This window comes from Azolla caroliniana, unplaced genomic scaffold (assembly GCF_043228905.1).
Source record: "Azolla caroliniana isolate FFs.n. ecotype wild unplaced genomic scaffold, voAzoCaro1.0.p SCAF_1, whole genome shotgun sequence".
Lineage (NCBI taxonomy): Eukaryota > Viridiplantae > Streptophyta > Polypodiopsida > Salviniales > Salviniaceae > Azolla > Azolla caroliniana.
The window spans coordinates 11,914,113-11,986,201 of NW_028230436.1; the positions used below are offsets into that span (position 1 = coordinate 11,914,113).

At 45.7% G+C, this 72,089-nt stretch overlaps 1 protein-coding gene and 1 pseudogene across 1 annotated transcript; both read right to left on the minus strand.

Annotated features, from left to right (window-relative positions):
- Positions 1 to 29,359: 29,359 nt before the first annotated feature.
- Positions 29,360 to 34,351, minus strand: LOC147869004 (putative Histone-lysine N-methyltransferase ATXR5; annotated as a pseudogene).
- A 16,343-nt stretch (positions 34,352 to 50,694) lies between these two features.
- Positions 50,695 to 51,899, minus strand: LOC147869005 (fasciclin-like arabinogalactan protein 11). The gene has a single exon (XM_087325703.1). The coding sequence runs from the start codon at positions 51,849 to 51,851 to the stop codon at positions 50,904 to 50,906; it is 948 nt and encodes a 315-aa protein (XP_087181829.1). The 5' UTR covers positions 51,852 to 51,899; the 3' UTR covers positions 50,695 to 50,903.
- Positions 51,900 to 72,089: the final 20,190 nt, after the last annotated feature.

A 72,089-nucleotide genomic window follows, 5' to 3' on the forward strand; every position in this document is an offset into this window, starting at 1 on the left:
GCTATCGAGAATTCTCTCCTCAAACACCTTTTTCAAGTCCGTTTGTTGTTCGATGTCCGAGGCGAGCTTGAATGCTGGAATCGTCTTTTCTTTTCCCTTCCCTCCAGAGTTTCAACTTTCCGGTGTCTTTGATGGTCCGTGCGCCGTCGTTTTTCATCCACATACACTTCATGCAATTGACATAGCGCATGTACGGTATTCTTATCTACGGGGCACTCCCATCCCGTAGATTCCCGGATATATTCCGCGGCACTTCGGATTTCATCATGGTCGGCTTTCTTCGAAATTTCTAACATTTCTGGCCAAAAAGACGCCTTTGTTGCAGATGACTCCCCCACACATATTCCTGCGGTTGTCACATAATTTTCTTTCGCCGCGATCTCCTCCTCTAGGACCTTCTTCATGCCGCCTTTCCGGAAGTTCGGTCGAAGTGGCTTCCTAGAATCCATCGAATGAATTTGATTTCCCTCGTAGTAGATAAGATCCCATCGTAACGCTTCCTTGTGCTCGTCGCAATCTCTCCGATCATGTTCGGTGCTATCGCACCATATGCATCGACGGTCCATGTACTTGGAACTTGTGGGACGGTCTTTCGTCTTCTTCACCATCGCGATTTTCAGATTCTCCATCTCCTTCAGCGTGGTTGCGTCGATTCCCTTCTCGGTCGTAGTCTCCCGAGCCCGCGGTTGATGGTCTTCCAATCTAGATCTTGGTTTCGGAATCGGTTCCGAAACCCTCTTTTCTTCGTTAGCAACCATTGCCCCCTCTTTGTATATCGTGTGATGATATCTCACACGTTATCCCATGTATCAGTGAGGCCACTCTCGATGGTCGTGTCCTCCAGAAGCACTCCAAGATCCTTCTGGTCCCGGACGTCTACGGCTCGTAAGAACATGATAACTTTGTCCGGTGCGAGGATAGCTTGATCTCTCGTAGACAACCTCCCGAACCGACTTTCGAATGCCAAAAACACATCGAGGACCTTCATCCCCTTGTCCGGCGTTTCCACCCAATCCTCAAATCCTCTCCGCGTTGCCTTGGAGGAGTCCTCGATAGCGAACGTGGTCTTTAGCGCCTCTTCAAACGATTCCCACGTCGTATTTTGTTGTCGTAGCCCGTGGATACTTGCTTGAAGCCCATCGGTAGCTACCCGGTTGAAGGATGTCACTTGCAGTCCTTCTGAAATCCCACACCGTATCATTTCCGCCTTGTAGTCCTGAAGATAGCGTGATAAGTCCTTTCTGTTGAATTGCCCGATCCGTTGCACGAGTCGCTCTACTGTCGCCGCTATCTCCGACATCGCACGTTGTTCTTGAAGCATGCGCTCAATCATCATGTTGTTAGCGTCTGGTTTATTTTCCATCTCCTTGCCACCTGTTTTCACGTCGGGTTCACCACTTGTGTCATGCCTTTCGGCGCCAGATCGTTTGCGTGAGTCGGGTGGGAACCGCTAGGGTTTGGACTAGGAGAAAGAAGAATATGAGATAATGTTAGTTAGGAAGAGTGTAAAAAGTAACGTGCGGAAGCAAGTATGAAGACCGAACAGAAGGAAGAAAACTCAAGTTTAATGGAGAGCTTGAGCTTACGCAATATACGCGGGAGAGACAGAGAGAGTGAGAGAGAGAAAACACAAGAACTATATTTAACAAAAGATCTTGATTCACTACTCTATACATGTGTGTGTTCCATGAACACTTTTATACAAGTCCTCGAAGGACTGACCGTACTTCAATGCTCTTTAAGAGCTCCTACACTAACTCCCAAATATATTCCTCACGGAATATCTTTCCTAACGGCCTCCCGGTTTACGCACTCGGCCTAACCGATCAGTACCAACCGATCCGGTCCTCGGCTTCTTCAGCAGATTCGGCCAATGTTGAGCTTGTCTCTCAACACTCCCCCTCAAGCTCAACTCGAGGCTCTTCGGGATCCTCGGGCTCATAGCTCCGGTTCCTCCTGGCTTCACGCCTCACTCGTGCTCCTCGACCTATTCGACTCCGCGCGCTTCGACCCTTCCGGTCAGCTTGTCTGCTCATGCGGCCCTTATCAGCTCTTCTGCTGTTACGGTGTTGACGCTTCTCCTGTTGCCTTTTCTTTCGCTTGGGCCTCGGTTGATTCAGCGTATCTGAATCAAACATCTGAACTGACTCGGCTACCTCCGATCGGTTTTCGCTCCCGTCCGAGTTGGCTGTCTCCAACTCGTCTTCGGTCTTCTCGCCCTTGGTGGCGTCATCTTCCCCATGTGTGGTTGGCTTCGGCTCTCTCCTTCGGCTGCTCCCCTTCTGTCCGCTTTCGGACTTTTTTGCGGGTCCGCCCTCAGCTTCTTGAGCCGATCCGAAGTCGAACTCGACAACCGAGTCAACTGACTCGGTGTCGCGGCCTCCGCTCCTTTCCTGCTACTTTGCTTGGTCGTTCGGGACTGTTCTTCCCCTCAAGTTTGGCACGTCGAGGTGACGCAATCCGAGTGCACCGGAGAATTGCCGCAACTTGTCCAGACCAAGGGGCTTAGTGAAGATGTCGGCAGTCTGCCGATCCGTCGGAACGTACTGAAGTTCGACTTCACCGGAAAGGACACGCTCATGGACGAAATGGTAGTGCACCTCAATGTGCTTGGTCCGTCAAGGAAAACGAGGTTTTTTGCGAGCTGGATGCTGCTGAGGTTGTCGCAGTAGATCGTCATCGGATCTGACACCTCCTCTTGCAGGTCCTTAAGTAGCCGCTTCAACCATATGGCTTCGCATGTCGCGACAACCGCTCCTTGGTACTCAGCTTTGGTGCTCGACAGTGCAACTGTCGGCTGCTTCTTACTGCTCCACGCGATCGCGGCACTCCCGAGGGAGAACGCGTATCTGGATGTGGATCGGCGATCGGTGGCGTTGCCAACCCAATCAACATCGGTGTAGCCGACTAACTACGCGGCTGCACCAGTCCGATATAGTAATCCCCGGTCCTTAGTGCCGTTGACATACCGAAGTATGCGTTGCGCACACTGAAGGTGCTCCTCGGTAGGTCGCGCCATGAACTAACTGATCACTCCGACCGGATAACTGAGGTCGAGTCGGGTGATGGTCAAGTATATGCGGCTTCCGACAATTTGTCGGAACCTCGTCGGGCCACATACCGTTCCCGTATCGGGATGAAGCTTGACGGTTCTGTCCAAAGGAGTCGAGACTGACTTACAGTCGGCCATCCCGAATTTGAAGAGCATACTCAGCACGTAATGACGTTGGCTGATCAATATGCCTTCGGGGGTACGGATCACTTCGATCCCGAGGAAGTAATGAAGGTCCCCCAGATCCTTCATGTCGAACGATGCCGCAAGCTGGAGCTTCACGCAGTCGATTTCACGTAGGTCGGCGCCGGTGATGACCAAGTCATCAACATATAGTAAAATACTAACCGGTCCGAGTCGACCTTTCCGGATGAACAGGGAAGAGTCCGATTTTGACGTGACGAAGCCCATTCGACGCAGTTGTTGCGTGATCTTCGCGTTCTAGGCACACAAGGCTTGCTTCAGTCCGTAAAGGGACTTCTTCAGTCGGCATACTGCCGAGGAGTTCGTTCTAGAGTGAAATCCGGGGGGTTGTACCATGTACACCTGTTCCTCAAGGTCACCTTGCAGGAACGCATTCTTTACATCCATCTGATGTAAGTGCCACCCCTTCACCGCAACTACTGCGAGCAAAACACGGACGGTCGTCATTTTTGCGACCAGCGCAAACATCTCATCATAGTCGATGCCGTGTTTTTGCGCGTAACCCTTTGCCACTAGCTGAGCCTTGTACCGATTGGCCAAGCCATCGGTGTTGTACTTGACCTTGTACACCCACCTACACCCGATCGGTTTTACCCCTCTTGGTGCGTCAACCAGGTCCCAGGTCTCGTTCTCAGCCAATGCGTGCATCTCTTCCTCCATCGCGGCACGCCAATTTGCGTCTTTAGCCGCTTCTGCGTAGCTCTCCGGCTCACGCACTTCCGCTACACGGGTCATCTACGCATAATGATGCGCCATGTACTCGTTGTATCCGAACCGCAAAACGGGATTCTTCTGGTGGGTAGATCGGCGTAATCTCACATTAGCCGATGTCGAGGCCTTCTCGGTCGACGCGGTCTTAACCTTTAAAGACCCGTCACCGGTTCCCTCGGAGTCGGACTCGCGTTGGTCTGACTCGTTCCCATCCGTGCCGGAATCCGACACCTTTTTCTTCCCTTTCTCTTTGCGTGTAACCCGTCTCCTCGGCTTCCTGCGTGGGGAATGCACGGCCGAGTCTCCACTACTCGCCGGCTCTTCATCGGACTGGTCGTACCGACTCAGTCGTCCAATCGGTCCACTTAAACGGAGTGAAATCGGACTCTCTTCGCAGGCCTCGATTTCGTGCTCATCCGGAGGCATCTCGGCCTCACTGACCTCATCGTCAGAGCTCGGATTGGAGTCGGGGTTCGGAATCGGGGGCTGGTACCAGGACGCGGACTCGTCAAACACAACGTAGCGGCTAACACGCGCTTGTTTGGTGCGAGGGTTATAGCATTTATAACCCTTCTGCTCGTCCGAGTAACCGACCAAGATGCATTTCTCGGCCTTTGCGTCCATCTTCCTTCTTTTCTCCTTCGGTACATGCACATACGCAATGCTACCGAACACCCTCAAGTGTCACAAGTTCGGCTTCGTTCCGAAATACAGCTCGTGCGCCGACACTTTGTCTCCGATCCGGTTCTGAATGTATACCGCGGTCCTTACCGTCTCAGCCCAGTAGAACTTGGGCAAGCTCTTCTCCTCCAACATTGCCCGTGCCGCTTCCACAACTGACCGATTCTTCCTCTCGGCCACGCCGTTCTGCTTTGGCGTGTATCTACAACTGAATTCGCGCTGAATTCCCATTTGTTGTAGATAACCGTTGAATTGACCAGAAAAGTACTCTTTCCCGCCATCCGACCGCAGGCACTTGATCTTTCATCCCGTTTCCATTTCCATGAACCCTTTCAGGTCCCGGAAACAGTCGAAGACTTCGCTCTTCGCTCTTCCTCTCAATGAGGTAGATCCACGTGTGCCGCGTGTGGTCGTCGATGAAGGAGACGAAATATCGGCTCCCGCCAAGACTAACGTTTTGTGCCGGCCCCCATACATCGGAGTGTATAAGGTCGAGCTTATTCCGGCTCCGGTTTTGCTCATTGGGGAAAGGAAGTCGGAGTTGCTTCCCGAGCTGGCAGGCTTCACAACTTTGTGCCTTTCGGCCACTAAATTTGGGCAATCCGAACACTACCTATTTCGATTGCAGATCTTGAAGCCGCTGGTAGTTGACGTAGTCTATCCGCACAAGTCGATGTCCGACTCGGTTTTTCTTCCCTTCGCGAACATTGCGGTGCCGCCGTCAGTGGAGTCGAGGATGAACATCCTCCCGTCTCTGCGCCCTTGCGCAATCACACGGCCTTCTTCCTCAATGAAGCACCCGAGGTGTGTAAACCGAACCTCCATCCCTTGGTCGACGATTTGTCCGACCGAGACCAAGTTCTTCCTGATTGTCGGAACGTGCAACACGTTCATGAGTTTCCCTTTCTGCCCGACATGGCTAAGGGGAACTTCTCCGACATTCGCGATCGGATGCGAAGTGTCGTCTCCAGTTGCGACTACTCCAGGTTGTATCGGTTTTTCAAGGTACGAAAACCACTCCTTATGGCTCGTCATGTGGTTTGACGCGCCGGAGTCTACGTACCACACCTCGTCCGATCTCGGGGTGATCCGTTTCATTGACTTTGCTTCGTGTCTCGTCACGAAGGCAGACCCTTCTCTGGCTCTCTTGAAGTCTTCGGCGTAGTGTGATCGCTGCCGATTTCCCTTGTCGGTATGTCCGGAGCCGTTTCCGGAACCGATTCTCTCCGAATCGGCGCGCTTCTTCCAGCACTCACTTTCCCTGTGGCCTTTCTTGCCACAGTACCAGCACTCCGCGATGGCCTTCCCTTGCCGGTTCTCATCGCTTCGACTCCCCCTGTTTCCGGAGGGTCCGGAGTTGCTGTCGGCATCACTTCGGTGCCTTCTTCCTTGATCTCGTCGGCCGCCTCCATTGCGCGCCGACTCGCCTCCATGTCCACGGGGCCTATCTCCCTCCGTGTACAGCATTCTGTTGTCGGTGTGCGTGCTTGTAGACGCACCTGCGTGGTTCTCCTCTACCAGGAGCATTGACTGTAAGTCGAAAAAGGACGGCGTATTCTCCTGGGTACACACAGCCGTCCGGAACGCTCCGAAATTCGACACCAAACCTCTGAGACAGATCTGGACCATCTTGCTCTCCTCGATGTTCACCTCTATGGAGGTGAGGGAATCGCAGATATCCTTGATCTTCGAGGTATAGTCCGCCACCAACAAGTCGCGTTGTCGTAGGTTGCTCAACTCCTGTCGGAGCTGAAGCTTCTTGGTTGTGGTGCTCACGGCGAAGATCTTCTTCAGATTTTCCCACGCACCCTTCGGCATCTTTGCATCCCGAACATAGCTCAATAGTTGTTCGCCCACACACAACGCGAAGCAGTATAATACCCTACTCGCCGATTGCTCCCACGACGGGAAGTCTCTGTGTGTCGATTCGGGTGCCGCATCATTAGCTCCTTCGACATAACTCCAGTAGTCGTGCCCGAGCAGGTACTGGTGCATCTTGTAAGACCAAGACGCGTAGTTGGTTCTGTTGAGCTTCCCTGTTGGAAGCGAGCTCGCCATGCCTCTATCCATCGTTCTTCTTGTTCTTCTTCGTCAAGCTATGTCGGCTGCAGAGAGGTTCTCAACCCTCGCGCTCTGATACCATGTAAAAAGTAACGTGCGGAAGCAAGTATGAAGACCGAACAGAAGGAAGAAAACTTAGGTTTAATGGAGAGCTTGAGCTTACGCAGTATACGCGGGAGAGATAGAGAGAGTGAGAGAGAGAAAACACAAGAACTATATTTAACAAAAGATCTCGATTCACTACTCTATACATGTGTGTGTTCCATGAACACTTTTATACAAGTCCTCGAAGGACTGACCGAAGTACTGACCGTACTTCAATGCTCTTTAAGAGCTCCTACACTAACTCCCAAATATATTCCTCACGGAATATCTTTCCTAACGGCCTCCCGGTTTACGCACTCGGCCTAACCGATCGGTCCCAACCGATCCAGTCCTCGGCTTGTTCAGCCGATCCGGCCGATGTTGAGCTTGTCTCTCAACAAAGAGATAGTAAGAAGAAGATATGAAACTCGTGAATCCCACGAGTATAATGTATTAATGGGTAATTAGATTGTAAGAGAGAATTAGATGGTAAAATCGTGAATTCCACGAATATTTTGTATTAATCAATCCTTCTAAAAAAATCAACTATACATCTTTCTCTCTTCCTTATATAGTGTTGGAAGAGTCTAAGTTTATCACATGCATGCATCCTGCTTTTCCTAACTTTAGTTTTCATGCACACTGCATGTGCATGATTAGCTTTACTTTAGTTTCATGCACACTGCATGTGCATGATTAGCTTTACTTTAGTATGCTAGTATAGTGGTAAGGCTAGGGTTTGTCTACCTGGAGGTACAAGGTTTGAATCCTGCCCTATGCATGTAATAAATATTTTTAATATTTTATTTTTATTTATTATACGTACTCTAAATTAGATATAGTGTTTTACATATTTCACGTAGTGTGTGATTTACACTACGACAACACAGTGTCGCGTTGCTACGCGCGTGCGTGGCGAAGGGCGGGACCACGGGGGTCTTGGACTAAGGAGTAGAGGAGAAGGAATCGAACATGGAATGGAAGCTTTGCTCAAGAAGAAGAAGAATGAACAAGAGATTAGATCGAACAAGAGGAAGATGGAGACAAGATGATCAACAAGATATATTAAAACGAAATGAACGATTACAAAATGGTGGCCGCATAGGCTGCACCAAACGACTACTCGAAACCCTAACCGACGAAGATGAAGATAAAGATAAAGAAACCCTAACCCTAATCCTAACGCTCGACCTATGTAGTATACCTCGCACACTCAAAATAGCCAACCCCCACAATGGTGCCTTCCCTCTCCTTTTATAGCACAAGGAGGGAAGACCGTTTACAAAAGTGAGACTAAAATATCCCCTTTCATTCAAAGGGGATATTTGCCTTGATTTGGGGGAGGGTGAGATTGATGGCCCCTTAACTCCCACCTCCACACAAACAACTAGGTACCTATGTACCGCATAGTACCTCTCTCTCTCTCTCTCGCGTGGATGTGCGCACAAGACCACATCACCTTTATACCTTAGGGATCCTATGGGGCATTTCTAGCACCATACACTTTACCCTTATTACTATTACAAATACATTATGTACGTGTGCAACGTTGCACATCGCTCTTTGGCTCTCGTTGCTCGGGTTTCCGCTTGTGGACAAAAATCTTCACGACAACGGTCTAAGCTTTTAAAGGAAGCTCTATTATTGCATTCGTTCTCTCTCTCTCTGTCTCTCTCTCAGAGACGCACTATGCAAGAATGATCAAGAGTTATTACTTTACAACACTAGGTTATTGCTTATATACTAAACCCTAACTCTTTAGACGAGTTCACACTAGGATACAAATTGGAAGGAGTCCGCCTTTTATGCCAACAAACTACCACGTAAAAGGACTACCCTTTCCTACATATACAAGTGTTTGGGCTTATCTCCTCCGTAAACATAGATTACAAAACTAATCTAAATTTATGTTACAAGTCAGTCAACATATAGCCGAATCGGTAGAGACGGGGTCCAGGATGTGATGATACCGCACCTCAATATGCTTTGTCTTTGCGTGATAGACAGGATTGTTGATGAGTTGTATTCCATTCTGTGAGTTGCAATAGATAGTTGACGTTGGTTGGTCGATTCTACCTGTAGCTGAAAATCGCCAAACAATCCGTCCATCTAGCTCGCTTCCTTTGTTGCCTCCAATGTTGCTATGTACTCAGCCTCTGTGGTCGATAGAGCCATGCACTCTTGAAGTTTCAACCTCCATGATATCACACCGCCACCATATGTGAAGATGTAGCCTAGTAATGTCAACATCCGATTGTCCATATTTCCGGCATAGTCGGAGTCAGTGTAGCCTTCTACTTTGGTTGAGTTTGTCAAACCGAAAGTCAGTTGTGCATCCATGGTTCCTTTTAGATACCTAAGGATGTGCTTGACGACCTCCCAATGCTTCCGTCCTGTTGAAATTCCGCGCTCGGCCACAACCGAGGAACAGGATCAATTCACAGAAAACGGGAAATACAAGAATGCACGAAAAACAATAGAGAGAAGGGTACACTGGATGTTTTACGTGGAAAACCCTCAATGGGAAAAACCACGGGAGTGCAAGACTCCAACTATCACTATACGCGGGGAATGTACAATGGCGAGCTACAAGGCGACGACCTTGAGCTCGCTGTCCTCGCCACAGGCGGCGGTATTACACAGAGGCGTCGACCTCTTCCTTCCTCTCTCTCTCTCGGCTGCTCTCACTTCGCTCCCTCTTCGTGGAAAACAAGAAAAATGAGCAACAACAACCAAACTGTTTGCCCTAAGTCATATTTATACACATATGACTTTCAGGCTATTTACAAATATAGCCTCAAGGGCCCTTGGCAAACATATTCACAAATATGTCCCCGCATCCGGATCTCTCTCCGGGTACATACGTCATCCGGCTCCGTAACCGGGGTCTTCAGCATCCGGCTCCGTAACCGGGGTCTTCATCATCCGGATCCGTAGCCGGGTACTCTTCATCCGGCTCCATGCCGGGTACTCTTCATCATACGGTTTCGTAACAGCCTCCGGGCTTGCCGTCATTCATCTCCGGACATCCCATCCGGAGAGACCGAAATCCCAACACGTCCTGGGTTTGACATGTACCGGCTAACCATCCCTGCAACATAAGCTAGGTCAGATCGGGTCACCACTATTGCGTACATGATACTTCCTACGGTTGATATGTAGGGCATCTTTCCATTAAGCTCTCTCTCATTGTCCATTGAAGGAGAGTCTCTGTCCGATAGTTGGATCGACGTTGGAAGCAGTGTTGGTGCTGGCTTCGCATTCTCCCTATTGAAGCACTTCAACACCTTTCGGATATAGTTGGACTAGGAGAGTCGGAGAGTCTTGGTCGTCAACTTTCGCTCGATCCTCATGCCCAGTATGTGACGGGCTTGTCCGAATTCCTTCATCGCAAACTTGTTATGAAGGCTCAACTTTAGCTTCCTTATTTCTGTTTGATTGCTACCTGCAATCAACATGTCGTCGACATATAGGATCAAGTAAATCCTAGAATCATCGGCCAGTTGCCAAATGTACATGCATGGGTCAGAGTCTAATTGGCGGTATCCAAACTGCCTGATGTAGGAGTCAAACTTCTGGTACCACATTCTCGGCGCCTGTTTCAAGCCATAGAGACTTTTCTTTAGTCGACATATGAGGTGACATTCCTCCCCCGTCGCTGTGAAGCTTGTCGGTTGAGACATGTAGATGTCTTCTTCCAGATCTTCGTGTAGGAAGGCCTTCTTTACGTCCATCTACTCGAGCTCCAAGTCTTCTATCACTACAACTCCTAGTAGGAGTCTGAGGGTGGTCATCTTGACTACTGGTGAGAATATCTTGTCGTAGTTGACCCCATATTCTTGTTTGAACCCTTTCACGCCAAGCCAACCTTTGTACTTGGATTTCTCTGATTCCGATACATATTTGTATCGGAAAACCCATTTGCAAGGTAGCGGTTTTCTTCCAGCTAGTAGTTCGACCAACTCCCATGTCTAATTTTTGTGATCGAGTCCATTTCGGATTTCATGGCTTGTAACCATGTTTCGGCGTCCGATGCAGCCATAGCTTCTTCATATGTGCTTGGTTTGCCTGCGTTGGTGTAATTGACATAGTCGAGGCTTGGTTGATAGAACTCTGTCGGCCTTCAAGCTCGTCCAGATCTCTTGAATGCCGAAATGAATGGTTCGGTTTCGTCGATCGTCTTTATTGGTCGATCGGCATTTGTTGAGCCAGCTGTATCAGGAGTCTTGTTAGATGACGCACCTCCAGATTGGGAGTTCAACGGTGTCATGTTGTTCTCCCTTGGGTACTCAGTCGACTCGAACCTATTTATCCCTTGAGTCATATCCAATGTTTAGCTCAATTGGACTCTGTCATTTCCGACTCTGGACGATTTGGCTTTATCTATAAAGACTTTCTTGTCTTTGAGTTCAACTCTTGAACCTGTTACCAATTCCGAGTTGGCTGATGTATTGTCGTTTTGCTCGAGTTCGTCGCATGGGATGTCAACTTGGTCCTTTTCTCCTTGGGGATGAACTCATAGGCTTCACATCCGAATATACAGAGCCTATCATAGGTCATCTTTTTGCCTGACCATAGCGCCTGTGGCACTTTGAGCCTTATTGCTCTCTATGGCGACAAGTTTATCAAGTAGACTGTTGTCTGCAATGCCTTGGCCCAGAATTCTAGCTTTAGTCTGGCTTGCTAGAGCATTGCTATCACCCTCTCCTGGATCGTTCGGTTGATCCATTTGCCACTCCATTCTACCTAAGTGTGTAAGGAACGGTCTTTTAATGTCAGATCCCTTTGTCGAACAGGTCCTGCTTGAAGGCTCTAGAGGTGTATTTGCCTCCATTGTCGGATCAGAGTGTCTTCACTCTATATCCCAACCGGTTCTCCACTTCAGATGTCCACCGAGTGAAGAGCTCGAGTGCTTTGTCTTTGGACATGATGGAGTAGGCCCAGACCTTCCGACCTTTTTTTGATGAACTTGTCGTAACTAACTACCCTCCTGCTTGGTATCCCCACCTGTCAACCACTTTTACTGTACAATCATCTACAAATGTGATGAAGTACCGAGAGCCTCCTAGTGATCGCTCTAGCATAGGCCCACATGTATCTGTGTGCATGAGCTCTAGGGTTTGGCGTATCATCTCATAGTGGAGAGAGTGCACACTTCGGGTCTGTTTCCCGTATCGACAATGCTCGCAGAACTCTGTCTTTGCTTGGAGTTTAGGGATGTAGCCAGCCGCCATTAGCCGATCGAGTCCGGCTTGAGACATATGGCCGAGTCGGCCATGCCATAAGTTTGGGTCGGTCTTTTCAGCTACATTCACGACCCCTTCTGGATTGATCGCCATCATTGGGTACAAGTTGTTGTACTTGTACCAGCTTCTAATATTCAGATTTCCACGGCGGATCATCCATGTTGACTCATTGCGAGTCGTTCGGTACCCGTCTTCGGCTAGCATGCCTATGGAAACCAGACTCCTTTTCAGATTGGGTATGTATCCGACTTGGTGCAGGATTATTGTGTTGCCATTGGGCAATCGGATGGGAACCTCTCCAGTGTCTGCGATTCTACACTCTTGCCCGTTGCCTAGTCGTAATGTGCCACTAGCATCGGCTAAATAGTTCGAAAACCATTTGATGTTTGGGGTCACGTGAAATGTAGCACTAGAATCCAATAGCCAGATGTGTGCATCTTGTGCATTATAGAGGACTTCTCTGATAATTGAATCCTCTAAGGAGAAAATTTGTCCAGATCGGGTGTCAGTAACATTGATTTGATTGCCAACCGAAGAGTGGTCTGAGTCGGGTCGTCCTCGATTTCACTAAGATCTCCAACCACTCTCTTTCCTCTTGATCGACCAACAGTCGGGAACATTGTAGCCAGCTTTTCTACAATGTGTGGAGAATTCCCTTGATCAGCCCATTTTCAACTTCAATCATTGTCAGTCTCTCCTCATTCTTGATCGGTTTGTGTTCCGACCGGTTCTGCCATCTTGTTTTCTCAATCGACTCGGTTGAGTGATGGTTTTTGTTGGTGATGGAATTTTTAGTTTGAAGGATGGCACCTTCTGTCATGGCTCACTGAAAACAACAAGTCATGACACAAGGATATAACAATAATTTTAATAATAAACAATATACACCTCTAAACTAAGGTATAATAAACAATAATTAGTGAAAATCATACGTTTTTGTATAGAATCTTACATAAAAAACTTGAAGAAATAGACCAGAAAACAACAAAAAAATTGACCAAATCTGATCTATTGATCATGAAAAGCCCATTTTTCAACGGGAACTGCATTGCATCGAGTTCCCGTTGAAAATGTTAAACCTCGATATGGAAGGAAAAGTTGAATAAAACAAAAAAGAATCTTTAAGGAATATTTTTGGAATCTAAAATTTTGGGTTAGAAAACATACCTGGCAATTTTCTTTCCCTTGTTCATGTTGATGTCGGAGATGTTGACTTGATCGGGGAGGCGAAAACTCGAGGATTTTGGTTGCTAAGCACTCTTGTGCTCCTGTGCTCTTCTTCTGCTTGGACATGATAATGAGAAATAGAAGACGACTTCCGTTTATATATTTTTTATTTTTTATTATCAAAAATATGTTTTTAAAAACTATTTTAAATTATTTTTTAAAAAATAAATAAATATGTTTTTGGACATGGTGCTTATTATAGAACCAAACTTGTGCCTATTTTGGACATTGTTGTTGTGACTTAGCCTTGAGCAAAATGTCCTGAAAGTCGAGTGAAAATTGTCTGTTTTTTATTGAGCATGTTATATTATCTCATAACTCGTTATTCTCAATCAAGGAATATAGCCATGTTAATAATAAAAGGTACCTGTTAAGACCAACAACGATCAAGAACAAAGCTCGACGTCAATATTTTCGATAGAGCCATTGAACTTAGGTAAAACAAGATATATTAAAGTAGATACAACTCATGTCAACTCTAGTTTATCGAATGGTAACGAAGACTGTGTCAATAAGCCTCTAAATTTTCAAAGAGTTCCTCGACAAGTGAGTGTTAAACGAAATAATTTGTTAAGGACCATCTAGCGACGAACAAGATACATTCTTGATTTCCAATATGCAACTTGTTAAGGACCATCTAGCAGTGTCGTGTTCTCTGCAGGTGGAATATTACCTTTCACTTACTACGAAGAGTTGTTGAGTTGCTTTTAAATTTGCTTATAGCATCGGGAACATGAGGCTACAGAGAATTCAACATCGATTACATGCCTTTCAACAATACAGAATCTCCATGTAAGGGCCTGATTGGGTGACATTCTGTTAGATGGATGGAGATTTATTTCTCGAAGCAATGTGATGTTATGCCCACCACTGGAAGGTTACATTTGTCAGATAACTTCACTCGTCATGAGGTATACCAAGCCTATAAGGATGACATGTTATTGGAAAGTTGACTTATATACAATATCGACATTTTAATCATTTATGGAGATCAAAGTTTAACAATGTGGTCATACCCAGCAAGGTCCGGATGGGTGTTTGTTTGATCTGCGCAAGTTTAAAAAGCTTGGCAAAGAGTGGGACAACAGATGAAGAAATAAAAAAATATAAGACTTCATTGAGAGAACATCGAGAAAGCCAAGCGTTGGAAAGATCTAAAGCTATGCACCATCGTCAAAAAGCGATTCAATCACCAGAAAGATACATGTTCTTGATTATAGATGGGATGGATCAGAAGAAAACTTGTTTGCCACATTTTCGAAGGTTTCCCAAGGATATTGGAGATCAATGCCTAGTGCAGATGCACTTAGTAGGATGTCTTTTGTACTTTCAGACTTATCCACATATCCACACCGACCCTAATCTTACAGTTACAATCATGCAAAGAGTTCTGCAGAGTTGGCAAGGTTTACTCCCACCAATACTATACGTGCAACAACCGGCACACCAAGTTCTCCTTTCCTTTCTTCACGAATCGTTCCGGTTGTTGCATGTAGATCTCTTCTTCGAGGTCACTGTGCAGGAACACCATCTTGACGTCTAATTGCTCGACATCAAGGTCCATGCTTGCCGCAATGCTCAACACAGTTCGGATGGACGTCATCTTGACTACCAGGAAAAAGACCTCGTCGAAATCCACTCCTTTCTTCTATTGAAACCCCTTTACCACGATCTAGGCTTTGTACCTTGGTGGGTTTTAGGTGTCTCCCGGTTTTAGCTTGTACACCCACTTGTTCCTGTTGGGAGACAGGTCCCTCCGGATGGGAAGGGAGAAGAACAGTGCCGATGAACAAACTCGGCCGAGGCCGAAACCGTTTGAGGAGAACCCGGCTACGGAGAGCCGGATGATACAGACCCGGTGAAGACCGGATGAGGAGTACCCGGCTACGGAGAGCCGGATGATACAGACCCGGTGAAGACCGGATGAGGAGAACCCGGCTACGAAGAGCCGGATGATACAGACCCGGTGAAGACCGGATGAGTACCCGGCTACGGAGAGCCGGATGATACAGACCCGGTGAAGACCGGATGAAGAGTACCCGGCTACGGAGAGCCGGATGGTGCAGACCCGGTATGAACCGGATGAAGAGACATATTCGTAAATATGTTTTCTGAGAGTTCATCGAGGCTATATTTGTAAATAGGCGAAAAGTCATATTAGTATAAATATGACTTAGGGCAAACTTTTAGTGGTGGTTGTCATTTTCTGTTTTGCACGAGATTAGTGTGTGTAACTGTACAAAGAGAGAGAGAGAGAGAGAGAACGAGGTCGTTACCTCTGTTTTAACCGCCGCCTGTGGCGAAGATTGTGAGCACGAGGTTGTTGCCTCCGTGAACTCACTGTTTGTACATTCCAATATAGTGATAGTTTGCAGCCTGTGGGTTGCCGTGGTTTTTCCCTCAGTTTGGGTTTTCCACGTAAACATCTTGTCTACCTTTTCCCTCCTTTGTGTCGTGCATTTTATTTCCCGTTTTCTGTGTATGATCCTAAGCTCGGTTGCGGCCGAGCGTTGCGCATAAGGAACGTTGAGTTCCCGTCAAGTGGTATCAGAGCAAAATCGACACAGAAAATGGACGGATCGTTCGGCGGCATGTTCGAGCTCACCGGCTCCAACTATTTAGTGTGGAAGTCGAAGATGAGAGACATGCTCGTGGTTAAAGATCTTTGGCTACCGGTTCAGTTCGGGGACAAGAGACCGGACAAGATCGGCGCCACAATATGGGAAGTGATGCACATGAAGACAATGGCGTACATACGGTGCTTCATCGACATGAGCCTATACAACAACTTCAATGAAGAGAGCAAGGCTCATGAGCTCTGGGAGAAGATCGGCATAATGTTTCAGAACAAAAATGTTGTCAATCAGGTGTCGGTATTCCGGAAGCTAGTAAGACTCTGGTACCAAGATGGCTCCAGCATGGCAGAGCACATGAATGCCTTCCAGGGGCTGATCCACCAGGCAACTTCATTGGAAGTACCTCTCGCTGATGAGGTACTAGCGCTACTCCTGCTCGGTTCCCTCCCGGATAGCTGGGAGACGTTGGTTGTCACTTTGGGCAACGCCGGGCTGGAAGGCAAGCGGTTATCCCTAGTAAGAGTAAAGTCGAGCTTGCTGGATGAGGAGGCGCGTCGGAAAGATAAGGATACGAGCTCCGACTCCAAAGCGCTCCTTACCGAATCGGAACGCGGAAGACATAGAAACCGTAGTCCCCAGACCCGGGAGAAGTCGGGGACACGGTCAAAGTCAAGGGGGAGGCCTACTTGCTTCTATTGCGGCAAGCCGGGACACTTCCAGAAGAACTGTCGGCATTTCTGTAAAGCCAAGGAAACCGACGGTGCAGATTCGAAGCGGACCCCGGACCGGAATGGTAAGGACCGGAGGGGGCCGGACCGGAAGGGAACGACGGCAATCGCGGCAAGTGAAGAAGAGTTGATGCTCATCACCGAGGAGAGTGAGATAAACCTTGCCGGCGACGAGATGACCTGGGTGGTAGACTCCGGAGCATCGTTCCACCTTACCCCGGAGCGGAAATGCTTCTCATCCTACTCAGCCGGTGACCACGGCTGAGTCCGGATGGGGAATGAAGGTACATGCCGAATTGTCGGCATAGGAGACGTGTGGCTGTCAACACCAACCGGATGCAAGTTGCTGCTGAAAAATGTCCAACACGTTCCAGAGGTTCGTCTGAACCTGATATCAGCCGGTCGGCTAGATGATGAAGGCTACATGGGTAGCATCCGGAACGGTGTCATGAAGTTCAGCAAAGGGAGCATGATTGTGGCTCGGGCCCGGAAGGTCAACACACTGTACCTGATGAATGCCCGGTTATGTCCGGAAGAAGTGAACGTGGCATCTGACACTACTGGTGAGCTGTGGCACAAGAGACTGTATCATATGAGTGAGAAGGGGATGAAGAGGCTTGCAGACGACAACCTCATTCCAGTGAAGATCGTGCACTTAGAGAAGTGCACTGATTGTCTGGCCGGTAAGCAGAATCAGACCTCCTTTCGACCAAGGCCACCAATGAGACGTAATGCACCACTAGAGTTGGTGCATACCGATGTGTGTCAAGTAGACACGAAGTCACATGCCGGAGCGCAGTACTTCGTGACGTTCATAGATGACCACAGCCAAAAGCTGTGGGCCACACCGTTGAAGACGAAGGATCAGGTGTTATCCGTCTTCAAAGAGCTCCACGCGAGAGTGGAAAGAGAAACCGGCCGGAAGCTGAAGGCGGTTCGAGCAGATAAAAGAGGAGAATACCGGGGGCAGTTTGAGGAGTACTACCGCTCGAAGGGAATCTGGCTCGAATTTACCGTGCCGAAGACGCCGGAACTAAACGGACTGGCCAAGAGGATGAACCGGACCATAATGGAGAGGGTCCGGAGTATGCTAGCGCATGCAAAACTACCCAAGAAGTTTTGGGTTGAGGCATTGTCGACGGCGACATACGTGATAAACAGATCACCCTCAATACCCTTGGACGGAGACATGCCACAAAGAGTGTGGACCGGTAAGGAAGTATCCTACCGGCATCTGAAGGTGTTCGGGTGTCTCGCGTACGTGCATGTAGCAAAGGACCGGAGAGGAAAGTAAGATCCAAAGACCCGGCCATGCATATTCCTCGGTTACGGTGACGATGAGTTCGGCTACCGAGTGTGGGACCCGGTCGACAAGAAGGTATTCCGGAGTCGAGATATTATCTTCATGGAGGACAAGATGCTCACTGACTGGGAGTCGGAGAAGAAGATAATGAACTCCGAGTCGACCGGTAAGGATCGACTCTACGATCAGCAGACCCAACCGGCGAGAGACCGGTTAGCACTCGAAGAACCAGCCGGTTACGGTGAGGATACCGAACAAGCTGAAGAAGAAGTAGAGGAAGCTGAGACCGGAACCGACCTAGACCCCGAATCGGATTCGGATGAAGAGCAAATGGAGGAGCCGGTTACCGAAGCCCGAAGACGGAGATATCCTCTTAGAGAGAGAAGGGCCCCCCGGAGATTTCCGGATGCAGAGCATGTTCTGTTGACCGATGAGGGGGAGCCGGAAAGCTTCGAAGAAGCGAAGGATGACACCTACAATAGAAAATGGTTAAGTGTCATGCAGGATGAGATGGATTCCCTGCATGAGAACCATACGTACGAAGTGGTGGAGTTGCCGAAAGGAAAGCGGGCACTCCGAAACAAGTGGGTGTACAAGTTGAAATCGGGAGATGTCGGCAACCCCCGAGATACAAAGCCAGGATTGTGGTGAAGGGGTTCAAGCAGAAGAAGGGCGTGGACTTCGACGAGATATTTGCCCCGGTAGTAAAGATGACCTCCATCCGAACAGTGCTGAGTATAGCAGCAAGCATGGACCTCGAGGTAGAGTAGCTGGACGTGAAGACGGCATTCATTCACGGCGACCTCGGAGAGGAGATCTACATGCAGCAACCGGAAGGATTCATGGAAAAAGGGAAGGAGCACCTGGTATGCCGGTTGAAGAAGAGCCTGTACGGACTGAAGCAGGCTCCCCGACAATGGTACCGGAAGTTCGATTCCTTCATGACCGATCAAGGGTACCACAAGACACAGGCCGATCACTGTGTGTTTGTGAAGAAGTTCGAAGGAGGCGACTTCCTAATACTCCTTCTGTACGTGGATGACATGTTGATCGTCGGACATGACCAAGTCAAAATACGGATGTTGAAGAAGGCTCTCAACCGGACCTTCTCAATGAAAGACTTGGGTCCGGCAAGACAGATGTTGGGGATGCACATCATCCGGAACCGGTCAGCGAAGCAATTATGGCTGTCACAGGAGAAGTATGTGACAAAGGTGCTTCACCGGTTCAACATGTCAGAAGCGAAATCGGTCGGATCGACACTTCCGGCAAACTGCAAGTTATCCGGCAAGCAAAACCCGAAGACGAAAGCAGAGAATGCGGATATGATGAAGATTCCATATGCCTCTGCCGTTGGGAGCTTGATGTACGCAATGGTTTGTAGTCGACCGGATATAGGATACGCAGTCGGAGTGGTGAGCCGGTTCATGAGTAATCCCGACAAGGAGCATTGGAACGCGATCAAATGGATACTCCGGTATTTGAAGGGCACCTCAAATATGTGTCTTCGATTCAGCTCCGGAAAACCTCAACTGGACGGTTTCACCGATTCGGACATGTCGGCTGATGTGGATACCAGCCGGTCTACATCCGGGTATGTAATGACATATGCAGGGGGAGCTGTTTCGTGGCAGTCGAGGCTGCAGAAGACGGTTGCATTGTCAACTACGGAGGCGGAGTACATGGCAGTTGTGGAAGCCGGCAAGGAAATTTTATGGATGAAGGACTTCATCGGAGAGCTCGGTATACGGCAAGAGGAATACCAACTCTATTGCGACAGTCAAAGTGTCATCCACCTTGCAAAGAATGCGGCCTACCATTCCCAGACGAAGCATATCCAGCGGAGGTATCACTGGATCCGGGAAAGAGTAGATGACCAGGAGTTCGCACTAACGAAGATCCACACAGCCGAGAACGGGTCAGATATGCTGACCAAAGTGCTGACACCCGATAAGCTGGACGCATGCCGGAAGAGGATCAGACTGGTAAGACACCCCATGCCGGAGTGAAGGGCGAGTTTGTTGGGAGACAGGTCTCTCCGGATGGGAAGGGAGAAGAACAGTGCCGATGAACAAACTCGGCCGAGGCCGAAACCGTATGAGGAGAACCCGGCTACGGAGAGCCGGATGATACAGACCCGGTGAAGACCGGATGAGGAGTACCCGGCTACGGAGAGCCGGATGATACAGACCCGGTGAAGACCGGATGAGGAGAACCCGGCTACGAAGAGCCGGATGATACAGACCCGGTGAAGACCGGATGAGTACCCGGCTACGGAGAGCCGGATGATACAGACCCGGTGAAGACCGGATGAAGAGTACCCGGCTACGGAGAGCCGGATGGTGCAGACCCGGTATGAACCGGATGAAGAGACATATTCGTAAATATGTTTTCTGAGAGTTCATCGAGGCTATATTTGTAAATAGGCGAAAAGTCATATTAGTATAAATATGACTTAGGGCAAACTTTTAGTGGTGGTTGTCATTTTCTATTTTGCACGAGATTAGTGTGCGTAACTATACAGAGAGAGAGAACGAGGTCGTTGCCTCTGTTGTAACCTCCGCCTGTGGCGAAGATTGTGAGCACGAGGTCGTTGCCTCCGTGAACTCACTGTTTGTACATTCCAATATAGTGATAGTTTGCAGCCTGTGGGTTGCCGTGGTTTTTCCCTCAGTTTGGGTTTTCCACGTAAACATCCTGTCTACCTTTTCCCTCCTTTGTGTCGTGCATTTTATTTCCCGTTTTCTGTGTATGATCCTAAGCTCGGTTGTGGCCGAGCATTGCGCATAAGGAACGTTGAGTTCCCGTCAGTTCCGAAGCGCTCTCTTTCCTTTCGACATCTATGTCAATTCATATATGTGGTTCTCATGCAGGGAATCCATCTTGTCCTGCATGGCACTTAACCCCTTGCGTTTGTGGGTGTCTTTCTTTGCTTCTTCGAAGCTTTCCGGCTCCCCCTCGTCGATTAGCAACACATGCTCTGTATCCGGATATCCCCGTCCTTGATTTTCGACCACCAGTTCCTCCATTTGTTCTTCATCTGAATCCTATTCGGGGTCTTGTCCGGTTCTCGTGTCCACTTCATCTTCTTCTTTGGTTGATTCGGTTTCGAGTGTCATCCGGCTTCCGGCTGGATGGGTCCTTGTAACTTTCGATCGATCTCTGTCGGTTGACCCGTAGTCCACTATCTTCTTCTCCGACTCCCAGTCGGCAATAGTCTTGTCTTCCATGAAGATTATGTCTCGACTCCGGAAGACCTTCTTGTCGACCAAGCCCCACACTCAATACCCGGACTCATCATCACCGTATCCAAGGGATATGCATGGTCGGGACTTCGGATCCAATTTCGCTCTCTTGTCCTTTGCAACATGCACGTAACCGAGACAACCGAACACCTTTACATGTCGGTAAGACATGTCTTTACCGGTCCATACTCTTTGTGGTGTGTCTCCTTCCAAGGGTGTTGAGGGTGATCTGTTTATCACATAGATTGTTGTCATCAGCGCCTCAGCCCACAACTTCTTGGGTAACTTTGCATGTGTTAGCATGTCCCCGACTCTCTCAATTACTGTCTGGTTCATTCTCCCGGCCAGCCCATTCAATTCCGGTGTCTTTGGCATGGTGAATTCGAGTCGGATTCCCTTCGACTAGCAGTACTCCTCGAACTGCCCCCGGTATTCTCCTCCGTTGTCCGCTCGAATCGCCTTCAGCATCCGGCCGGTTTCCCTTTCCACTCTTGCGTGGAAGTTCCTGAAGATGGATAGTACGTGGTCCTTCGTCTTCAACGGTGATACCCACAACTTCCGAATGTGGTCACCTATGAATGTCACAAAGTACTGCTATCCGGCATGTGCCTTCGTGTCCACTTGACACACATCGGTATGCACTAGCTCCAGCAGTGCGTTCCATCTCATCAATGGTCTTGTTTGGAAGGAGGTTCAGTTTACTTGCCAGCCAAGCAGTCGGTGCACTTCTCAAGTTGCACGTCCTTCATCTCCGGAATGAGGTTGTCCTCGGCAAGTCTCTACATCCCCTTCTGGCTCATCTGACATATTCTCTTGTGCCACAACTCACCAGCAATGTCAGATGCCACGTTCACTTCTTCCCAACATGTCCGGGCATGCATCAAGTACAGTGTGTTAATCTTCCAGGCTCGGGCCACGATCAAGCTTCCTTTGTTGAACTTCATGACTTCATTCCGAATGCTACCCATGTAGCCTTCATCATCTAATCGACTGGCTGATATAAGGTTCAACCGAACCTCCAAAACGTGTCGAACATCCTTCAACAGCAACCTGTACCTAGTTGATGTCGTCAACCACACATCTCCTATCCCAACAATTCAGCATGCACCTTCATTCCCCATCCGGACAGAACCGTTGTCGCGGTATTCCGCGGGTATGTGTAGAAAGGGGCAAGACCACGAGGGTCTCAGACGAGGAAGCGATGGGTGTCGTAAGCCAACTTCTCTCCAGTCCTGACTGCACTAGTTGTGGCGCAAACCGGAGCGATTCCGGACGCGTACCGGTGACTTCCAAACACAAAAAAGGAAGAGAGAGAGCACGCACGCAACACCGACACAACACATGCCTCTTATGTATAGGAAACAAAGGGAAAGAAACGCACCCGACACCAACATAGACACAAATATGCACAACCCTTTATATATATGATTACAAGAGTGAGTTACAACTTCGGCTCCGAGCCGGACTGAGGTAGGCTAGGTCACAATAGCAGTCTGCCGCCATGCCGCGGTCGGGGAGCTCTCGGGCTCGTTGCGCCGAGCAGGGTCTTGCACAAGAGGCCGAGCAAAAGTAAACCCCCACAGAACATACAAGCTCTTCACCGGGCTAATACCCTAAATAGACACGAAGGGGTAGAAGAAGAAGAAGAAACCAAGACGAAACCCTAAAATGAAATAGGGTGAAGACCAAAGTAAAAACCCTAAGGGAACAAGAATAAGATGAAGAGGAAGAACACTACCAAACCCTAGACCTAAGTGGTATACCCTCCTAACTCAAAATGGGCAACCCCTTTTACAAAGGGCACTCCCTTGATTTTATAGAACAAGGAGAGGGATGCGTAACAATGTGGGATAAATCCTCCCCCTTATTCTATACATCGTTTCCTACTATACATGCGCACATGTTGCACACCACCGACTTGCCCATTCCACCCCGGTTTCACACTATAGCCGGAAATCTTCACGACATCCACCCCCACCAAACCGCACATCCATCGGTATGTGCCAAGAAAGGAAAGGGGTGAGAGATCTCGGCGACGGTGATTAACCGGGTCCTCCGCCTTACCGGCACCTGACCGTCTCATCGGCTCCTTATCGGTTCCGCCCATATCCGGCATTCGCGCCTTCTTCCCCGATCGGTCCTCCCGAACACCGTTACCGATACGGTCACCCCTCCTTTATCCGCCGCGTATGTTCTCCGTTCGCACCCCTGGTCACTTCGGTTGTACGTCGGATTCCGCGCCTTGCGTGTCGCGCATGTCCCTCCGTTGGTTCGATCGTCTCCGCGTGCCAACTCTCTCCGCTCCGCGCTCGCCTTTCGTCGGCTCTTCTTGTGTGCCATTATCGTTCCCTGAATGCGCGTTCGTTCTTCAGTTCTTAGGTGACCCCAATACGCGCTCCTTGTTCCTTCTATGGTCGTCGTGTTGTGTGGTGTCTTCCGCCTTTGCTGAACGTCGTCCTGTACCCGTGCTTGCTTCGGCCCTCGATGGCCACTCGCACGTCTCTTGTTCCGCTTTTGGGTGTGCCCTTTCTGGCTTGGCACACCGCTCCGTAACTGGGTGTTCCCGGCAGCTTACCGAAAGATCACCCTTCCCGTGTCCCGGCCCGCATGGCCTCCTTCGTTCACGTAACACCTCGCTTGGTCGGTGCCTCTCTTGTTGCCGCCTTCATCCCCTTGCCGCCACCTTCCATTACCCTCCGTCTCACGTTGCCACGTCGGCCGAATAGCCGGGGTCTCCGAGCAGGTGTGAAGGATCTTTCTCGGGCCTCCATTTTGCTGGGTCACCGACTCGTGTGCCAAGCACGTCCAGTCATTGTCTTGCCGACTTTGTCAGTCGGACCCGTATCCGGTTCGTAGCTGCCTCATACTCCTCTCGCTCTGCTTCCCGTCGTCCAATCAAGTTCTCCTACCGCCACCGTCCTTCTCTCTAGGTCTCACGCCAACTCTCGTCGCCGACTACCGGAGTCTCTGAATCGGTGTGAGTGTCTTCGTGGGACCTCCCCTTTGCCGTTTTCGGTTGCCCGCCTTGCCGTTGCCACCATTCTTCTCTCTAGGTCTCACGCCGGCTCTCGTTGCCGGCTGCCGAAGTGTCTAGATCCGGTGTGTGTAAGGTCGCGGCAGCACCGCTTGCCATTTTCTTCTCACCATAGTCTCGACCTTCGTGTCGGCCTCTTGTGTTGGTCACGTTCACCTACCGCCACCATCCTTTCCTATAGGACTCATGCCAGCTCTCAAGCCGACCGCCGGATCGGTGTGAGGATCTCCGTAGACCACCCATCCGCAATCCTTTGCCTTCGTCCCCTCGCCGCCACTGTTCGTCACTCTAGGTTTCACGTCGGCTCTCAGGCCGACCGCCAGAGTCTCTAAAACCCATGTGAAGGATCTGTTGGTAGACAGGTCCCTCCGGATGGGAAGGGAGAAGAACAGTGCCGACGAACAAACTCGGCCGAGGCCGAAACGGTATGAACCGGATGGGGAGAACCCGACTTCGGAGAGTCGGATGGTGTAGGCCCGGTATGAACCGGATGAGGAGTACCCGACTGCAGAGAGTCGGATGGAGCCCATCGAGGCTACATTTGTAAATAGCCGAAGAGTCATATTAGTATAAATATGACTTAGGGCAAACTTTTAGTTTTTTTAGTGTAGTAGTTGTCGTTGTGTGATGATTCTTTTTGCTGGTGCAAGAAGAAATCAGAGCGCGTAACTGTACAGAGAGAGAGAGAGAGAGAGAGACGAGGTCGTTGCCTCTGTTGTAACCGCCGCCTGTGGCGAAGATCTGAGAGCACGAGGTCGTTGCCTCAGTGATCTCACTGTTGTATATTTCTACATAGTGACAGTTTGCAGCTTGTGGGCTGCCGTGGTTTTTCCCCTATTTTGGGGTTTTCCACGTATACCTCCTGTGTACCATTTCTCCTCTTTTGTGTCGCGTTTCATTACCTGTTATTCTGTGTATGTAAAGAATCTCGGTTGTGGCCGAGCGTCGGACATAAGGAACGTCTAGTTCTCAACAGGATCCTCCTTGGGCTTGTCGTATATCAGGCCCTTATCCTTGGTCATCTTTCTTCGCAAGTTGAGAAGGTGGCTCGCTCCACACCCTCTCCCGTGGTACCGACGTACTGTGTTCCCAGCCTCTTCGTAGGCCTACTCTCTCCTCCCTCTCCGGATTGGTTATCCAGAAGTCCACTCCGCCCCGTTCTCGTCCAAGTCTCCGTCCGCCATTATCTGGATTTCCAGGTCCCATTCTCCTGCCGCCACCATCAATATCTTGGTCTTACGTCAGATCCGATGCCGACCGCCGAAGTCTCTAGATCCGGTATGAGGTGACCCATAGGACTGGACTGGTCTTAGCTCTCTGCTTCGTCCCTTGTACTTCTCCCGAACTCGTCGTCACTCTCCTTGTTGTGCTCCCGCCTCCATCTTCCATCTCTTCCAGTCTCACGTTGCCACGCCGACCAAACTGCTGAAGTCTCCGGTCAAGATGTGAGGACACCGATTTCGTAACGACTCTTGACGATTCCTCCGGGGCCACCGACCCTTTTAGGGGTGTCGGTGGAAGCATCCGCTCTATGATCGATCAAGCCCCGCATGGGCTTGATTCTCCAATGTCCAGAGTCTCGGCTTCGATGTCGATCCTGCCAGACTACTTCCGCACCCTCGATCATCTTCCTTTCGATTCCCGACCTTCGCCGGGTCCGTCTTTCTCCCCATGTAAAAGAGTGCGGCTCGTTCCTCACCCTCTCCCGTATCGGCACCTTCACGCCGATTCTGGCCCCTGTCGAACAATCCACGACCGGATCGCGCTCCACCCGAATCGGAGTGCCGCGCGGTTCGGTCCCCGGTCGGGTCGTTTCTTCACTGGCATTTCCCATCCATCTTCACTGGCATCGTGCCAGGACTCCTTGATACCGTCATCCATCTCCTCGATCTCACGTGGGCGTAAGGGCCCGAATGCCGAGTTCTTCGGAATTGATTCTGAGGGCTCTTGTCCGTTCCTTCCTCATATCGTCTCACCGGCGATTCTCGGTCTCATGCCGCCACCTTCCCCCTCTTCGGACTCACGTGGGCACTCGGGCCCGACTGCCATCGTCTCGGGAGCAAGCGTTGGAAGACGCATAGAATCGCCCGTCCTATTTTTGCCCATGTTCGTAGCCACCAGCTCCTCGTGGTCGGTGGCCGTTTTCTTCCCGATCGCGCAAGCCCTTCCTAGGCTTGCTTCTCCAATGTCCGAAGTTTCGGGCTGACGTGCCCGAAACCGCCGGTCCCAATCGTTCCGATTCTTCGATCGGTATCTCAGCCTTGTCCTCGGTTGTTCTATCTCCACAAGTCGAGAGGGCGTTTTGTTCCGCACCCTCTCCCATGGTACCGTGGTACCAATCTTCTGCCATCTCGTGGGGCAAGTTCGTCTCCTCGGCTTCGGCTTGCGGCCTCGATCTTTCCTCTTCCTCAAGCATTGCCTCGAGAGCTGCATACGCCTTCGCAATCCTGGCCCCGAAGCCGAGCCTTGCCGACTCTCTTTGTCGTTCAACCTCTTCCCGTTGTGATGGCGCGTCGTCGCGCGCCTTCCTCCCAGCCTTCTCGGCTCGCTCGTCATCTAGCCGTCGGCATACCCTTCCGACCTTCGACCAGTCCTCCGTAAGGCCATTCGCTCCGTCCTCGTCTTCAAGCTCAATCCTGATGGCCTCTCATTCCGCTCGGTCGATCGACCTAACGAACAACAGGGCTTTGTCCGCCCCCACCAAACCTTGCTCCCGCTCCGGGAGCCGAGCAAGCCGTCGCTCGAACTCTCGGAACACCTTCATTGCGCCCCGGTGGGTCTTCGCTGATGCCACCCACTGGTCGAAGCCGCGTCATCCCCGGCTCTTCCACCATCCTCCATATGCCTACAGGAGCACCTCTTCGAAGGCCTCCCACGAACTATGAGCTTCTCGGAGCTCCTTCACTTCCACGTGCATGCGGACGGCGACGACCCAACAAAAGAACCCCAGCCTCAACGCCTCCTCTACGCCTCGCTCCTCCAAATTTCCGCGTTGTAGGCTTCCAAGTAGAATGGGATGTTGTCCCTATTGAAACGGCTGACTCTTTCGACCACTCGCTCAACAGCTTGTTGCGCCGTCTCTCTTCCTGTTGTTGTTGGTCCAAACTCCCTCACCGCTTCGACAAAAAGTTGCGTGAAGTCGTCTTCTTCCAACTCCATTCTCCCTTGCCGCCCTTTCACGTCGGGTTCACCAAAGATGTCGCGGTATTCCGCGGGTACATGTAGAAAGTGGTGGGACCACGGGGATCTCGGACGAGGAAGCGATGGCTGTCAGAAGCCAACTTCTCTCCCGTCCCGACTGCACTGGTTGTGGCGCAAACCGGAGCGATTCTGGACGCGTACTGTCGGCTTCCAAACACAAAAAAGGAAGAGAGAGAGCACGCGCGCGCGTGTTTATGGGTGGGGGTTGGAGCCAAGATCGGCTCCACCCCCCTCCCAAGGGGGTTCGAGTGTGAGAGGAGAGAGGGAGAGATGAGATGCACAGAGAGAATGAATGAGAGAGAGAGAGAGAATCGAGACAGACACAATTTAGAGTAACTTCGATATCATTTTTTCATGCCCCATGAGTGAGGATTTATATAATAGAAGATCTTTACAAAAAGCCGAATGGATGTAGGTATACCTACTTACCTCACCTAGCACTAACCCTCCCGTACACCTATACGGGTAACACCTGGCACACCCGTGGGACAGTGCATTGCACGTCGTACCCACAAGCCCATGCCAAAAACTCGTTGACCGGAAACTCCATCGGCCTTCTCTCGACGGTCAGAAATCCCTCGACCGGAACATTTCTCTACGATTGATAACTTCGATCGGAGCTGGCATGACACGAACCTTCTCGTTCGGTTAGAATAACGCACGATTGGATCACACACCAATCGGCTTGTCCATTGTGATAAAGTCGTTCAAGGTTTAAAAATGATTGTGGGTGTAAGTGTATACATATATTTTTTCTACATTGGTGTGAGTGGTGATAGGTTTTTGTTCCATCAATTTTTCGAAATTCTATCTCGTACCCCTCAGTTGTTGAGATTCTAGTAGCTGCCCTTATATTTTTGAAATTTATTTACTATACTTTGGTTTTCGAAATTTTTTGTCATGCCCTCGTCTAAAATTCTTGGGGATGCCTTTCCTTTTCTCTTCGTCTTTTTAGGTTTCAGTTTCTTCTCTGCCCTTTTCTTTCTTTCTTCTTTCTTCTTTCTCTTCTCCTTCTCTATCTCTTCTATCTCTGTTGCGACAGAAACGATGCTTTGTTCTCTTCTTCTTCCTTAGTTTTCTTGGTTCAATCATCTTTTGCTCCATCTATAGTCTCAATCGAATGTCTGTATGTCTCTCTATGTAGGTCCTTTCTTCTTCGCTTCTTCTTTCTGCTGCTCCATCTTCGCTTTCCCTCCCTTCTTCTCTTGTTGTGTGTTGTTGTTCTTCTTTGCATCCACTTGCAGCAACCACTGCATCTTCCATGACTCCAACTCATTCTTCCTCTTCTTGTTGTTCGTTTGCTTTTGTTTTTTTTATTTATTTTCCCCTTTTTTTGGCGGTTGGCTGCTCCAATTTTCTGTCTATCGGCCAGCTTGTTGGCTGTCTGTGGCCTATCTGTTGACTTCCTTTGTTCGACGGCCGTCGTCGTCTGTCCGGCCATCGCATTTCTCGGTAGTAGCCATTCGCGGCCGTCGCTTGGCTCTCGGCCGTCCTTTCAGCCGTGCTAGTGCTTGGCCAATTGTCCCTCAGCAGCTCCTATTTGGCTGCATCTCGGCTTCTCGGCCGCGGTTGGGCCGTCTCTCGGCCTATTCTCGATGCTCGACCGTCGCTTTCGGCCATATATTGGCTGACGCTCGACCATGGCTTGGCCGACTCTTAGCTTCTCGGTCGCTTTCTCAGCTGTGGCTGGGCCGAATCTCAGCCTCTCGGTCATGGCTAGACCATCTTGTGGCCGTCGCTCAGCTATGAATTGGTCGTGACTCGGCTTCTCGACCGATTTTATGGTTCACAACCGCTTTCTCGGCCGTGCTTGGGCCGACTCTCGGCTTCTCGGGCCATGCTTGGCTGACTCTCGGCTTCTCGGCCATGGTTGGGCCGTCTCTTGACTTCTCGACCCTCTCGCGGCCGTGTCCTGGCCACATCTCGGTTGTTTCTTTGTCGGTTGTCGAACAATCTGCATGGCTAGTTGCAGCCATCCGACTGCTGACTCAGTGCGCTGGTCGTCTTTATCCACCAGCCGACTCTCTGTCCGTTTGGCTCTTGTTGTCGATGGAAATAAACAAAGCATGTGTTTTCTCCTCAATATTGAACCTTATACACCTTAGGTTTTGTTTCTTCTTCCCTTCCAGTGTATGGTTAATGATACTTGATACAAATAGAGCAATGTAGCCTCTTTTATTAGGACATATGACCAGCTCCTTATCTAGAAAATTTGTAAAGAGTAAACCCATAATAATGCTAACTCTATCATCTCTGTTACTCTTTTACGTTTTCTCATATAATCTACATCACCTATAATCTACGACAATGGTTAAATACTTGATCTCACTATCCGGTTCCACCACAAACCCTTCATGAGAATCAAAGAAGACCATTAATGGAGCACAAGCACTCTGTCAATACATCATTACACATCGATCATATGCAGCTTTATCTTCCTTGCTCATGATCTGCATTCCTCTTTTCTGTAAACTTGAATCATTGGCAAATCTTGGCACTAAACCAGATATAGAAGTGATTTCACCACTTTATTCCAGAATAGGTTCGTTATGGCTATTGTTGTCATTTCCTTCAAACTCTGCCATGGACCTCTTGATGGAGAGATTTAGAAGGTGTTTGATTGTTAGTTTCTTGCAATTTATTAATTTTTGAATCTGCTTCTTCCTCCTCCTACATACAAGCAATAGAGTGGCACAAACACACACAACATAAAGATGAAGACCTAGAGACACATAGGGGAACAAAGAGGGAAAGAGAGACTTCTGCTCAAGGGGGGTAGGCCGTAGGTCGTGCCATGTGTTTATGGGTGGGGGTTGGAGCCAAGATCGGCTCCACCCCCCTCCCAAGGGGGTTCGAGTGTGAGAGGAGAGAGGGAGAGATGAGATGCATAGAGAGAATGAATGAGAGAGAGAGAGAAAATCGAGACAGACACAATTTAGAGTAACTTCGATATCATTTTTCCATGCCCCATGAGTGAGGATTTATATAATAGAAGATCTTTACAAAAAGCCGAATGGATGTAGGTACATCTACTTACCTCACCTAACACTCACACATTCACATTTCATATTACACCTCACACACCACCTTCCACATTACACCTACCCCTCCCGTACACCTATACGGGTAACAGCGCGCAACACCGACACAACACACGCCTCTTATGTATAGGAAACAAAGGGAAAGAAATGCACCCGACACCAACAGAGACACAAATATGCACAACCCTTTATATATTTGATTACAAGAGTGAGTTACAACTCCGGCTCCGAGCCGGACTGAGGTAGGCTAGGTCACAACAGCAGTCTGCCGCCAAGCTGCAGTCGGGGAGCTCTCAGGCTCATCGCACCTAGCGGGGTCTTACACAGGAGGCCGAGCAGAAGTAAACCCCCACAGAACATACAAGCTCTTCACCGGGCTAATACCCTAAACAGACATGAAGGGGTAGAAGAAGAAGAAGAAACCAAGAAGAAACCCTAAAACAAAATAGGGTGAAGACCAAAGTACAAACCCTAAGGGAACAAGAATAAGATGAAGAGGAAGGTACTACCAAACCCTAGACCTAAGTGGTGTACCCTCCTAACTCAAAATGGGCAACCCCTTTTACAAAGGCCACTCCCTTCCTTTTATAGAACAAGGAGAGGGATGCGTAACAATGTGGGATAAATCCTCCCCCTTATTCTATACACCGTTTCCTACTATACATGCGCACATGTTGCACACCACCGACTTGCCCGTTCCACCCCGGTTTCACACTATAGCCGGAAATCTTCACGACATCATGATCTCCTACTTTGTACGATGAGAAGCACTTCCGATCGAGGGTCAGATGGAACAACGCGCCAGAGTCGACCACCCATGTCATTTCGTCGCAAACAAGATGCAGCTCACTCTCCTCGATGATTAGCAGCAGTTCTTCTTCACTTGTTGCAATCGTTGACATTCCTCTCCTTTCCGAAATCTTCTTCGAATTCCGGAATGTCGGCTCCCCCTTTGGATTTCCGAAAGTGTCGACAATTCTTCTAGAAGCGCCCAGGCTTTCCGCAATAAAAGAAAGTGGGCCTCCCACTTGACTTTGACCTCGTCCCCGATTTGTTGCGGTTTTGGGGACTCTGATTCCAATCTCTTGCCCAGTTATGGTCATCTTTCGTGACCAAGGCCTTCGGATCGATTCCGGACTCCCGGTCCTTCTGGCAAGCTTGACTTTACCCTTGCCAGGGACAACTGTCTTCCTTCCGGCCTAGCGTTGCCCAAAGTGACCACTAGCGTCTCCCAACTATCCGGGAGGGAACCAAGCAGGAGCAACGCAAGTACCACGTCGGCCAAAGGTACTTCCAGCGAGGTTGTTTGATTTATGAGCCCCTGGAAAGCATTCATGTCCTCTGTCATGTTGGATCCGTCTTGGTATCAGAGTCTCACTACCTTATGGAATACCAAAACCTGATTTATGGTGTTTTTACTCTCCATCATGGTACCGATTTTCTCCCATAGCTCATTTGCCTTGTTCTCTTCATTGAAGTTATTGTACAGGCTCATGTCGAGGAAGCATCTTATGTATGTTGTCGTAGTCATATACATCACCTCCCAGGTCGCGGCATCAATCTTGTCTAGCTTCTTGTCTCCGAACAATACCGAAAGCCAGAGATCTTTGACCACAACCATGTCGCTCATGTTCGACTTCCACATTGGGTAGTTGGATCCGGTGAGCTTGAACATGCTTCCGAATGACTCTTCGATTTTTCTTTCTTTGTTTGAAGTTTACAACTTCGCTCTGATACCAAATTGAGAGGAAATAGTGCTCGGCCACAACCAAGTCTTAAAATCACAAGGAAAAAAACAGGAAAATAGGAATAAGACGATTAGTGCACTTACGCTGGATGAGACAACACTAGATGTTTATGTGGAAAACCCTAATCGGGAAAGACCATGGGAGCCCACAAACTCCAAACAAAATCACTATAGAGAGGGGTACAATAGAGTGAGACTCAAAGGCAACGACCTCAAGCTCTATGTCTTCGCAAACCGGTGGTTAGAACAGAAAAGCTTTCTACATCTCACACACACTCTCTCTCTCTCTCACGTTCTCTTTGTGTCTCTACAACAATATCTCTACACACACACATTAAAGTGATTTCCCTAAGTCATATTTATACTTATATGACTTTAGGACTATTTACAAATATGGCCATGAGAGGCACACTAGAAACATATTTACAGATATGTCCCTGAATCCGGTTCACACTGAATCCTTCCTTCGGCATTGTCCGATCCGGCTCCTCCGGTTCTCATCTGGAGGGACCGAATTCCCAACAGTTTCAACTTCCATGAGATTGCTCCATTGCTGAATTTGTAGAAGTATCCGTTCGTTGACTTTCGGTTATCCACACAGTCGACAAAGTCTGAGTTGGTGTAGCCGACTACGCCTCCGACGAGGATGCCAAGGTCTTGTGTGCCCACCAGATCTCTAAACACATGCTTGATTGCATTCTAGTGCGATCGGCCAGGGTTGTGCATGAATTTTTTGACAACTCCTACAATGTGAGCAATATTAGGCAATGTTGCGACCATCACATACATTAAAGACTCGACTACCAATGTGTATGGTACCGACTTCATGTCTTCCCCCTCTAGACTGGATGTCGAATAGTCTTGTTGAGACAGCCGAAGGTTAATGGGGAGCGGGGTCGAAGCAAATTTGGCGGAGTGCATGTTGAAGCATTCCAATACACATCTTATGTAGTCGTCTTGAGAGAAACCTAATTGTCACTGATTCTGGAGTCGACTAATCTTCATTCTGAGTATGTGTCTTGCCAGACCGAGGTCATTCATGACAAACTTCAACCGCAGTTGTTGAACGAGATCGGCGAGCTTTTGGGGATGTCGGCCGGAGAGTAGCATGTCGTCCACATCGAGGATGAGGAAGATGGGAGACCCATCTTGTAGTGCTTTTAGAAGAGGCAATGGCTCTCATTGCTCTTGGAGAAGCCACCGATTGGATGAAATCGTTGAACTTCTTATACCGTTGTCAGGGACCATGCCGGAGACTCTTCTTGAGTCGGCAGACTAAACATTCAAGGCCGGTTTCAATGAAGCCTTTCGGTTGTTTGATGTACATTTTTTTCTTCTAGGTCACCGTGAAGGAATGTCGTATTTACGTCTAGCTAGATCAGCTCCAAGTCCTCGGCTGCTAGTACGCCGAGTAAGAATCGAAGGGTCGTCATTTTCACCACTAGTGAATAAAATTCGTCGAAATCGATATCGTATTCCTGTCGGAAACCCTTCATGACTAATCTGGCTTTATACTTGGGACATGTTGGATCTGACATCTCTTTGAGTCGATAGACCCATTTACACAAAAGAGCATGTCTATTTTTCGGCAATTCTACGAGGTCCCAAGCCTAATTATGCCGGATGGAGTTCATCTCGGACTCCATTGCCAGATGCCAAATGGCTGAATTGGTGCATGACAAAGCTTCTTCATAAATGTGACGTCCGCAAAAAAAGAGACTAGGAGAGTATCTCTCCAGTGGCTAAGATAGTCGTTTGGTTTGTCTTGGGATGACTGGGCTCACCGGATCATCGTGGATGATCATCCCTTGAATAGCTCTTTGAGTTGGCTTGTCCCATAGAGGCAGATTGCCATGTTTCCGCTCTAGCATTTTCGTCTTTCAAGAGGAGTCAAATCATCCGAAAAAGTGACTCGTCTGACTTCGATTGGCCTTTCGGTCGGCTTGTGCATCTCCGACTCATTGAAAATGACATCTAAACTTCAAACTACTTCTGTTTTCAGGATCCCAGAGTCGGTAGCCGAATTCCTCGTATGATCCATAACCAAGGAAAGTACATTTCTTGAACTGCAGCTCAAGCTTTCGGCGATCATCCCTTGGCACAAGTGTGAAAGCTTCACAACCAAAAATCCATAGCTTCTCATAATCTGCCCTTTGCCCGGTCCATAGCTCATGTGGGATTTGCAATCCTAGATGCCTACTTGGCGACATATTGATTATGTGCAAGTAGTGAGTAGCACCTCTACCCAGAAACCATTTGTAAAGAATCGATGGTGTGTGTGTGTGTGTGTGTGTGTGTGTGTGTGTGTGTGTGTGTGTGTTTTAGAAGAGGAGAGGAGAGAGAGACACAAGATAGATAGAGTGGAAAATAGAATAGTCAAAAAAATTGTATATTACAAAGGAGATTAACTGACCCATTACAAAGTAGGAGGAGGATAACTTTATATAGTCACCCTCTCTCTTCATGAACTACCGAAGCTCATCGGTCATAGTGAATGTGGAAACTCATTAGTTATGTGTCATAGAATATGATTCTATGACACATAGTTAATGCTACAAAAGTAGTGGTGATTTTTGACCTTTCATTTTTCATGCACTCTCAAAGGTGTGCTCACACACTAGACTAGGTTGAGCTTGATTTTCAACACGCCCCCTCAAGCTCAACTTGGATTGTCTCCTTTCGGTTGATGTCCGCTTCGGCTTATCTCCGGTTCGTACAACGTCTAGTTTGTACTCCCCCTCAAGCAAAGCAAGTCAGGGATTGTTAGTCCAAGGTCTAACATGAATTGTCGAAGATTGTCGGGTTCTAGGGAATTGGTGAAGATGTCGATCGTCTGTAGATTTGTGTTGATGTGTTGGAGGTCGACATCTCCAGCTTGAACACGCTCTCGAATGAAGTGATAGTGCCCTTTGATATGTTTCGTGCGTGCCTGGAACACTGGGTTTCCGGGCTCATGTTGTCGCAATAAAGCGGAATCAGATCCTTGATGGGAATGCCCAGATCCTTTAGTATCCTCTTGAGCTATACGGCTTCACATGCAGCCACCGTTGCGCCCCTGTATTCGGCCTATGTGCTCGAAAGAGCGATGGTTGGTTGCTTCTTGCTACTCCAGGAGATGGCTCCATTTGCAAGGGAGAAGACAAAACCAGAGGTTGATCGTTGATCAGCTTTGTAGCCGGCCCAATCGGCATCTGTGTACCCATTGAGTCGAATTGGTGTGACCGATTTGTATAGAATGCCACAATCCATTGTGCCGCTCACATATTGTAACACTCGCTTAGCGCAATCCAAGTGAATGTCGCGTGGTGTTTGCATAAATTGTCTAAGGAAACCAATCAAGTGATAGTGAGATAGATGAGGCTCCCGATCAGTTGTCAATACTGAGTCGGCTCACACTCTTCTGTGTCGGAGTTGACATGTAGCTTCAGGTTCCGATCGAGAGGGTTTGCCACAGACTTACACTCAGTCATCCCGAACTTGTACAACAAGTTACGGATGTAGTGTCATTGAGAGACCATAATGCTAAATGGAGTCTGAATTATATCGATGGATAGGCCGAGGCCGAAACCGGATGAGGAGTACCCGGCTACGGAGAGCCGGATGGTGTAGACCCGGTATGAACTGGATGAAGAGACATATTCGTAAATATGTTTTCTGAGAGTTCATCGAGGCTATATTTGTAAATAGCCGAAAATTCATATTAGTATAAATATGACTTAGGGCAAACTTTTAGTTGTTGTTGTCATTTTCTGTTTTGCACGAGATTAGTGTGCGTAACTGTACAGAGAGAGAGAGAGAGAGAGAGAGAGAGAGAGAGAGAACGAGGTCGTTGCCTCTGTTGTAACCGCTGCCTATGGCGAAGATCGTGAGCACGAGGTCGTTGCCTCCGTGAACTCACTGTTTGTACATTCCAATATAGTGATAGTTTGCAGCCTGTGGGCTGCCGTGGTTTTTCCCTCAGTTTGGGTTTTCCACGTAAACATCCTGTCTATCTTTTTCTCTCCTTTGTGTCGTGCATTTGTTTCCCGTTTCCTGTGTATGAAAAGAATCTCGGTTGTGGCCGAGCGTTGGACATAAGGAGCGTTGGGTTCCCGTCAAGTGGAAAGACTATTCTAGTAATAGTATATTGAAGTAGTTATTTGGGATTGTTACTCTTGGAGTATAAGAAGATTTTATTCTTTTCTTAATAATATATTCAAGTATTCTTTTCTCTTCCTCTTCTCTTCTCTATCATTTTTCTCTCTCTCTCTCATCATTTTGGCACTCCAAGGAGGGCCGATCCTTTCCGTATAATGGGAGGAACAATCGTCCACTCTTTGATGGTTGGATCTACCGATTCATCATGAAACTGATGGCAAGATATGGAGTTCGTGATGCGACAAATCTACGAAGAAAACTTTTCCAATTGTGTATGGTTTCATCAATGTGCTACCTCGAGCATGAGAAGACGTTTTTGGATCTATGGTCCAGTTGGATTCGACTTGTTGGAGGCGTTGAAGATGTATACTTCAAGATGAAAAGATTCAAAGCAAGGTTAGATCCATATTTTCAATATGAAGTGCATATGAAGTACCCAAGGTCTTTCCATGATTTGCTTCGAGTATGTCAAAGTTATCATCAACAATTGAAGAAGGTATTATTCGTTGAATCATATGGAGTATCGACGTCATATACCATAAATTCAAGCTATGATAATTGTGGATCAGTCAAGAGCCAACAACCAACATACTTGCAATGTCCGATTCAACAGGTTCCCTCATATCATTAATCTATTTTTTGGAATTATGATTATGTCTATGAAGGTGATTCTAGAGACAAAGAAGAAGAGGTGATGAATGTGGAGTTCCCCCATCTAGTTCATGAGGACAACCATGATATAAAGAGTGATTATGTGAAAGACGAATCCAAGGAGAGTTTTATGAGAAGCGATGTTATGGATGGTGATGCCAATGTACATCATGTTGAGGACATTATTGATACAACAAGCGATATGGTGGTTGATGATGAATATGTGCAAGATGAAATGGAAGATATGACAGAAAAAGTTGTTGATGGTGAAGTACCCACAACGGAGTTGCAAGATGAAGAAGGTAACCTCGAAGTGATAGCTAGAGATTGGATTTTGGAGATCAATGCGTGTAAGGAAGCATTGGTAAGTGCCAAGTTCAAGTGTATGAAGGTGTTCGTGCAAGATTTGTGTTTTGGATTTGCATTGAGTAGCAACAAAGTTATGTGGGCATCAACTCTTCAACAACAATTTGATCAAGAGCCAAGGTGTATCACTTTATCACGTATACATCATCAAGTTATGAAGGATAAATATTACTCTTGGAAGTGCATGCCGATTGTTCTTCTACTGAGATGTGGTGCATGGAGTATTCTAATCATCATTGTAGTTGACCTCGTGAAGAAAAAACCAAAAGATTGGAGGGTCATGATTTGGAGTTTCCATTGTTCCCAACAAGGTCCATGTATTCAAAGTGTGGAAGGTGTGGCAAAGATGTATGAACAAAAAGTTCAAGTGCATGATTGTTAAGTGACAAGCTCAACATTGGGTGCATACTATGGTGCGTAAACCGCGAGGCCGTTAGTATGGTATTCCTCATGAGGAATAATTTTGGGAGTTAGTGTAGTAGGCTCAATTTTATGAGCAATCAAGTACTGTCAGTACTTGTGTCAGCCCAATTGTCAGGGCTTGTATAAAAGGTGCTCATTGAGCACGATGTATATACAAAGCGTCATTATTTTGAAATAGATGTAAGTTGTTTGCTCTCTCTCTGTCTCTCCATCTCCATCTCCATCTCCATCTCCATCTCCATCTTTGTGTTTCCTGAGTTTACTGAACTGTCTTTTTTTCAAACTGTGTACTCTGTGTTTATGCACACGCTTCCGCACACATATTCTTTACATGGTATCAGAGTGCGAGGGTTGAAGTCCTCTACAACCGACAAGAAAAGCTTGCGACAAAACATAGTTGAAGTTGTTCTTCAGTTTTTTTTCGAAAAAGGAAAAAGATAACAATATGGACAAAGGTATGGGAGGCTCGCTACTAACTCAAAAGCTTGATAGGAGCAACTATGCATCTTGGTCGTACAAGATGCACCAGTACCTGCTCGGTCACGGCTACTGGATTTATGTCAAAGGAGCTAATGATGTAGCACCCGATTCAACACACAAAGATTTCTCGGCTTGGGAACAAGCGGCAAGCAGAGTTCTCTACTGCTTTGCATTCTGTCTGAGCGACCAACTATTGAACTATATTCAGGATGCTAAGATGCCAAAGGACGCGTGGGCGAATCCCAAAAAGCTTTTCGCCACAAGCACAACGGCTAGGAAGTTGCAGCTCAAGTAGAAGCTCAACAATGTCCGGTAGAAAGATTTGTCTGTGGTCGATTACACGGCCCGAATCAAGGAAATCTGTGACTCACTCACCTCCGTCAATGTGAACGTGGAGGAGGACGAGATGGTGCAAGTGTGCCTTGGCGGGCTAGCATCCATGTTCAGAGCTTTCCGAACGACGTTCTGTACGAGGGAGAATACGCCTTCGTTCTTCGAGCTTCAATCAATGTTGCTCGTGGAGGAAAATCACGCGGGTGCGTCGACGAGTACGCACGCTGACGACAAGATGTTGTACACGGAGGAAGATAGGCCCCGTGTTTGTGGTGGAGGAGGTGGATCAACGCGCAATGGTGGCGGCCGACAAGAGCAGAAGAAGCAGCATAATCGAAATGTTGATAGCAGTTCCAGACCCTCCACAAGCAGGGGGAGTCTTGGCAACGCCGGAAGCCGGCAAGAGAAGGCCGCGTCGGAATGCTGGTATTGTGGCAAGAAAGGCCACAAGGAGAGAGAGTGCTAGAAAAAGAGAGCCGATTTAGACAAAGCTAGATCGAGCCAAAAAGACAAAGAGAGGCGTCAGAGATCGCACTACACAGAAGGCTCTAAATGAGCTGGAAACAAATCGGGCCCAGCCTTCGTAATGAAGCATAAGGCCAATTCTATTGCCGTGAACACCTCGAAATCGAGCAAGGTGTGGTATGTTGATTCCGGAGCGTCAAAACATATGACGAGTCACGAGGAATGGTTCTCGTACTTGGAGAAACCGGAATCGCAAGGAGTGGTCGAAACGGGAGATGACACTCCGCATACCATTGAACATGTTGGCGAAGTTCCCCTCAGCCACATCGGGCAGAAAGGGAAGCTCATGAACGTGTTACACGTCCTGACAATAACGAAGAACCTGGTGTCGGTCGATCAGATTGTCGACTAGGGAATACAAGTTCGATTCATGCATTTCGGCTACTTCATAGAAGAGGAAGGCAAAGTAATCGCGCAAGGGCACCGTGAAGGGAGGATGTTTATCCTCGAAACCAACAATGTGGGCTCTGCTATGTACGCGAAAGGCCAAAAGGTCGAATCGGATATCGACCTATGGCGCAAGCGATTCGGCCACGTAAATTTCCCACGGCTTCGTGAGATGCAGACGAAGAACATTGTTTTCGGCTTGCCGAAATTCCGGGGCCGTAATGGCCAAGTCTGCAAAGCCTGTCAGATGGGAAAACAACACCGACTCCCATTCCCCAATGAGCGTAATCGTAGTCGAAGTCCGCTGGATTTGATCCATTTAGATGTGTGGGGACCGGCACAGAACATGAGTCTCGGTGGAAGTTGTTACTTTGTAACCTTCATCGACGACTTCACTCAGCACACGTGAGTATGCACAATCACGAAGAAGAGCGAAGTCTTCGCATGTTTCCTGAAGGTGAAGAGCCTTGCGGAAAGGGAAATAGGGCGTAAGATCAAATGCCTATGGTCTGATGGCAAGAAGGAGTACTTCTCCGACCAGTTCACAAGTTATCTATAGAAGGAGGGAATTCCACACGAATTCTCGTGTAGATACACGCCGCAGCAGAACGGCGTGGCCGAGCGGAAGAATTGGACAATCGAAGAAGCAGCCAGGGCAATGCTTGAAGAGAATCATATGCCGAAATTCTATTGGGCTGAAGCCGTGAAGACGGCTATCTACATACAGAATCAGACTTCTACTAATGGAGGAGTGTCGCCACATGAGTTGTATTTCAGGAAGAAGCCGAACTTGGCACACTTGAGGATTTTTGGTAGCATTGCATATGTGCATGTGATGAAGGAAAAGAGGAGGAAGTTGGATGCCAAAGACGAAAAGTGCATCTTAGTTGGCTATCCAGATGATTAGAAGGGGTATAAATGTTATAACTCCCAAAAAACGGAAGTACACATAAGTCGAGATGTTGTGTTCGCCTACATTCATGGCTGCTCGGTAGATCCACACAACAATATCACTCACAGAGAAACATCAGAGTTGAGAGAGAACGAAAGAGACAGTGAGTGAGAGAGAGAGAGAGAGAGAGAGAGAGAGAGAGAGAGAGAGAGAGAGGGAGACGAATCCGCTTCGTGGTACTTGCCTTCACTCCCAATTCCTCATAACTCCATTCCAAATTCTAAGGACGAATTCAACGAGGCCGAAATGCCCCCGCATGATGAAGAAGTCGGAGCTCTGAGAGAGAGTCTGATCTCATTTCGGCTAAGTGGACCGAATGAGAGGTTGGGCCGAAATGGCCAACCTATTGAAGAGACAACGAATAGTGGCGACTCGGCCGTGATGTCCCCGCGTAAAGAACCGAGGAGACGGTTTATGCACAAGGAAAAAGGGAAGAAGAAGGTGTTGGATTATGGCATGGATAGGAATGAGTCGGATCGACGCGAGTCCGACTCTGAGCGAAGTGATGACGGGCCTTCAAGAGTGAAGTCCACGTCGGCCAAGAAAGCCTCAACATCGGCTAATGAGCAATTACACCGATCTACCCGCCAGAAGAACCCTGTTGTGTGGTTCGGATACAATGAGTACATGGCGCATCACTATGCGTACATGACCCGTGTAGCAGAAGTGCGTGAGCCGGAGAGCTACGTAGAAGCGGTGAAGGACACGAATTGGCATGCCGCGATGGAGGAAGAGATGCGCGCATTGGTGCAAAATGAAACCTGGGACCTGGTTGACGCACCAAAAGGTGTGAAGCCGATCGAATGTAGGTGGGTGTACAAGGTCAAGTACAACACTGACGGCTTGGTCAACCGATACAAGGCTTAGTTAGTAGCGAAAGGCTACGCGCAGAAGCACAATGTGGACTACGACGAGACCTTCACGCTTGTCGCGAAGATGACTACCGTGCGTGTTCTGCTGGCAGTAGCTGCGACGAAGGGGTGGCACTTACATCAGATGGATGTAAAGAATGCGATCATCTGGAAAGGTCGACTCGGGCCGGTTAGCATTTTATGTTATGTTGATGACTTGGTCATCACCGGCGCCGACCTACGTGAGATTGACCGCATGAAGCTCCAGCTTGCGGCATCATTCGACATGAAGGATTTGGGGGACCTTCATTACTTCCTTGGGATCGAAGTGATCCGCACCCCGGAAGGCATACTGATCAGCCAACGCCATTACGTGTTGAGTATGCTCTTCAAGTTCAAGATGGAAAATTGTAAGCCCATCTCGACCCCTCTAGACAGAAACGTAAAGTTTCGCCGAGATTCAGGAAAGGCGTGTGACCCGACACAGTTTCGACAAATTTTCGGAAGCCTCATCTACTTGACGATTACTCGGCTAGATCTCAGCTACCCGGCCGGCTTAATCAATCAATTTATGTCGCATGCCACAACCGAACACTTTCAGTGCGCGCAAAGGATATTGCGATATGTCAGCGACACGAAAGACATGGCGTTGCTGTATGAGGCAAGCGTAGCCGAATAGTTGGTTGGCTACACGGATGCCGATTAGGCCGGAAACGCCAGTAATCATAGATCCACATCAGGATATGCCTTCTCATTAGGAAGCATGGCGAACGCGTCAGTAGCAAAAAGTAGTCGATAGTGGCACTGTCGAGAACAGAGGCCGAATATCGAGGGGAGACTATCGCTACGTGCCAAGTCATTTGGCTGAAACGGCTATTACGAGATCTGCATGTAGAGGAGTCTAATCCGACGACGATCTATTGCGACAACCTTAGCAGTATCCACCTTGTGAAAAACCCCGTGTTCCACGCCCAGACCAAGCACATTGAGGTGCATTACCATTTTGTTCGCGAGCGGGTCCTTTCAGGTGGCGGAAGTGACCACGACGCTGAATCAGATGGACAATTCGATTTCGAACCGGCTGAAGAAGCCGAAGGAAGAAGCAAGTGTTGGGGATAAGACCGTCAATGTGGAAGTGCAAGCACCATTCATGATGAAGAAGAACCTGTGTATGCAGGAGCAAGATAGACACAGAGGGAGAGAGAGAGAGAGAGAGGGGCAGAAAGGAAACGTTATATTCCAATAGCAACAGTTACAAATGACAACCGACCTTCACTAAAGGTTACAAAGTCACTTTATATAGTGACTATCCTAGGGCAACTACCCTTTATGCTATTTACAGAAATAGCCCGAACTTGGGCTGTCCAAAGGGACAATGTGAATACGGCCATTATACACTCATATTCGACCACAAGGGCCATAATCGTAGGAAAGAGTTGAAGACAGCCGACAGCCGAATCTAGGGGAGATAAGGCCAAGACGAAGACGTGGTCGGAAGTTGTCAAAGGCTTGAAGACTAAAGACGAATTGGAGACAACCAATTCGGATGAGAGCATAATTGAATCAGAAGTGTTTGATTCAATAGAAATGTTCGATTCGGATACGCCGAATCAACTGAAGGCCAAACAGAGAAAAGGACAACAAAGGACACGCCAACACCGTGACAACAAGGGAGCTGAGAAGGGCCGAACAAGCAGACAACTCGACCGAAAGGGTCGAGGCACGCGGATTCGAACAGGTCGAGGAGCGTGAGCGAGGCGTGAAGCCAGAAGGAACAGGAGCGTGGATTCAGAAGAGCAAATGAAACCTCAAGTTGAGGTTGAGGGGGAGTGTTGAGTGACAGGCTCAACATTGGGTGCGTAATACGGTGCGTAACCTAGTGTGTAGACTGGGTGTGTGAAACGGTACGCATAACGTAGTCATAGTGGTGCGTAAACTGTGAGGCCGTTAGTATGGTATTCCTCGTGAGGAATAATTTTGGGAGTTAGTGTAGTAGGCTCATTTATGAGCAGTCAAGTACTTCTGTCAGCCCATTTGTCAAGACTTGTATAAAAGGTGCTCACTGAGCACGATGTATATACAGAGCGTCATTATTTTGAAATTGATGTAAGTTGTCTGCTCTCTCTCTGTCTCTCCATCTCCATCTCCATCTTTGTGTTTCTTGAGTTTACTGAACTATCTTTTTTTCGAACTGCGTACTTTGTGTTTACGCACACGCTTCCGCACACATATTCTTTACAATGATGAACAATTTTTGTTTGTAGTCAAGGAGTTAAAAACTAATGCTCTACTAAGGGAATCATCATTTTGTAGAAGGTTGAAATGTACGAAGAGAGACATGATGTATGGAGAACAGGCTAGTGAAGAAGAATATATGGTGTTACTATTTCTAAGACGCAATGATGGTGGTAAGCGGGGACCATCACTTTTATTGTTGCATGATTTATCAATATTTCTTTCATTTGTCAAGGAGAAAGATGTAGTTGATTATTACCAAACATTTTCTTGTAGTGCACATGAGATTTTTTTCCTACCGCTTAACGGGGATTTTTTCTCACACAATAATTTGTTACATTTTAGGTATTTATACCCCTTCTTTGTCTATAGCCTACCATAAGGCGAAGGAGTTTTTCATTTTCTTTTTAGGCTCACCTTAAATGGTTCGCTCAACTAGCAATGAGGGGGGCTAAATGTGAAGTCGATTTTTGCTCATAAGAAAAGACCGTGACAAATACATTGGATGCGAAGGTACTGTTAGGAACAATACTAAAACATAGAAGGAATTGTTGCTAAAAGATGAGGATTAGTACTAAGGGAGGTGTAGAACTCTCGAGAGAAGGAGAGAGAGAGAGAGAGAGAGAGAGAGAGAGAGAGAGAGAGGATAACAAATGATATATATTATGTCAAGGGAATATACAATAGTAACTAGGAGGCTTAAGATTGGTGTTGAACCAATTTGGTTCGAAATAATGCCTTGTGCCTCCTTTTATAGTGTGCTCAAGAGTACTCCTGAAGTTTCTAGAATGTTCCAGAGAAATCTGGAATATACATCAATTTTCTATAGTAAAACCTAAATGAAAATAATATCATTCGTATTACAACATATAGTCTAATGGTCCAGAGCTTGACCCATGTAACATAAGGTCATGGGTTTGAGTCTTGCCATATCATGACACTATCCCCCTTTTAAAATGACGAGTGTCACGAGTCGTTTTGGATTGAGGACCCGGTTTGTCTGGATATTGACGATGGAAGTCTTCAAGAAGAGCACGAGCATTGGTTACATTCTCTATTGGTTCCCACATACGCTCATTGGGACTATATCCTAGCCAATCGACTAAATAGTAGAGCTTGTTACGAATAATCTTGGAATCAAGGATGGCAGCAACCTCGTACTCAGGTCCATCTTCAAGCTCGATCGGGGGTGGAGGTTGTTTAATATGACTTGGGATGGTGTTGTCTTGATAGGGTTCGAGGAGAGAACTATGAAACACCGGATGTATCCAATGTTGTGGAGGTAGATCGAGACGAAAAGCGACATCATTAATTTTTCTAATAATACGGAAAGGACCTAATCGCCGGTAATCCAACTTCTCGCGTGGGCAAGTAGTCTTGATGTGTTGTCGTAGTAGCCACACCCGATCTCCAATGTCAAAACTAGATGGAAGCCGATGACGATCCACATAAACCTTATGTGTTTGTTGAGCTTGCTGTAGATGAGTAGATAAATCCGCTTGTATCTTACGTAGCCACTCCAAACGATCCTCTACACAAGGATTTGTAGGTAACTCTAGGTTTCAAATACACACCACCGGGGGTGACAGTCCGTGTAAGCATAAAATGGTGTCACCTTTGTCGATGAGTGGACAGAGATATTATACGCAAATTCGGCGAAGTGGAGAATATCTGCCTAGTCATCTTGATCATAGCTTAAAAAGCACCGAAGATACTGCTCCAGCGTTTGATTTGTTCGTTCAGCTTAACCGTCTGTTTGCGGGTGGTCGCTGGAGGAGAGGTTACAAGTGACCTTAAGAATTTTAAAGAGGTGCTTCCAAAACTTCGAGACGAACTGGGGTCCACAGTCGTTGATGATACTATCGGGAAGGCCATGATGCCGACATACTTCACACATGATCATTTCAGCGGATTCTTCACTGGAGATTTCCTTAGTACATGGTAGGAAATGGGCCATCTTTGTATATCGATCTACTACTATTAAGATCACATCGAATCCCTCAGAGACCGGAAGATCTGTGATGAAATCTAGGGAAATGGATTGCCATGGCTTGCCAAGAGTTAAAAGGTAAAGGAAATTGAAGAGAAATAAAGTTAGAGGTATTTTTCAAAAGCAGAAAAAAAGGAAAAGAAGAAAAACGCAGGAAATTAAGTAGAAAAAGCAAGGTAGAGAAAAAAGCTCATAACTTCGTCATCTCTTATCCAAATTTCAAAAGAAAATATTCATAAGAAATCTGACAAAGAGAGCTTTCTTGTATGACAAATTTGGATGACAAACCAGAAATAATGATATGAAAAACGCACCACACAAACTCGAGGATATGTAAAAGAAAAGAAAAGAAAAAGCGAGAGGGTATGTAAAACTAAAAACCTATAAGTATGAGGGTATTCTTAGCAATTAGGGAGACGAGGGGGGAATAGAATAGTTACGAAGAAAGGAAGAATAGAAAATCTACAAGAAGAAGTGAGGAAGAAGAAGATTCGAAGAAGTGAGAAGACGATTAGTAGAAGAAAGAGAGAAGACGGAAAGGCTATTCTAGTAATAGTATATTGAAGTAGTTATTTGGGGTTGTTACTCTTGGAGTATAAGAAGATTGTATTCTTTTCTTAATAATATATTCAAGTATCTTTTCTCTTCCTCTTCTCTTCTCTATCATTTTTCTCTCTCTCTCCTCATCAATATAGGCGAGCAACAACAACTCGGTACTCTAAGAGATTTAAGGGTATTGAGGAAATTAGTGATAAGAAATTGACATATGCTAAGGCAATGCAAGTGAAGAATTGGGAAACTCTAAAAGATTTAAGGGTATTGAGGAAATTATTGATAAGAAATTGGCATATGCTAAGGTGAAACATGTAGACGAGGGTCACAAGGATAATCATAATTGGGATCACTTATAGGGAATTGTCAATACTTTGTTGTTTAATATTGACATGGAGAAAAATGAGAATGAAGCAAAACAATGCATTGATGAGGATATGTAGATGTGGAAGTTTATGCTAAGGTAGTTTTATAGTCTCTTGATGTATTTTATGAGCATGTGGTTATATTATGTTTACTAGGAAAGTCCCATTCATAAATTGGGTTAAGCAATGGTTGAACACAATCGTATCATTGAATTTTGTTAAGAATATATATGCAAGCCCAATGGGTTTTATGATGTCGTATTTCATTGCCTTTAAGATCGAAGTGCATTGTTGGATAAAGTTCTCGTGTTCTTTGATAAACGGTTGGTGCATGTAAAGCAATGGTCCCCTATAGTGAACTATCATGCTTTTCTAAAACAAGAATGCTCCATTTGGGTGACAATGAATTTTAAGCATTCATTTCTATGGCCCTTTTTACCATAATTGATGAGTCAAATAGGTAAAGTGTTGGTATCACGACACAAATGTTCTGATAGTACTTTCCTTTTCCTACATTCTTTGTGTTATTCCTTTCCCCCTTTTTCTCCCTTATATAGACTTGGACATGCCATGTCATGACACATTGGGAGAGGAACATAAAAAATGGCTCACCTAGACGAGTGGTGAATATGATCTAGGTGAACATCTCAACCAAATACAATAAAAGACAAATAGTTCTCTCTAAAGCTATGAAATCTATGTACTACAAACATTAATATCCCTAATGGAGGGAGAAACGAGAAATCACTCTTCCTCCTCTCTTGCTCTTTCCTTCCAAGAACCAAGGCCCGACACGGTGCATCGAAGAGTTTACCTAACCATCAGGTAGTGGGAGACAAGTACATGTTGTCCATAGAATTAGTTATGAAGACATCAGTGACAACACGATTGAGGAGCAAATGTTACATCAAGAGAAGGCGAACACAATTGAGTAGTCCACACTCACATTCAGGTGAATGATTAGTGTTAAGTTCTTTTAAGAAGAAGAAAAAAACAACACTTTCAATTATGTGTTATGGTGACCTAGTAATTCAAGTGTGGCTATTGTATTTCTCTTCGTGTTTACTTACTGATCTTAATATTGCTAATGCTTTTAAGCCTTTAGAAGGCATTACTAGTTAGCTTCTTATTAGGGTTTTCTTCATGAGAGTTTGTAAGATAAGGGAAAGTGAGTTTAGTGGCTCGAGAGTGATTGACAACCACTCTCACTTAGCTCTCCATCAATAGGATATACAGTCATGTGGACCCCTCAGCTTGCATTACTAGCAGAGAGGTAAAACGTTGTCGATACGAAGATGTGTTCACAAGGAGAATACTTTGAGCAAACACACTACCTTTGATGTGATCTATGTTGCTTTCAAATGGATGTTTGATAGGAAACTATTTGACATGTTGAAAAGCTTACATCCTCTTCTACATGATGTTACTAATCCTCCAAAAGACATTGCGCTTGCTCAACATTTCATTTTAGCAACTATAGTGCCACGTTGTGACCCAACTTTAGGAAGTGAAACTTAAAACAATGTTGAAGTTGGCCATAAGTGAACCCCTCCATTCCCACATGGGTGGGATGGGGATTCACTACCAAAACGACTTTGACGTTATCTATGTTGCTTTCAAATGGATGTTTGATAGGAAACTATTCATGTTGAAAAGTTTACGTCCTCTTCTACATGATGTTACTAATCCTCCAAAAGACATTGCCCTTGTTCAACATTTTGTTTTAGCAACTATAGTGCCACCTTGTGACCCAACTTTAGGACGTGAAACTTAAAACAATGTTGAATTTGGCCATAAGTGGATCCCTCCATTCCCACCTGGGTGGGATGGGGCTTCACTACAAAAACGATCAAAACCATGATGGAAAGGATTTTGAATGTGAACAATGGCAAGCAACCAAGTCTCTTCGACACCCTTGCAAGGGCCTTTGCTTGATGAAAGAGGCACGTTTTTGTCAAGCCATGTATTGGATCTTATGCCCGTAGTTAGGCACTCATTCACAAACTGCCCGTAGTGACTCTAATGCATGATTTGTATCTCCAACATTCACCTAGAGAAGTATTGTAAATACTTTTATCAAATCACCTGCACAAAGGGCATGACACATTAGGTCAATTTGAGTGTTGCATCGTCTAGCACACCCTTCCAAATAAGAGTGATGCTGACATAAGTCTCTATGTTGATTGAGAGGCTATGATACCCCTAATTCCCTCAATATGCACAAATGAAATATTTGTATACATCCTATTTTGATAGCCACCCTGTACACCCCACCACATATCTTCACTTGCCCAAAGGATGTCCTAGCCCAACTACACCTATGACCCATTGTAGCCTAGCTTTCAACCAAATGACAAGCCTTGACAAGCTCAAAGTTGTATAGTAATGTCTCCAAAAGTTTTCAAATATTTAGATCTGGCCAAAAACAATGGTTAGATACATTACAATATAAGTATTCTATGTTTTCTACAAGCATTCCACATATTTTACCTATTCTGTATGTACTTAATGTTTTTATATGTAGAATATGTATCCTACGTATTAATAAAATGAAGGTAGAATTTGTGGCGTACATACACCTTGTACACGTATTGTATGTTACATATTCTACGACCCATGGGTGAGGGTAGCCACATGGCAAAAGTCACGTGGGTCCTCATCACTCGGATCAAACGACTACCACCTTTAATATTTGGTTAAGCATATCAACTAGTGAGATCAGGACCCTACAACTTCGCCATGTTTTAATATAAAGCTACATCGGATCACGAGGGTAGCTTCCATGGTGTTGCTAGTAATCGTCACGAATGTGCCTATGGATGTGGCACTCAAAAAACCCACCATCCCCCCCCCCCCTTGCTCAATGAACCCTCTCCTCTACCAAATCTCGAGATCAAAGGGTTTTGTAATAAATGACAAGTCAGACATCAATGTGATTGGAGAACACTCATATACCAATGCTTGGTCTTTGAACAATATGGATGACATATCTATTTGTCCATGTGGACCTCATCATCTCCCATCGGTGAAAGTGATTGTACTCGTCCCAACATTTTGGTACTAGTCCTTGCTTTATAGAGAACATTTCCTACCTGCTTCTTTTGTTCACACTATCCATCCAATCATCAAGGCACAACCCGATGAACATTCTATTGTGTTTGAGATCGACCATATTGTATGTTGCCCAACCGCCAGTCCATATGCCGGTGATGAAGAAACTTTTGTCAGTCACGGTAGGATTGTGACCTCAAAATGCTTCATGTAGAGTGGGATATTTTCTTATCACTATACTAATAAAGTTTCACCTTGCAATACTACTTGAACATATCGTGCTTTATAAATTCATAGGGTAAAATGGTGTGATAGGGCCCACTTGTAATAATTTGTTGTGGATGGATGGCATGTTGATGTGTTTTAGTGACTCTCGATTCATTAGAATGGTATTGGAATTCTAATTGAATCAAGTGATGGACCTTGTTTGTGGGTGGGGGACTATAGACCATTTCGTTGATAAGTTTACAATGCTCGTCATAGTGTGGGGGACTGTAGATACCAAACTCATTCAATGAATTATAATACATGATTCTATCCCAATGTCATCATGCCCACATTCTGAAATTGATGGGAAACATTTTCTTGTATCCTTAAAATCGAATGAAGTTTTTGTCAAATGCCTACACTACCAGCTGCTGCTATATAGATGTTGGCATGAATAAAATGTGACCTTTTCCAATATGTATATATGTAGTCACATATTCTCTTTAAATGATACGTTATATATATGACATTGTTTCATATTTATGAGTGGTCCAACCCGGAATGATACCCTACTGTATGTAACCTATGTCTACAACATGTAACTAATGTGGGTTACATATTTATGCGTGTTCCCCCTGAGCTTAGAAGATTTTGCATTGTCAAACCTTAGGATACAATCATACCAAATCCTTCGAATGAATACAATTGAAAGAATCAAATATTTTATTGATCATGACACTTAGATTCCCATGGATAAAGACACAACTCCAACAAATGTATTTTGGTTTCTCCAACAAATAATGTCGTCATCAAGGCACAGGTTTGACAGATGCCATTCAAATGGCTATGGGACACATACAAGGAGAAAGAAAGGTGCAAGGCAATATGCCCATATCGAGGAGAAAGCCACACTTAGCCCTCAGTCCATCACAATTCAATGCAAATTGACACACAATACACATAGCCATGTGTATCAAGCGTGAATCACACTTAAACCTTAGGATTTGATGAATGATGTGAAGGTTGTCCTTTGAAACAAAGAATGTCCAACAGAAAATGGAATCTTGATAGTTAATGAATAACGAATAGAAAAATGGGCCATGCATCATGCATGCAATAACCAACCACATCATGTGAGGGTAGTTAATTCTTTTCTTTCTTTCTTTTTTACAAGCAATTAGCCACAACTAATGGAAATATTCTTGATACTCTTGAGAGACAACATGGACATTCATCACTCTTATCATCTGTGAAACCCTAATGTAACTCCTTATACAATTTTAAGGTTGAGAACATTGGAAAGAGTGTGGCGACTACCACGAGTTCCCGGGATGTCACGCGACATGAGGGGCACGAAGTCGATGGAGTAGGTGTGGAAGGAGCATGACTAGTGAGGGGCGAGGAGGAACCCGGGTTCGGAGTTTGCGTGGCTGGGGTTAGATTGTGACCATCATTAGAAGCTAATGATGAAGCCGGGGTAATGGAGGCGCCGGCACCGCCACCCAATAAAGGTGCCTCTGATGGCCCATGTGCTTTCGGAAGCCCAAATAACTCCTCCGGCAAAAGCACTTGATCAATGGCGAAAACCGCGCACGGAACCGTGTTATACAAGGTGCTAATAAGTGTGGCGCGTGATAGAGGCGTGGACACGAGCACGGCCCCATCCGCATTGGTCAAATTCACGGTGAATTTCCCGGCCCCTGCCGCAGCCGTGGCCAGGGTGGGGGCGGCCGGGACGGTCGCCTGTTGGAGCGCGGACAAAGGATAGAAAGCCGAGAGCGCGTGGAATTCCAAGAGTTCGATCTTGTGCCGTGCTGACAACTTGCTTACGGCATTGCTCGCGGAGAAGGCTTGGTCGGTCGGGGCGAACACCGTGATGCCACTTGTCGTGGTCCTATTCGCTCGTGCCTGGAAGAGGCGGTTCACGCCAGTCGCGGTCAATAGGCTCACGAAGGTCTGGAACTCTCCTGCGCTCTCTATGATGTGGGTTATGTTCACAGGGTCGGAGGCGGCCGGGGTGGGGACCGAAGGGGAAGAAGACAGCGGGGAATTGAGGGCGGCCGCGGACCCGAAAACAGGAGAGGAGGAATGAAAACAGACAAGGCAGTGTAGGAGAGAGATAAAGGTAAGCAGAAAATGGTGGAGGTGAAGGATATGGTGGGGGTGAAGCTTCTTTAATGGCGATGTGGTGATGGCCGCCTCCATGGCTCTCCAAGAAAGAGTAGTGGAAGTGAAACTACTAAAGAAAAAAGGGGAAACTTGAAAGAAGGGGGGGTGGAGGTGAATTGCTTTAGCCTTTGATCCCAATATATGGTCTGCCACGTGGCTCCCACGTGGCCTGTCTTTGTACACGTGTCCTGCCAAATGTCCGTGACGCGTCCTGCTGCCCAAGCATTTTATTCATTGGCGCGCCTCTCTGAGTGTTGCCTCTCTCTCTCTCTCTCTCTCTCTTTAACATAAAAGTTTGTTGTTTTTCTTGTTTTTCTTTTATGTACATAGCCCACGTTCTCTTTGGCGGTTTTCTTATTAATTTTTTAATGTTTTGATTCTCACTTCCTCCGACAATGTTTGATGAGCTGTCCAGAAGCTGTCTCTGTCCCTTCCCTTCAATAAAATCTCTAGCTCCACATGGTGTATGTACATATATGAACCCAACCCCCCCCCCCCCCCTCCCACAAAAGAAATAAACAAACGCAAAACCTTGGATCGCTTTCTTTGTCGTCCTTTACTTGCTCTAGCCACATGCCACAGACTCTTCGTCCTTTACTCGCTCTAGCCACATGCCACATACTCTTACTTCGACCAATGTGCATTTCACTAGAGGTGCTCGGGCTAACGACATTATGTGTTCTAGCTGGATGTGATGGGGCTTATTTCGTTCAACACACATATTATTGTATTAGAGATGTGTCAGTGTGTTTTGTTAAAGCTCGTGGTTGTACTTAACGTTCTACTATTCCCATACTACATCGCCATGGGCGGAAGAGATGTAAAAGAGGTGTCAATCCAATAAGAAGTGCTCTTGTTGTGTTAAGAACTAATTCACGCTAGCTAGTGAAGTGAAAGAAAGCACACCCTTTTCTACTCTCTTTTTTTCCAATCCAACATTTTCAGTAACCTTCGTAAAAAAACCGCTTTAAATGAAGGTACCACTTTGTGTTTTGATTAGTCGTTGAAGTGTGAAATGATATGACGCAAATAGATTATAAAACAGTTTGAGTGAGAGAGATAATAGGGTTTTGCTACCAATGTGTGTGGAAATCTATGATGGGTTGTTACCAACTTTCCAATTTTAGTACTTTTTCATTGATATGGTGTGGAAACGATCAGGGCCTAAATTTGACGGGTTAGTATCAAAGTTTTTTGACGGGCATTTTTTAAAGATGTATGTCATATGCCATAAGATTACAAAAACTAACATGTCATTTGATATACAAATTTTAAAAGTGAAAAGCTCTATATAATGTTACATCGTTATAGATGTCATTACTATAACACAAAGATACACAAATTAGCATAACTACCTCACAAAGATAATGAAATACATAAAATAAATATCGTGTTAATGTTTTTACTATTAAGTATGAAGAAAAGGTATTTTTTTTGGAAAAAAACTGGTTATTTTTGGAAAAAACGTAGTTATTGTGTTGTTAAAAAGGTTATTATATCGAAAAAAAAGGTTAGTAAAAACTTAAGGTTTAACTTAATACGTAAAACATTAAAATCAAACCTACAGTTTACACGCTTAGAGTATTTAATAAAGGTTATTGTTTAAATTTTCAATCAAATTTAAACTAATATTATTAGTAAAGAATAAAGATTTGAAAATATATATCATTATTACATGATGATAATATTATTTTAAGCGTGTTATAAAAAAACATATAATATAAATATATTATTATACACACTTGATAGTATATATATATATTTATATGATAATGTGTCATATATATAATATATATGACATGGAAAATAGAATTTTAGCATGTCATTTGACATGTATTATTTTTAGGGGCTTTTGACATGAAAATGGAAATTGAAACTTTGTATGTCACTTGACGGGCATTTTTATTAAGTGTATGTTTTTGACGGGCAAAAGGGCCTTTGACGGGCATGACACCCATCAAACTTTTGCCTTGGTAACGATGCAACTCTTGAAAAATATTTTGTTCTCTACTTGTGAAGACTTGAAATGAAAAGAAATTATGAGGAAATATTGTAAGGTTATAAGAATTTAGTAGAATTCTTATACATACACACATACACATAGATACAAATATATATATATATCATATGTATGTATGTATATATATCCCCTCTCGTATATTAGCAAGATTTTGTTCCCTTCAAAATATTTCCAACCGACAAGAGTGGATATTAGATTGGTATTTTAGTGAACGAGTGCACATTTTTTACAAACTCTTCTCCCAAGTGCCTTGATGTCATGTGGACCAATTTCTTCAACCTATTTGTCACGTCAACTTTAAGTTTCTATATATTTCACATAGATACATGGGCCAAAAGCTTACATAGGTTGTGCCAAATTTCAATCCCCATTTTGGTAGTACATTAAAACGTTGAGATCCATAAAACCTTTATTCATAAAGTCAAGCGTTATCGAATCTTATACTCTTTTAGATTCTTCTATTCGATATATGTGTGCATTAACTAACCTTAGATGTAACCTTTCATTGGAGCTATGGAAAAGGACATCTTAACATTTTCCTAATCATTATAGTGTGCGTGACAACCCTTTGTATCAATTAACCTAGTGTGCATTCATCCTTTTTGAGCATGTCTTTATCTTGCACTGACAAGACAACCATTGATCCCATCACTTATACCGCCATATCTATTTGGATGTCACTCTACTCGAGTATTGAGCCATCGATCACATTAGAAATTGCTTACCCCACATTTTTAGCCATTCTAACCAACACAACATTCTCTCCTAGCCACATTGTGGGCTCTCAACTACGAACTATTCTTGTCACTTGAACATCAAGAGTCACATTTTACGTCCTCACAAGCTACATAAAAAATATTTCTTCTGGTCCCATAGGTCAAGGTGAGATTAAAGATTGATGGGGTGAACAAGGTCCTTATGTTCTTTAACACAATATTCAACTAGAATATGACGACAAGACAAATGGGGTAATCGAGAATGAGAAAGGAAGTAAAGAGAATATGCAAACAATACGACTAGTAGAAAATGAGCATCTCATAAAATGTAAAACATACATCTACAATGTTAGAATACTTGTCTGATAATCAAAAATATGCTACCAACTCAAAGGTTAGGAAAATTAACTAAGGAGGTCATCTATGGAAAAGTCAAGACAATATGGTTCCGACCCACATAGAGGAAAAGAGTCTATCAAGAAAAAGTGGCTCAACATTATATATAGAAGAACTCATCAAGAAGGCATATGAGAGCCTCAAAGAGAATTTCAATGTTGAAGATAAAAGAAGATGAAAGAAAATAAACTCGCATGTTGAACAAGGATGGTGAAGAGGTACACAAAAATGTAGGAGTAACTTGTAAAATGGCAGGTTGTCACAAAGTTACACGCATGCATGTGAAATTTAAGCAAGACCATAAGGGACTTGAACTAGAGAGGATGGGTTGAGTTTGTAGGTTCAGTGTTCAAAAATGTCAATGTCCACACTAGCTTTCTTTTCCGAAGTTGAGTTTTATTTTCTTACAATTTTTGTTAGATCGTATAAATTCCATGTATGTGACGTTACATGTGTGTGTGTATTTATTTATATATACGTGTATGTTTGTAAATAAGTGGGGGTATATGCGTGAACATGTATAGGTATTTTACTTTTAATATGCATGTCCAATTTAGTGGGCACATATTAATATTGTGAAATGCACATAAAATATCAAAACCAGCCTAGTTAGCTTCTTACTTCTTACTCAATTTATAGTTCATACAAAGGTACTGATTTTGGTTGGCTTAGCTAAAAAGGGCGTGCTAAAATGGTGCCACAAAGGAACACATGCACACCACATTTCCCCCCTGAGAGAAACAAGACATTGAGGAGCAAGAACAGGAACAGGAACATGAGCAGTGGCATGTCAAAGGAGGGGGCGCATCTATCGGAGATAGAGCTCCCAGGTGGCATTATCCATGTTGGTAGGTTTCGAATGGACATCAATGGAAGATTCTTGTGGGAGGCGAGGGTTGATCCATATCGATGCATGTACGGATGTATTGTAGGCTTGGGTGACGAAAGGCAAGATTTGCCCAGGTTTTGTGGCATGGATCGATGTAAGCAACAATCTCCTTCTTGAGGGTCTTGTTGAGGTGTTCGGCGAGGTCATTTGCCTGAGGATGGTATGGGGACGCAAACATTTGCTGGACACCGAGTTGAGCTGCAACGACGCTAAGGACATCCCCACGGAACTGTCAGCCCTGATAGTTGGACGGGGCTAGTGACGGAAAATGAGCTAGCAATCGGCGAACAAAGATCAATCGCTCCTGTGGACTAAGGGCCACCTGGACTTGGCTGAGGTGGGGGATAGGAGAGTTATAGGCGGATAGAGATCAATCGGTCTTTGTGGACTGAGGGCCACTTGAACTTGGTTGAGGTGTGGGACATGAGAGCTATAGGGGGATAGAGATCAATCACTCCTGTGGACTGAGGGCCACCTAGACTTGGCTGAGGTGGGGGACATGAGGGCTAAAGGCGGATAGCGATCAATCGCTCATGTGGACTGAGGGCCACCTAGAATTGGCTGAGGTGGGGGATAGGAGAGTTATAGGCGGATAGAGATCAATCGGTCTTTGTGGACTGAGGGCCACTTGAACTTGGTTGAGGTGTGGGACATGAGAGCTATAGGGGGATAGAGATCAATCACTCCTGTGGACTGAGGGCCACCTAGACTTGGCTGAGGTGGGGGACATGAGGGCTAAAGGCGGATAGAGATCAATCACTCATGTGGACTGAGGGCCACCTAGAATTGGCTAAGGTGGGGGACATGAGGGCTAAAGGCAGATAGAGATCAATCACTCCTGTGGTTGAGAGCCACCTAGACTTGGTTGAGGTGGGGGACATGAGGGCTAAAGGCGGATAGAGATCCCCACTTCTCCACCAATATGTGAAATGCACATAAGATATCAAAACCAGCCCAGATAGCTTCTTACTTCTTACTCAATTTATAGTTCATACAAAGGTACCCATTTGGGTTGGCTTAGCTAAAAAGGGTGGTCGGCTTAGGTACATGCATCCTTAAAAGGGTGTGCTAAAAGGGTGGCACAAAGGAGCACATGCACACCACAATATCAATATGTATGTCTAATTTAGTGTAAATAGGTATTTGTTGATGAGAGAGAGGGTCTTATTATTAAATTTTATCTTAGTTTATTTTTATTATAAATTATAATAATATAGTACTTTAATTTGACCTTATCATCTAACATAACAAGATTCAAACCCCTAACCTCCTACTCATCACACCAGCTTTTATCAATTAAGCTACAACATTTTGTCGAATTTATTCCATATCCTGCCTATCATATTCTTGAGATATCCTTCAACCTTACAATAAGCCATCGTATGTAATCCCTTTGCTTCATATGAGTACAATGGATCCTTGTCCACATGAGATCCCTAGGGTTTAGTAAAGTGCGCTTCGAAGTTTCATGCCTAGGCTACGACATGCTAAAGAAGAATGAGAGGATGTTTGGAGGTAGTCTAGACGATACACACTATACATTCTGAAACTTCATTCCTAAACATTACTAAATTTGATTATAAAAAGGAGGATCTTGAGGGTGATCCAAATGATGAAACAACAGCCATCTTCGACGCTTCCCAATAAAGGTAGTTTAGATGATGCTAAAAATTCCATCTTCGAAGCTTTGTCACAAGCCTCATTAAATTAGGAACATGAAGTAAATATTTACTAGGGACGATCCAGACGTTGCTTTGAAGATCATCTCAGAAACTTCACACCCTAGAGTCAATATAGTAGGTAAAATGAATGAGAAGTTTGGATGTGATCTAGATCATGAGACAAATACCATAACTAAAGCTTTGTGTCCAACCTCCATTATATACAAGAACTCACATGAAATAGCGGATCATGTCAAGGTAGAAACCTTAGAGATGTGATTGACACAACTACCTTCCAAACGAGGAAGGAAAGAAACGTGAGATCCATGAATTGGAAGGATTAAAAACCAAAAGTGAAAAAGAGGGAGATGAAGAGCCCAACAATGTTGACATTTCACCAAATCTTGAAACTTGGCGTTTGATAGACAGGGATGGTCTGGTTAATGGTGAGAAGACTATTACCGAAGCCTTGGGCCCAAACCACCTTAATAGGACTCAAGTGACAGATGGCGATGATACGAACATAAATGAGCAATATATGATATGTGAAGCCAATGAGATTAGGCAAGAGCAACACAAAGATTTACTAGATGAGGAGAGTTTAAAGGATGATCCCTTAGAAGTGGTTACCATGTTGAATTGGTAAGCTAAACATGAGAATAGGGTGAGCTAAAGAAATGGAAAGTGATGATAATAAGCATGAGAGGTAGCTACGAGTTCCATGACTTAAGAGATGGCAAAGATGAGGGTGGCACATATAAATTGCATTAGAATTTATGCTCGGAGCCGGAGCAAGGGTCAGATGAATCCATCTTAATGACTCATGATATCGAGTGATAGAAAATCCAATTTTGTGGATTAGATGGTTGACATGACTTTGACAGAAAGAATGGTCGTGGTGAAATTGGAGGGAAAAAGATAAGTGACCATTGGATCTAAGAGAACTATATAGGTTCAATATGTAAATAGCTATGTGCAAGGTAGGAAAAACACCTAAAACATGAGTTATACAATAAGTTAAAGTTAAAGTTGAAGGAATAGCTTGAAGGAATCCAGAGTAGATGAAGCTCAAACCAACAAATAAATATAGCTCAACTAGCAAAAACTAGCTATTGGAATGGGGTGTGTGTTGCAAACTTCTAGGATTATCGTTATTATAGATCTTGATACTAACGTAAGCTTAAGATAAGGATAATGAAAACATAGATAGAAAGGAGAAAGAGAAAGAAGGGTGCCGATCCACCCGACCACCCCCGAGCGAAGGGATCGAGACGGACTCGAGCCTCGATCGGCGTCCCATACCACCGCCGTGGCGTCGAGTCGTACCTGGTGCTGGCGCGCTCGCTACAAGAGTTGACCCACCACACGAGCAGAGTCTCGATGTAGTCAAAAGATGATCAAATGAGGGTAGCTAGACCTCTTATTTATAGCGATACCCAAGGCCCCCAGGCAAGTTCACACTTGACCTAATGGGTTGTCTCAATCCCGAGGATTAAAAGTAATCCTCCCCTTCTTTACACTCTCATTTAACCCTCACACTTATCCACATGTATAGATTACTACGGTAAATTCTTACCACGGGATATTATATGGTCATGCCCGTAACATACTCCCCCTCTTTAAAACATTGCACTCTTGCAATGGAAAGTTAGGGAAGTTAGTTCTTAGAGTATTTTCACGTTCCCATGTGGCATCTTTTATTGATTTATCCATCCATTTTATTTTGAATTCTCGGATTTCTTTAGTACGTAATTTTTTTGTTTTAACATCGAGAATTCTTTCTGGTACATGTGGTTTAGAAGATAATTCTTCAGAAGTAACCAGAGTTTCAGTCGTAACTGTATTGTCGCAAGAACCTAGAAGTTCTTTTAGACGACTTACATGAAAGACTGGATGAATTCCGACACCATCGGGAAGAGCGAGATGATAGGCTGATGACCCAATGCGTTTGAGGACTGTAAAAGGTCCACAAAACCGTGGGGCTAACTTAGCGCACTTACCCGTAGACAATGTCTTAGAATTGTGAGGTACACGTAAAAATACCTTCTGTCCAAGGTTGAATACACGAGGTTGCCTATGATGATCGGCATAAAAACGCGCTCTATCTTGAGCTGTTTTTATATTATCTCGTGCAATATGCAACATATCTTGCATATCCCGAAGAAAGTTTTGCGTACTTCGCAACTCATCATGATGTATATTAACATCAATCGGGGCTCGTGGCTGAAAACCATACATCAACATAAAAGGACTATATCCCGTCGACGTATGCTTGGAGCTGTTATAAGCAAACTCCAAAATTGGGAGATAACATTCCCATTTTGTTGGTTTTGCACCAACGTATGCTCGAAGCATGTCCTCAATAATTTGATTTACTCGTTCTGTCTGTCCATCGGATTGAGGATGATCCGTGGAGCTCATGCTCAACGTAGTTTCTAACTTCTTAAAGACTTGTGTCCAGAAGTCACTAGTAAACTTTGGATCTCGATCACTCACGATATCCATCGGTAACCCATAAAAACGAAACAATTCGTCAACGAATTGGTAAGCCAATTCAGGAGCTGTTACCGTGGTTTTAGTAGCAATAAATCTGGCCATTTTAGTTAGTCGATCAATGACAACCCAGATGGCATCATGACCTTTTTGGGTGCGAGGAAGGCTAACAATAAAATCCATGGATATACTTTCCCACTTATTATTGGGAATGTCCAAGGGATGTAAAAGTCCTGCGGCTTTAAGTCGCTCGGCTTTGTTAACCTGGCACTGGTGACATTTAGTCACATAGCTATGTATGTCAGGACGCATCTTAGGCCAATAAAATTGAGTGGAGATGAGAACGAGTGTACGATGTATTCCAGGGTGCCCTGCTGAGGGTGCATCATGGCATTCAAAAAGAATCCTCTTTTTGACCTTGGGTAAATCTGGAACACAAACCTTCCCATTACGGTAGAGCAAACCATTAGCAATGTGGAAGTATTCCTTCGAGGATGTGGTGGTGTCTGTTCCAGACTCAACTCTTGCCCAATATTTTGCGAAATAACTGTCATCAGGATACTTTCCTCGAAGGTGATCATAAAGATCTGATGATATTGCAGTGAAGCTAAGCATGTTAACTTCACGGATGCGACTTAGTGCATCAGCGACAGTGTTCATGGAACCTTTACGATATCGTATGGAAAAATCAAAGTCCTGGATGAGATCAGCCCATCGTGCCTTACGACCTTTCAGGTCTTGTTGGTCACAAAAATATTTCAAGGACTCGTGGTCCATAGTTACCACAAAGTGATTTCCATAAAGATAATGGCGCCATGTTTTGAGCGCATGTATAACTGCAAATAATTCCTTTTCTTGAACGGTATACCGACATTGAGCAGAATCAAGTTTCTTACTCTCGAATGCTATTGGTTTACCATCTTGATACAAGACAGCACCTATAGCATAATCGCTTGCATCGGTTTCAACCTCAAAAGGTTTTGAAGGATCGGGTAAAAGAAGTGAAGGAGCCTTGCAAACCAGGTCCTTGAGTTCCTTAAAGGCAAGGTCTAGTGTAGCATTCCACACAATAGGTTTTGTAGACTTACGCGTTTGACCTTTTAAAAGATCAGTAAACGGCGTCGTCAATTGGGAGTAATTACGAAGAGACTTTCGCAAAAACCCCACAAAACCAAGGAATGATCGAACTTCTCGAATATTCCGAAGAGTGGGCCAAAGCTTGATTTTCTCAATGCGAGAAGGATCAATTTCAACTCCTCGTTCGGTTATGAGATGTCCTAGATAAGTAATTGATTTCTTGAAGAACTCACATTTTGAGATCTTCGCATAAAACTGTTTGTCACGCAATGTTTGTAAAACAAAGCGGACATGTCTAGCATGTTCTTGTAATGTATGGCTATAAACTAAAATATCATCCAAGAAAATAACGACAAATTTTCCAAGTTGTTCTCGGAAAATGTCATTCATTTCTTGTTGAAAAGTAGCCGGAGCATTGGTCAAACCAAAAGGCATAACCAAATACTCGTAATGGCCATATCACGTACGAAATGCCGTTTTAGGAACATCATCCTCACTTATTCGTATTTGATGGTAGCCAGTACGGAGATCAAGTTTCGTAAAATACCGAGCTCCCTGGAGACGGTCAATTAGATCGTCAGCCCGGGGCAATGGATACGAATTCTTGATCGTCACTTTATTCAAGCGTCGGTAATTAATACACATACGCCATGTGCCCTCTTTCTTTTTAACCAAGAGAACTGGTGCACCCCATGGAGATTTACTATAACGTATATAACCCATTCGTAAATAGTCCTTGAGTTGCTTAGATACCTCATCTTCTTCGGATCGACTTAAGCGGTACGGAGGTATACTTATTGGTGCAACACCAGGTACAATATCTATACGATGGTCTATATTACGTTTAGGAGGTAACCCATTAGGTAGTTCACTTGGAAAAACATCATGAAAATCATTTAAGATTTCATCAAGTTGTTGTTGTTCAAAATATGTTAATTGAATCGGGACATTATCGATATTGTAAACGTGAATGTCCGGATCAAGTACACAATAAAATAACGTAGAACAAGACAACTCGGATATTGATGGACACGAGGAAACAATCGAGAGGGATTGTTTTTTTACACATTGAATAAAATGCGTACAATCGTTCAGTACAAAAGAAATGGAATGACGAACCCAATCAATAAATAAAGAAGAGTTTTTATTATAAAACCAGGGATAACCCAGTATTACATCGGTGGTACAAAGATTCATTACATGGAAGTCTACTTCCTCTATATAAGTATCAATAGAAATTCCTAATGAATGAATCGCCCCGTTGATGTATTGTACTCTTCCATCAGCCAAGTGCACCGTGTAGGTGTGATCACTTACGGTGGGTTGGATTCCCCATATCTGAACCAAACGATCATTCACAAAATTGTGTGAGCTTCCCGAATCAAATAAAAATTGTACGGGAGATCCATTGATATACCCGTTTGCACGTAGTAAATCATTGGGACCCAATACATAGTGAGGGAAAGAACATTGACAATTACTTAAATGATGTGTATAGACCTAAAGGACATTAGGAATCTGACCTTTATGGTCTGCAGCTTTAGCTTTGTTGTCGTGCTCTTTCCGTTGGAGCTTTCGACATTGATCTTTTGTATGACCCTTCTTTTTGCAGAATACACAAAAAGGATGTTGTCGCTTACAATCGCGATCCAGGAATTCGTTGGGTGTCTTGCGTTTCCCAACAAATTGCGACTGCTTAGTCCCGGGCGCTTCGTTGGGTTTGTTATGGTCCTTCTTCGAAGTGCGTTGATAGCGAAGAACTATTTCAACGGCCTCTTCGAAGGATTTTGGATCCTTATCGTGCACTATCCAGTGATAGTCCGAATTGGGGATGCCATTGACAAAACAAGCTATCAACCAATTGTCCCCTTCTAGACCCGATTTTTGGATTTGGGTTCTAGCATGGTGAACATAGTCTTCTAGCGAGGAAAATTTCCTGCTAGAGAGGTTCATTAAAGCTTGTGCTGCCTCGGTTCGAGAGGGAGGTTGCAGAAATTGGCCCTTAAAAACCGTGACAAAATCTGTCCAGGTATCGGGCAATTTCCCCATAGTACGGAGGCCACGCCACCAGGCGGCGGCCTTACCCCCGAGTTCTCGACCGACATATGCAATCTTCGTACTATCTGGCGTGGGATAGAGCTCAAAATGAGACTCCCATCGTCCCAGCCATGTGCAGATTGCTTCTTCGGTTCTTTCCTTTTTGTCTCCCGTAAATGGCTTAACGACAAATGATGGTTCACCTTGTCGCTCATCAGGTCTATTAGTCTCACGTTGTAGACTAATGACACGTGCCTCAAGAGCACTCTGAGATTGCCGAAGTTCGGTCATCTGTTGAGCGGTGAAACTAAGGTATTGGGTTATTTGTGCCAAATACATCTCAGTGGACATTTGTCCAGGAGGATTCCCTTGAGTTCCTTCCGCTTGAGCGGATGACATCGGGTCGTTAATTTGAGCCATTAAAGATTATTTCTGGAAAAGAAATAGGATAAGGTCAGAGATATAGTCATAACATCATGTCGTGATGTAAACATATCATGGGCGAGCATTAATCGATATCATTATCTCACGTCAATACCCCTCTAGACGTATGAGATGAGGTTCAAGATCAGGTTACTATGGTAACACAAAGGTGTTTTAAAAACCATGGGGGTGACAAATAAATGTCTTTCCCTGATCTCTATATCGATTTTTTCATGGTGGCTCCCCGAGGCTCAACCATGTATGTTCGCGTCATGAATAGTTTATACACGAAAAAAATGTTAATAATAAACTATGTTTCGGTGCCCACATATGTGGTTTCGGCTCTTTAAGTCCTATTACGAGGACCCCGAGGTGCACTTAGACCTTAAGTCTAAACATGTGTTATAGGCATATGTATCAAGGATGTTGTATGGTCTTGGTCATATTTGAACTCGAGACCTCGAGAACAAATACATTAAACACTTGAGCCAACCAAGTAAGTTGCTCTTCTCGAATGCTTAATGTTTGATGCGTATAAGAGATATGCGAGGCAATTGATCATATATGTTTTTTTAAAAGAACATATATGTCAAGGGTCCTTATTTCGCCCTCATTTACCAAAACTATGTTGGTACGTTACCTAACCTCAAGTCTCGTAATTACGATGGCATACGCCAAAGTGCAACCTAATGGTGAAGCCAAATGAGCCCTTGTTTCGTAGTAGGCTCACGTGGGCCATCACATGGTCACGTCATTACGAATGCCTCTCGTAAGAATGAGCTCATGGTGGCATCGTATCCATGTAACGAGGGAGGGATGTTGGATACGCGCGTCATTGGAGCGACCTCACTTGAAGTGGGTCAAGCCCTACGTACTCAACATCATTTTGGCTATTGGCGTTTCTTTACGTAACAAAATCGAGGTCGTCAACGGGGTTATCAACAATAAAAAAATGTTGAAAAAGGGATGGTGACAACGCCATTCTCACAAAAATGTAAGGACGGCCACCAACATCCTTTTCCCGACCATGACAACTTTCGATATAATCACGTAATAACGAATATACACATATGTTTACTTATCACATATATACGATCAAATACGTATATATGTGACCACATATGCCTATATTAAACATATCGTTATAGTAAATAGCCACAAATGATGTGATCGAGATACGTAATCGAGGTATATACCTCTACGCACACGAAACATCCACAAATAAGAGATCATCGTAATACGCAATGGAGGTATAGACCTCTTACGCATACGAGACCAAACGCATATCGTTTACAACAAATCAAGGTATTAAACTCATACGCAAACGTAACATATGTTCGTGAACGTAATACGTAATTGAGGTATTAACCTCGTACGCATACGGTCGGGTGGATCGGCACCCTTCTTTCTCTTTCTCCTTTCTATCTATGTTTTCATTATCCTTATCTTAAGCTTACGTTAGTATCAAGATCTATAATATTTGCCCGACCACCCCCGAGCGAAGGGATCGAGACGGACTCGAGCCTCGATCGGCGTCCCATACCACCGCCGTGGCGTCGAGTCGTACCTGGTGCTGGCGCGCTCGCTACAAGAGTTGACCCACCACACGAGCAGAGTCTCGATGTAGTCAAAAGATGATCAAATGAGGGTAGCTAGACCTCTTATTTATAGCGATACCCAAGGCCCCCAGGCAAGTTCACACTTGACCTAATGGGTTGTCTCAATCCCGAGGATTAAAAGTAATCCTCCCCTTCTTTACACTCTCATTTAACCCTCACACTTATCCACATGTATAGATTACTACGGTAAATTCTTACCACGGGATATTATATGGTCATGCCCGTAACAATCGTGGCTTGTTATAGTAATTTTCTTACTATAAACTATATATAATTGAAAAAGCGTTTATTACGGTATATGCTATTTGCAACCAAGAAAGGATCATCATAAATCTTCCAAATAAAAAATTGATTCAACTATCTTTCATGTATGTGTGTATTTGAGTAAATTCTTAGAAGACAATGATCGTTTCTATTCAAGTCTTGTTTGTTTACCATATAATCATCTTAGAAACTTTACAAGGATTGCAATCAAAGTTTCTGGATCGTTAATCAAAGTTTCTATGAGGAAGTTACAACCAAAGACTTTGTAAATAACAGGAGACGACCCGCTATCGCGAAGTTTCGCAAGTGTCTGTTAGTTGGGCGGGACCACGGGGGTCTTGGACTAGGGAGTACGAAGGGATAGAGAAGACCCGAGGTTTGCTTTACGACAATACTACTTCCTAGGCTAGGACTTGTTGCCCTTTTTGTGGGGCCGGTGGTTTTCATTAATCATGACTCGTCGAGTTTTCGAGATCCCTGCACGAGCCAAGTGATCAAATGGGTACAAGCAAAGATGAGCACGCAAAAAGAACACACAAGGGGACGAGAACACAAACACAAATACTCGTACGTCTTTATGAGGAGGAGAGGTGCATGGGCATGATAGAACGCTCCCTCGTCACAAGACGTCGAACGTACAAGGAAAGGGACGAGAATACAAACATGAACGCCCGTACATCTTTACGAGGAGGAGAGGTGCATGGGCAAGCCCGAACGCCCCCTCGTCACAAGACGCCGAACGTACAAGGAAGACACAAAACACACGCACGAATGCTCGTACGCCTTTATGAGGAGGAGACGTACATGGGCAAGACTGAACGCTCCCTTGTCACAAGATGGTCGAACGTACAAGGAAGACAAAACACACGCATGAATGCTCGTACGCCTTTATGAGGAGAGGTGCATGGGCACGCCCGAAACACTCCCTCGTCACAAGACGGCCGAAGGTACAAGGAAGACACAAAACACACGCATGAATGCTCGTACTCCTTTATGAGGAGGAGAAGTGCATGGGCATGCCCGAAACGCTCCCTTGTCACAAGACAGTCGAACGTACAAGCAAGACACGTAACTCACGCACAAATGCTCGTACGACTTTATGAGGAGGAGAGGTGCATGGGCACGCCCGAAACGCTCCATCGTCACAAGACGAACGAACGTACAGGGGACGAGAAATAAAGAAAGAAAACACGAATGACATTGGCCAAAGAAGTAGATATGTAAGTTCGATTGCAATGCAAGAGTGCCCTTTATAAAATAGGGTTTGATTACAATGTGGCAACTTCTAGTTAACTACAAGCTCAACAAAACATAAACACTAAATGCCCTTAGGGACAAGAGCAAATCCGAACACGGAGCTCGGAACACGAACACAAAGAAGACCAGCACATGAGCACAACACACCACAAAAAAGCCGACCCCAATGAACCACGACCACCCGAACAACGAGTACACGGGCTTGCAACGACGAACGGGGGCGAAACAACGCCGAAGCAAGGAGGCTCGGGCTCACGAGCACCGTAAATGAACCGAGTAGTTTGAGTGCCAACACGAAGAAGACGAGCATGTGGCGATGAGGGGATGAAGGGGTATGAGATGAAAAAAAAATGGTGAAGATGAAGATGACGAGCTCCGAAAGAAAAATGGCGATAGTTTCCTCCTCCCAAATGAGCCCCCCTTGACCTCCTTTTATAGGAAAAAAGGAAGGGGGGTCGCCACATTCACCACTCTCGAGCACGCCACATCACGACAACGTGGTTACTTGATCGAAGCCCATCACCTCTACGTGTGTCGTGCTTAGTCTCGTGTTCAGAAATAACCGGTTGATCGCTGTAGCAACAACCTGCATAGTTCGTATCAAAGAGGAGAAGAAGAAGAAGTTCAACAATGAACACTTAGATGGGAAGCGCTCTTCCTTCCACGAAGCTCGATAGAAACAACTTTGCATCTTGGGAGTATAAGATCCACCAATAGCTTGTCGGTCAAGGCTATTGGAGTTATGTCTAAGGAGCAAACAAAAATCAATCCAACCCAACACATGTCGACTACCCAGCTTGGGAGGAAGTGGCGAATCGTGTGTTGTATTCCCTTGTATCATGCATCGGCTTAACACATCGGTTCAAAGCCATTCGGTCAACAGTCCTTGCGAGGGAGAATTCTCCCTCCTTCGATCTCCAGTCGATGTTGCTGGTCGAGGAGAATCATGTTCGAACAAGAAGCAATTCGCAAGAAGGAAAAAAAATCTATTCAAATTTTGATGGAGGAAGAGGGCACGGTTGTGGAAGAAGAAGAAGATTCGGTCAAGCCTGACACAACCAAGAGCAACAAGACGTTTCAAACGCACGAGGCGGAGCGTCCGGAAGAAGGGGGAGCAATCAAGTCGGACCCAGCCGTCAAAACAATCCCGCCCAGTGCGGATACTATGGTAAATTCAGACACTATGAGGCAGAGTGTCGAAAAAAGAAGAGTGGGTCAGCCTCCACAAGCCGACAACTCACGAAAAACGCCTCCAACTCCGACTATGACAATCATGGCCGAATATTTGTGATGAGGCATAGAGAGAACTCCATGACAACCTCCAACCTAACCAACACCTCCAAACCAGAAGATGTATGGTTTGTCGACTCGGGTGCATCCAACCACATGACATCCCACGAGGATTGGTTCAAGGAGCTACGAAAGCCCGAATGACCCGGCTATGTGGAAACTAGGGATGACTCAATTCACCCCATTCAACATGTTGGCAATGTCCCATTTGGGGAAGAGCAACCAAACCTACATCAAGAATGTTCTGCATGTTCCCACAATAATAAAGAATGTGGTCTCAGTTGGACAAATAGTAGAACAAGGCATGCAAGTCTGATTCAACGATAGAGGATGCTTATCGAAAAGGAAGGCCGACTTATCGCTCGTGGTTGGAGAGAAGGTGGGATGTTCATCCTCTATTCCCACGAGATGAACTTGGCAATGTATGCCAAGGGCCAGAGAGCCAACGCCGATATAGAGTTGTGGCACAAGAGGATAGACCACAACAATCTACAAAAGCTCAAGGGAATGCAGTCGAACGGAGTCGTCATCGGACTCCCGACCCTCACTGAAGAGGAAATTGTAGGCATGTGCGAAGCTTGCCAATTCGGCAAACAACACCAGCAACCGTTCCCAAAAGAGAGGAACATAAGCAAAGGGATCCTAGATGTAATACATTCAAATGTATGGGGACCAGCCCAAATGGCAACATTGGTGGTTGCCGATACTACATAACATTCATTGACGACTTCTCCAAACATACCTGGATCTACCTTATGCGGCAAAAGAGCGAAGTGTTTGGACACTTCCAAAATTTCATAAACGAAGCCGAAAAGCCAATCAGCCGGCATGTCTAATGCTTTCGATCGGACGACGGCAAGGAGTATTTCTTGGGTGCCTTTACAACATACCTTCGACAAGAAGGAATTCGGCAGGAGTTTACCAGCCGACACACACCTCAGTAGGACAGAGTAGCCGAACGCAAGAACTGGCATATACTCAAGGTGGCAAGGGCAATGATGAATTAGAAACATCTGCCAAAGTCATATTGGGCTGAAGTGGCGAATATGGCAGTCTATCTGATGAATCAATGCACAACATCAGGAGTGCATTATGTTACCTCCTGCGAAACGTTCTATGGGACGAAATCGGATCTATCGCATACGTTGTCGCGTTGCTACGCACGTGCGTGGCGAAGGGCGGGACCATGGGGGTCTTGGACTAAGGAGTAGAGGAGAAGGAATCGGACATGGAATGCTTTGCTCAAGAAGAAGAAGAATGAACAAGAGATTAACTCGAACAAGAGGAAGATGGAGACAAGATGATCAACAAGATATATTAAAACGAAATGAACGATTACAAAATGGAGGCCGCATAGGTTGCACCAAACGACTACGCGAAACCCTAACTGACGAAGATAAAGATAAAGATAAAGAAACCCTAACCCTAACCCTAACACTCGACCTATGTGGTATACCTCGCACACTCAAAATAGGCAACCCCCACAATGGTGCCTTCCCTCTCCTTTTATAGCACAAGGAGGGAAGACCGTTTACAAAAGTGAGACTAAAATATCCCCTTTCATTTAAAGGGGATATTTGCCTTGATTTGGGGAGGGTGAGATTGATGGCCCCCTTAACTCCCACCTCCTCACAAACAACTAGGTACCTATGTACCGCATAGTACCTCTCTCTCTCTCTCTCTCGCGTGGATGTGCGTACAAGACCACATCACCTTTATACCTTTATTACTATTACAAATACATTATGTACGTGTGCAACGTTGCACATCGCTCTGTGGCTCTCGTTGCTCGGGTTTCCGCTCGTGGATAAAAATCTTCACGACAACGTACATGTTCCCGACGAGACGTGGCAGAAGCTTGATCCTAAGTCGGAGAAATGTATACTTGTAGGGCACTCAATCAAGCGAAAAGGGTATACGTGCTTCAACCCCTCCTCCAAGAAGGTTCGAGTGAGTAGGGATGTCGTTTTTGACAAGTCGACATCCTAATATATAGTTGAGCCAGCCCCATTTGACACAATCGAAACCGAGTTCGACACAGATGTAGAGAAGGACGATTGACCGTGACCCACATAAGAGAAAAGTTCAACCTCAACCAGGTTGACTGGACCACAAGAGCCTCCAAGCGATCAAAGAACATCGCGGCCGCGTCCAAAACAGGACAAAGGCAAGGCCAAAATGCCTGAGTACAAAGACTCGGATGGAAATGAATCGACTCACTCACCCGACAATGAGTATAATGGTGGATTGGATGTTCTCAGTGTGGGGACACCACGGGGACCTCGTCGCTCCACCCGAGAGAAGAACGCAGTCAGTCGATTCGGCTACAATGACTACATGGCATATTATTATGCATTCATGATGAAGGTGGCGTGGCGACAATCTGAGAACTGGAATTTTTTTTTGAAGCCACAAAAGACCCTAGATGGGTCAAAGCGATGAATAAGGAGATGCAAACACTCTGCAAGAACGAGACATGGGATCTCGTCCTTTCTTCAAACCATCAAAAGGCAATTAGATGTCGGTGGATCTTCAAGGTAAACCACAAACGTTGATGGCACTATCCATCGGTACAAGGCCCGACTTGTGGCGAAGGGTTACGCGTAGATGCACGGTGTTGACTAGGAAGAGACCTTTACCCCGATGGCAAAGAAGACTACAATTCGAACCGTGATCGCGCTTGCAGCAGCAAAAAGGTGGCACCTCCTCCAAATGGACGTAAAGAACACCTTTCTTTAAGGTGAGTTAGATGAGGAGGTGTACATGATACAACTCCCTGGATTCAGGTCGACTACGCATCCGATTGTTGTCTGCCGACTCAAAAAGCCTCTCTACAGTGTCAGACAGGCACCGAGAGCATGGCATTCGAAGATAACACAATATCTTCATAAAATTGGCTTCAACATGTCCAAGTTTGACAACTCTCTGTTCATGTAGAGCGATTGCAGAGGACAAGTATTTATCATCATTTATGTGGATGAGTTGGTCATAGGAGGAGAGCATTTAGCAAATATTGAGCACATCAAGAAGCTCCTCTCCAGCCAATTCGAAATGACCGATATGAAGGAGCTCCATTACTTTCTAGGAATAGAAGTAATTCGGACTCCAGATGTCATAATGCTTTCTCAAAAGCACTATATCCTCAATCTTCTTTAGAAGTTTGGGATGACACAGTGTAAGCCCGTCACTACCCCTCTCTATCGAAATCTAAAGCTAGATGCCGACTCCGACACTAGAGAGTGTGAGCTGATGCTCTATCGTCAACTAGTTAGAAGCTCATCTACCTCATGATTACCCGACCCAACCCAAGTTACCCAATTGGCCTCCTTAGCCAGTTCATGCAGACACCAAGAAACATCCACTTGGACTGTGGTAAGCGACTGATACGTTATGCAACTGGGACGATGGATTTCGGCATCCTTTACAAGTCGGCCACACCAATGCCGACTATGCTAGGTACAGAGTCCATCGAAAAATCGACATCCAGATTTGTTTTCTCTCTCGGTAGTGGCGCCATATCGTGGAGTAGTAAGAAACAGCCGACAATTGCACTATCGAGCACCGAAGCTGAATACAGGGGCGCGACCGTAGCCAGATGTGAAGATGTTTGGCTCAAGAGAATATTGAAGGACCTGGGCATTCTCATCAAGGATCCAATTCTCCTCTACTGTCACAACATGAGCAATATTCACCTCGCTCGGAACCCAGTCTTCCATGCTCGGACTAACCACATCGAAGTGCACTATCACTTCATCCGAGAGTGTGTTCTGGCTGGGGATGTCGACCTGCAACACATCAACACAAATTTGCAGATGACCGACATCTTAACCAAGGCCTTGGGAGTCGACAAGCTACGACAGTTCACAACGAACTTGGGTCTTTCAACCGTCGACCAGCAAAGCTTGAGAACATAGTCTAGGATACTCAAGTGTGTGAACACCCCACCTCCTTGTATAGTAACTAGTGTGTCATAGAAGTTAATGTCCTATGAAAAATACTCTTTAAGTAGTTAAGACATGACCTCTTTCCCAAGAGGTGGTACTAGTGAGAGAACTTAGAGAGAAAATGACTACATAAACACCTTCTCCTTCTCTTTATAACCGTTGTTGGCCATTCTTGATTTCCTTGTTAA

What these genes read in the sequence shown, in the direction of transcription:
- LOC147869005 (XM_087325703.1), bottom strand. Translation starts at nt 51,851, where the DNA reads ATGGAGGCGGCCATCACCACATCGCCATTAAAGAAGCTTCACCCCCAC.